Source organism: Aphelocoma coerulescens, chromosome 23, assembly GCF_041296385.1.
Source record: "Aphelocoma coerulescens isolate FSJ_1873_10779 chromosome 23, UR_Acoe_1.0, whole genome shotgun sequence".
Taxonomy (NCBI): domain Eukaryota; kingdom Metazoa; phylum Chordata; class Aves; order Passeriformes; family Corvidae; genus Aphelocoma; species Aphelocoma coerulescens.
In genome coordinates, this window is record NC_091036.1 from 43,731 (window position 1) to 104,678 (window position 60,948).

A 60,948-nucleotide genomic window follows, 5' to 3' on the forward strand; every position below is an offset into this window, starting at 1 on the left:
TGGTTAGGACTCACCACAGAGGATGTAGCTCCTATTGCAAACCTAGTAAAAGGGGAAGGCGGTCCAGCATCCCCCAGATCCCTGACAGAAGAGGCAAGGCAGTCTCTCAGAAAGATACAAGAGCTCATTTCCACCAGGCAAGCACACAGGTATCAGCCCTCCCTACCCTTTAAGCTTGTCATTCTAGGGAAGGCACCACGCTTTCACGGCCTCATATTTCAGTGGGACAAAGAGCAGAAGGACCACCTCATCATAATTGAATGGGTTTTCCTTCCACTCCAGCCTCCTAAAACCATCACACAGCCACAAGAATTAATAGCAAAAATTATCATGAAGGGTAGAGCAAGGCTCCGCACCCTGGCAGGATGTGACTTTGCATGCATCTACTTACCGGTAACAACAGACACATTAGATCACCTACTCCAAAATAATATAAATTTACAATTTGCATTAGATAGTTACTCAGGCCAAATCTCAAATCATTACCCAAAACATGAAATGTTTAATCTGGCATTCTCTTTCATCCCTCGAGAGATACAAAGCAGAAAACCCCTCGATGCGATTACTGTTTTTACTGATGCATCAGGGAAAAGTAAGAAGTCCGTGGTCACGTGGAGAAATTCAAAGACACAAAAGTGGGAATCTGACATAAAGGTAATCCAAGGATCACCACAAGTAGCTGAATTAGCAGCTGTCATTAGAGCATTTGAGAGGTTCAAAGAACCCTTTAATTTGGTCACAGACTCAGCATATGTAGCTGGAGTAACTGTTAGAGCTGAGCATGCTCTCCTAAAAGAAATCTCAAACAAAAAAATTTATGATTTACTCTCAAAATTAATTTATCTGGTTTCCCACAGAGAGCATCCCTATTTTGTCATGCATGTGAGGTCACATACAAACCTGCCAGGATTTATTGCGGAAGGTAATCGTAGAGCTGATGCTCTGGCTATGCCAGCAGACATAGTTCTATCAGCCGACTTACCAAAGCTCCCCCAAGTTTTCGAACAGGCAAAACTGAGCCATGCTATGTACCATCAAAATATTCCTGCTCTCATCCGCATGTTCCATCTGTCGCGGACGCAGGCAAAAGCAATAGTGGCAACATGTCCCAACTGCCAGAAGCTACAGCTTCCATCACTGGGCATGGGAGTCAATCCCAGAGGCATTAATAGCGGTGAAGTGTGGCAGATGGACGTCACACATTTCCCTGAATTTGGGAGATTAAAATACGTTCATGTTTCTATTGATACCTTCTCTGGTGCTATGTATGCCTCTGCACATGCAGGCGAAAAAGCTAGGGACGTTGAAAAACATCTTGTCCAAGCTTTTGCTGTGCTCGGTATACCTGAGGAGATAAAAACTGATAATGGACCTGCCTACACCTCTCAGGAGTTTAAAAACTTCCGTCAGCAGTGGGGATTTCGACATGTTACAGGTATTCCTCACTCCCCAACCGGACAAGGCATTGTTGAACGTGCCCATCAAACCCTCAAGCGAATGCTGCTACAACAATCAGGGACCATCAAACTCAATTCACCTGTCCTCAGACTCAGCAAAGCACTGTTTACCATAAACTTCCTGAATGGCACCTTTGAGGATCCAAACCCTCCCATCTATCGTCATTTCCAGAACACCGGGAGACAGAAACTGAAGGAGAATCCAGAAGTCCTGATCCGGGACCCAGAGACTCAGAAAATCCAAGGACCATACAAACTTGTAACTTGGGGACGTGGGTATGCCAGTGTATCTACCCCTCAAGGACTGAGATGGATCCCAGGGAAATGGGTAAAGCCTTATGTCACTTCCTCAAAAATTAAGGAGGTTAAAACTGCCTCCTGGAAGAGACGCCGTAAAAAGGATCCTAATTTTGCACCCTCATGTAAACCCTTTGCTGCAGATTTTGATGTTAATCCCTTGAGTTAAGTTGCACTGTTTTGCACTCAGGTTTTGCACTGTACTCTGTAAGTCTTCGTCCTGATACTCCATACCATAGATGTCCTAACTAACCCCCTGAGTTTTGCTGGGGAACTAGTTTAAAGGCATCCTAGGTACTATCGAAGTTGTAGGGACGATAGATTCCAGTTATGTTTTGCACTGTTGTTCTGTTACTGTTCTATGCACTTTAAGTTACTAAGAGTTACAACCCAGATTTAAAGAAAAAAAAATAGGGAATTGTTGCTGCCTGTTCTGAACTTCCCCTCCCCCTCCCAAAGACACGTGCTCCGGCCACGTGCTCCGAGCTCCTTTGTTCGAAGCGCGGGCAAAACCAAATGTAACTCAAACTCTTCAGCAGTGTCTGATTGGCCACTCACCCCAGGTCCTCCCCTTCCCTCTTCTCCGAATAAAGGATAGTCGAGGGGAGGCTCCGCCCTCTCTCAGCTCAGCTATCTTCCTGTGAACATCTGTGGTTGTCTCTCTCTTTCTTAAGGCTTCTAACTGCAGGAAATTGAGCGGGCAGGGAGCTATATTTCTCCCTCTTTGCTTCTGCTGATGGTATTTGCTCTGCAGCTGATACAGGTACCGATTTTAGAGCTATTAAGGTGCTAGATCGCCTGTGCTGCCTCTCTGGGCTGCTCGAGGCTTTCTAAGGCATTGAAATACAAGCGCTAGCCGGTATAAAGCTGAAAAGATACCATCCACACAGGGCAGAGCAGCTCTGGGCCAAACCCATGCAGGCACCCGTGACACAGGAGACGACAAAAGAGGGGATGCAATGAGGAGAGAGAACTCTCAGCAAAAAGCACGACTGCAAGCACAGTAAGGGGCTGAGGCAAAAGACCTGTGACAAGATGCCCAAAAGACACAGCATGCACAATAGACAAGTGACACATCATGCACTCGGATTGCTCTGCCCTGCGCACCTCAGCATTGCGATCAAATGTGAGGCTTTCCCATTATGCGGGCTAAGGGGCCCCTTCTTGGACATCCCCATCTCCAAAGCTGACTCAAACTCCCTCCCAGCAAGCCCCGACCCGACACCCCGCTTTCATTCCCTCCGTGGGTCATATCCCTCAACTTATCTCTCGGACATCTGGGGATGTGAATGTTCCTGGGGCGCAAAAGAAGTCGGCCTCTTGCAGGCCCAGAAGCTTCTGCCATTGCCAGGCTGCTGTCTCTCAGTCAGCTACAATAGAGACAAACAAACATCAGTATATGAGCTTAGTGGCATGTCAGCCAAAACCCATCAATTCCACTACTCACCGTCTCCTAAGAAGGCCAGGGTCCTCGGGCCACACTCTCGGGCCGCGCTCCAAGGCCGACGCCATCATCGCAGGGTATACCTGGGTTGAGGGGAGACGAGGTTATGCAGCATTGCTGAAACCTGAGTGGACCCTTGTTCCTCCTCCCTCCCTGACATGCTGCAACTCCTCGGCCGTTGCTGAAGGCTACCCAGACAGTACCTTCGCATGGAAAAGGTAAAGGCTTCATCGCAGAGTCCCATGATACTTGCAGAGGACTCACGAGGGCAGCGAGCCAGGTCCATCAGCCAGTCGGTGAGGGGTTTCAGTGTAATACAAGGGGACCGCCTGAAACACACAAATGACAATGGATGCTTAGAGCTGTACCAGAACTTGGCACCCAAGGAATAACAAGTGGTTCTTTCCACCAGTGACTTCTTACCTCATTCACTTGACCTTGACTGCCGAGATCTGGCTTTACCTCCTAAGAACAAAGACAAAGAACGATCCTGTAACAAAGCCACCAGTAACACTTGCTGAGGAAACACAAACAGTGACTGACCTTCCTGGGGGAACCCCGTCACCCGGTATAGGGCGCTCTGGCACAGATTTAATCCGTCTGCATCTGCAAGAAAGTGATGACAAAAGTCAAAGGGCAGCATGAGAACTTCACAGCTCCAGCCATCTTGTGACAATCTAGAAATATCAACTAGAGGACAAACTGCACCCTACATTACAAATTTCAAGTCCCCAAGCCTTGTTCTATTACACCGATATGCCAGAGTATGCTGCAGGGCAGAGCAGCTCTGGGCCAAACCCATGCAGGCACCCATGACAGAGGAGATGACAAACAAGAGGATACAACAAGGAGAGAGAACTCAGGGTGGAAAGCATGACTGCAAGCACATCAAAGGGCTAAGGCAAAAGACCTGTGACACAGGACACCCAAAAGACATGGCATGCACTATAGACAAGTGACACAACATGCACTCGGATTGCTCTGCCCTGCGCACCTCAGCATTGTCATCAAATGTGAGACTTTCACTTTATGCGGGCTAAGGCGCCCCTTCTTGGGTATCCCCATCTCCAAAGCTGACGCAAAAATCCCTCCCGGCGAGGCCCGACTCAATACTCCGCTTTCATCCCCTTGACTTATCTCTCAGACGTCCTGAGATGTGAATCCACCTGGGACGCAAAAGAAGACCGCCTCACCATCCTGGAAGCTCCTACCATCGCTGGGCTTTTGTCTTTTAGATGGCTACAATAAAGAAAACCAAACATCAGTACACGAACTTCGTGGCACATTGGCCAAGCCCCCAACAGTTCCACTACTCACCGTCTCCTAAGAAGGCCGGGGTCCTTGGGCCCCACGCTTTGGCCGCGCCCCGAGGCCGATACCGTCATCGCAGGGTATACCTGAGTTAAGAGGAGAGGAGGTGATGCGGGACTGCGGAAACTTGAGCGGACCCTCGCTCCCCCCCCCCCACCCCGACTTGCCGCAACTCCTCGGCCGTCGCCAAAGGCTACCGGGACGGTACCTTCGCATGGAAAACGTAAAGGCCTCATCGCAGAGTCCCGTGATACTTGCAGAGGACTCACAAGGGCGGCAAGACAAGTCTGTCAGCCAGTCGGCGAGGAGTTTGGTGTAACACAAGGGGACTACCTGAAACACACAAATGACAATGGATGCTTAGAGCTGTACCAGAACTTGGCACCCAAGGCATAACAAGTGGTTCTTTCCACCAGTGACTTCTTACCTCATTCACTTGACCTTGACTGCTGAGATCTGGCTTTACCTCCTAAGAACAAAGACAAAGAACAAGCCTATAAGACAGCCACCATTTATGTTTGCCCTGCAAAGACAAACAGTGACCGACCTTCATGTGGGAACCCCCTCACACGGTATGGGGCGCTCTGCCGCAGATTTAATCCGTCTGCATCTGCAAGAAAGTGATGACAAAAGTCAAAGAGCTGCATGAGAACTTCACAGCTCCAGCCATCCTGTATGAGTCTAGGAATACCATCTTGAGGCCAAGCTACAACCTACACCACAAATTCCACATCCCCAGGCCTTGTCCTATTACACCCATACTCCACAGTATGCTGCAGGGCAGAGCAGCTCTGGGCCAAACCCACTCAGGCACCCGTGACACAGAAGATGACAAACAAGGGGACACAACAAGGAGAGAAAACTCTAGGCTAGATGATCACAAGGACCGAGCAAATAAGGAATGAGATGACCACGGCGAGACCGACGGTGAGCCAACAAGGCTGCAAGAACCCTGGCAGAGGAGGATGATAGCAGAAGGGCTTATTCCAAGAACCGCAAAGATGGATGCCCGAGAATTGGACGGGTGGAATCCTCTAGCTAGCTTCACATTCTTACAAGCCTTGATCCTGTATAATGGATCATTGCAGTGCACAGTTGACAATGCAGCTCAGAACAAGACCTGAAAAGACACCCGACTCAACGTCGCTGAAGAGAGACGTGATCCTGATGCACCTCCAAGCTCAGGAGTCAAAGGATCAATGGTATCGGCACCACACTGAGGAACACCAAGAACAGAGATGCTAAGAATAATGCCCAGCGTTTGCGATAAGCATCTCAAAGGGCTAAGGCAAAAGACCTGTGACACGAGATGCACAAAAGACAGAACGCACAATAGACAGGTGACATGTACCAGGCCTGCTCTGCCCTGCGCACCTCGACACTGTGATCAAAAGCAAGACTTAAGCTTTATGGGGCCTAAGGGATACCCCTTCTTGGGTATCCCCACCTCCAAATCTGACTCAAAAATACCTCCTGGTGAGTCCCAACTCAACATCCCGCTTTCACCCCTACTGTGGGTCACAGGTCTCAACTTATCTCTTGGATGTCTGGGGATGTCAATCTGCCTCGGGTGCAAAAGAAGGCTGCATCACCATGCGGAAAGCTCGTGCCTTCACCAGGCTGGTTCTCTCTTAGTCAGCTACAATAAAGAAAACAAGACAAACATCAGTGCATGAGCTTACTGGCACCTCAGCCAAAACCTGTCAATTCTGCCACTCACCGTCTCCTAAAAAGGCTGGGATCCTCAGGCCGCACGCTTTGGCCACGCTCTGAGGCCAACGCCATCATCATCGTCACAGGGTATACCTGGGTTAAGAGGAGACGAGGTGATGCGGCATTGCCGAAACTTGAGTGGGCCCTCGCTCCTCCCTCCCTCCGCAACTCACTGCAACTACTCGGCCGTTGCCGAAGGCAACCTGGACGGCACGTTCAAATGGAAAAGGTAAAGGCTTTGTCACAGAGTCCTGTAATACTTCCAGCGGGCTAACGACAGCGGCGAGCCAGGTCCATCAGCCAGTTGGCAAGGAGTTTCACCATAATACATGGGGACTGCCTAAAGCACACAAATGACAATGGATGCTTAAAGCTTTGAGTGACAGAACTTGGCATCGAAACAATAACAACCGGTTCAGTACACCGGTCACCACTTACCTCACTAACTTGACTTTGACTGCTGAGATCTGGCATTACCTCCTAAAAACAAAGACGAAGAACGATGCTGTAACACAGCCACCAATTACACTTGCCCCGCAAACAAACGGTGACTGACCTTCCTGCAGGAAACCCCCTCACCTGGTATGGGGCGCTCTGGCACAGATTTAATCTGCCTGCATCTGCAAGAAAGTGATGACAAAAGTCAAAGGGCTGCATGAGAACTTCACAACTCCAGCCATCTTGGGACAATCTAGGAATATCATCTAGAGGCCAGACTACACCATACATTACGGATTTAAAGGCCTTGGGCCTTGTTCTATTACACCTATATGCCAGAGTATGCAGCAGGGCAGAGCAGCTCTGGGCCAAACCCATGCAGGCACCCGTGACACAGGAGACGACAAAAGAGGGGATGCAATGAGGAGAGAGAACTCTCAGCAAAAAGCACGACTGCAAGCACATCAAAGGGCTAAGGCAAAAGACCTGTGACACAAGATGCCCAAAAGACACGGCATGCACAATAGACAAGTGACACAACATGCACTCGGATTGCTCTGCCCTGCGCACCTCAGCATTGCGATCAAATGTGAGGCTTTCCCATTATGTGGGCTAAGGGGCCCCTTCTTGGACATCCCCATCTCCAAAGCTGACTCAAACTCCCTCCCAGCAAGCCCCGACCCGACACCCCGCTTTCATTCCCTCCGTGGGTCATATCCCTCAACTTATCTCTCGGACATCTGGGGATGTGAATCTTCCTGGGGCACAAAAGAAGGTGGCCTCTTGCAGGCCCAGAAGCTTCTGCCATTGCCAGGCTGCTGTCTCTCAGTCAGCTACAATAGAGACAAACAAACATCAGTATATGAGCTTAGTGGCATGTCAGCCAAAACCCATCAATTCCACTACTCACTGTCCACTAAGAGAGCCCGGGTCCTCAGGCCGCACGCTCTGGCCGTGCCCCAAGGCCGACGCCATCATCGCAGGGTATACCTGGGTTGAATGGAGACGAGGTTATGCAGCATTGCAGAAACTTGAGTGGACCCTTGTTCCTCCTCCCTCCCCGACATGCTGCAACTCCTCGGCCGTTGCTGAAGGCTACCCAGGCGGTACCTTCGCAAGGAAAAGGTAAAGGCTTCATCGCAGAGTCCCATGATACTTGCAGAGGACTCACGAGGGCAGCGAGCCAGGTCCATCAGCCAGTCGGTGAGGGGTTTCAGTGTAATACAAGGGGACCACCTGAAACACACAAATGACAGTGGATGCTTAGAGCTGTACCAGAACTTGGCACCCAAGGAATAACAAGTGGTTCTTTCCACCAGTGACTTCTTACCTCATTCACTTGACCTTGACTGCCGAGATCTGGCTTTACCTCCTAAGAACAAAGACAAAGAACGATCCTGTAACAAAGCCACCAGTAACACTTGCTGAGGAAACACAAACAGTGACTGACCTTCCTGGGGGAACCCCGTCACCCGGTATAGGGCGCTCTGGCACAGATTTAATCCGTCTGCATCTGCAAGAAAGTGATGACAAAAGTCAAAGGGCAGCATGAGAACTTCACAGCTCCAGCCATCTTGTGACAATCTAGAAATATCAACTAGAGGACAAACTGCACCCTACATTACAAATTTCAAGTCCCCAAGCCTTGTTCTATTACACCGATATGCCAGAGTATGCTGCAGGGCAGAGCAGCTCTGGGCCAAACCCATGCAGGCACCCATGACAGAGGAGATGACAAACAAGAGGATACAACAAGGAGAGAGAACTCAGGGTGGAAAGCATGACTGCAAGCACATCAAAGGGCTAAGGCAAAAGACCTGTGACACAGGACACCCAAAAGACATGGCATGCACTATAGACAAGTGACACAACATGCACTCGGATTGCTCTGCCCTGCGCACCTCAGCATTGTCATCAAATGTGAGACTTTCACTTTATGCGGGCTAAGGCGCCCCTTCTTGGGTATCCCCATCTCCAAAGCTGACGCAAAAATCCCTCCTGGCGAGGCCCGACTCAATACTCCGCTTTCATCCCCTTGACTTATCTCTCAGACGTCCTGAGATGTGAATCCACCTGGGACGCAAAAGAAGACCGCCTCACCATCCTGGAAGCTCCTACCATCGCTGGGCTTTTGTCTTTTAGATGGCTACAATAAAGAAAACCAAACATCAGTACACGAACTTCGTGGCACATTGGCCAAGCCCCCAACAGTTCCACTACTCACCGTCTCCTAAGAAGGCCGGGGTCCTTGGGCCCCACGCTTTGGCCGCGCCCCGAGGCCGATACCGTCATCGCAGGGTATACCTGAGTTAAGAGGAGAGGAGGTGATGCGGGACTGCGGAAACTTGAGCGGACCCTCGCTCCCCCCCCCCCACCCCGACTTGTCGCAACTCCTCGGCCGTCGCCAAAGGCTACCGGGACGGTACCTTCGCACGGAAAAGGTAAAGGCCTCATCGCAGAGTCCCGTGATACTTGCAGAGGACTCACAAGGGCGGCAAGACAAGTCTGTCAGCCAGTCGGCGAGGAGTTTGGTGTAACACAAGGGGACTACCTGAAACACACAAATGACAATGGATGCTTAGAGCTGTATCAGAACTTGGCACCCAAGGCATAACAAGTGGTTCTTTCCACCAGTGACTTCTTACCTCATTCACTTGACCTTGACTGCTGAGATCTGGCTTTACCTCCTAAGAACAAAGACAAAGAACAAGCCTATAAGACAGCCACCATTTATGTTTGCCCTGCAAAGACAAACAGTGACCGACCTTCATGTGGGAACCCCCTCACACGGTATGGGGCGCTCTGCCGCAGATTTAATCCGTCTGCATCTGCAAGAAAGTGATGACAAAAGTCAAAGAGCTGCATGAGAACTTCACAGCTCCAGCCATCCTGTATGAGTCTAGGAATACCATCTTGAGGCCAAGCTACAACCTACACCACAAATTCCACATCCCCAGGCCTTGTCCTATTACACCCATACTCCACAGTATGCTGCAGGGCAGAGCAGCTCTGGGCCAAACCCACTCAGGCACCCGTGACACAGAAGATGACAAACAAGGGGACACAACAAGGAGAGAAAACTCTAGGCTAGATGATCACAAGGACCGAGCAAATAAGGAATGAGATGACCACGGCGAGACCGACGGTGAGCCAACAAGGCTGCAAGAACCCTGGCAGAGGAGGATGATAGCAGAAGGGCTTATTCCAAGAACCGCAAAGATGGATGCCCGAGAATTGGACGGGTGGAATCCTCTAGCTAGCTTCACATTCTTACAAGCCTTGATCCTGTATAATGGATCATTGCAGTGCACAGTTGACAATGCAGCTCAGAACAAGACCTGAAAAGACACCCGACTCAACGTCGCTGAAGAGAGACGTGATCCTGATGCACCTCCAAGCTCAGGAGTCAAAGGATCAATGGTATCGGCACCACACTGAGGAACACCAAGAACAGAGATGCTAAGAATAATGCCCAGCGTTTGCGATAAGCATCTCAAAGGGCTAAGGCAAAAGACCTGTGACACGAGATGCACAAAAGACAGAACGCACAATAGACAGGTGACATGTACCAGGCCTGCTCTGCCCTGCGCACCTCGACACTGTGATCAAAAGCAAGACTTAAGCTTTATGGGGCCTAAGGGATACCCCTTCTTGGGTATCCCCACCTCCAAATCTGACTCAAAAATACCTCCTGGTGAGTCCCAACTCAACATCCCGCTTTCACCCCTACTGTGGGTCACAGGTCTCAACTTATCTCTTGGATGTCTGGGGATGTCAATCTGCCTCGGGTGCAAAAGAAGGCTGCATCACCATGCGGAAAGCTCGTGCCTTCACCAGGCTGGTTCTCTCTTAGTCAGCTACAATAAAGAAAACAAGACAAACATCAGTGCATGAGCTTACTGGCACCTCAGCCAAAACCTGTCAATTCTGCCACTCACCGTCTCCTAAAAAGGCTGGGATCCTCAGGCCGCACGCTTTGGCCACGCTCTGAGGCCAACGCCATCATCATCGTCACAGGGTATACCTGGGTTAAGAGGAGACGAGGTGATGCGGCATTGCCGAAACTTGAGTGGGCCCTCGCTCCTCCCTCCCTCCGCAACTCACTGCAACTACTCGGCCGTTGCCGAAGGCAACCTGGACGGCACGTTCAAATGGAAAAGGTAAAGGCTTTGTCACAGAGTCCTGTAATACTTCCAGCGGGCTAACGACAGCGGCGAGCCAGGTCCATCAGCCAGTTGGCAAGGAGTTTCACCATAATACATGGGGACTGCCTAAAGCACACAAATGACAATGGATGCTTAAAGCTTTGAGTGACAGAACTTGGCATCGAAACAATAACAACCGGTTCAGTACACCGGTCACCACTTACCTCACTAACTTGACTTTGACTGCTGAGATCTGGCATTACCTCCTAAAAACAAAGACGAAGAACGATGCTGTAACACAGCCACCAATTACACTTGCCCCGCAAACAAACGGTGACTGACCTTCCTGCAGGAAACCCCCTCACCTGGTATGGGGCGCTCTGGCACAGATTTAATCTGCCTGCATCTGCAAGAAAGTGATGACAAAAGTCAAAGGGCTGCATGAGAACTTCACAACTCCAGCCATCTTGGGACAATCTAGGAATATCATCTAGAGGCCAGACTACACCATACATTACGGATTTAAAGGCCTTGGGCCTTGTTCTATTACACCTATATGCCAGAGTATGCAGCAGGGCAGAGCAGCTCTGGGCCAAACCCATGCAGGCACCCGTGACACAGGAGACGACAAAAGAGGGGATGCAATGAGGAGAGAGAACTCTCAGCAAAAAGCACGACTGCAAGCACATCAAAGGGCTAAGGCAAAAGACCTGTGACACAAGATGCCCAAAAGACACGGCATGCACAATAGACAAGTGACACAACATGCACTCGGATTGCTCTGCCCTGCGCACCTCAGCATTGCGATCAAATGTGAGGCTTTCCCATTATGTGGGCTAAGGGGCCCCTTCTTGGACATCCCCATCTCCAAAGCTGACTCAAACTCCCTCCCAGCAAGCCCCGACCCGACACCCCGCTTTCATTCCCTCCGTGGGTCATATCCCTCAACTTATCTCTCGGACATCTGGGGATGTGAATCTTCCTGGGGCACAAAAGAAGGTGGCCTCTTGCAGGCCCAGAAGCTTCTGCCATTGCCAGGCTGCTGTCTCTCAGTCAGCTACAATAGAGACAAACAAACATCAGTATATGAGCTTAGTGGCATGTCAGCCAAAACCCATCAATTCCACTACTCACTGTCCACTAAGAGAGCCCGGGTCCTCAGGCCGCACGCTCTGGCCGTGCCCCAAGGCCGACGCCATCATCGCAGGGTATACCTGGGTTGAATGGAGACGAGGTTATGCAGCATTGCAGAAACTTGAGTGGACCCTTGTTCCTCCTCCCTCCCCGACATGCTGCAACTCCTCGGCCGTTGCTGAAGGCTACCCAGGCGGTACCTTCGCAAGGAAAAGGTAAAGGCTTCATCGCAGAGTCCCATGATACTTGCAGAGGACTCACGAGGGCAGCGAGCCAGGTCCATCAGCCAGTCGGTGAGGGGTTTCAGTGTAATACAAGGGGACCACCTGAAACACACAAATGACAGTGGATGCTTAGAGCTGTACCAGAACTTGGCACCCAAGGAATAACAAGTGGTTCTTTCCACCAGTGACTTCTTACCTCATTCACTTGACCTTGACTGCCGAGATCTGGCTTTACCTCCTAAGAACAAAGACAAAGAACGATCCTGTAACAAAGCCACCAGTAACACTTGCTGAGGAAACACAAACAGTGACTGACCTTCCTGGGGGAACCCCGTCACCCGGTATAGGGCGCTCTGGCACAGATTTAATCCGTCTGCATCTGCAAGAAAGTGATGACAAAAGTCAAAGGGCAGCATGAGAACTTCACAGCTCCAGCCATCTTGTGACAATCTAGAAATATCAACTAGAGGACAAACTGCACCCTACATTACAAATTTCAAGTCCCCAAGCCTTGTTCTATTACACCGATATGCCAGAGTATGCTGCAGGGCAGAGCAGCTCTGGGCCAAACCCATGCAGGCACCCATGACAGAGGAGATGACAAACAAGAGGATACAACAAGGAGAGAGAACTCAGGGTGGAAAGCATGACTGCAAGCACATCAAAGGGCTAAGGCAAAAGACCTGTGACACAGGACACCCAAAAGACATGGCATGCACTATAGACAAGTGACACAACATGCACTCGGATTGCTCTGCCCTGCGCACCTCAGCATTGTCATCAAATGTGAGACTTTCACTTTATGCGGGCTAAGGCGCCCCTTCTTGGGTATCCCCATCTCCAAAGCTGACGCAAAAATCCCTCCTGGCGAGGCCCGACTCAATACTCCGCTTTCATCCCCTTGACTTATCTCTCAGACGTCCTGAGATGTGAATCCACCTGGGACGCAAAAGAAGACCGCCTCACCATCCTGGAAGCTCCTACCATCGCTGGGCTTTTGTCTTTTAGATGGCTACAATAAAGAAAACCAAACATCAGTACACGAACTTCGTGGCACATTGGCCAAGCCCCCAACAGTTCCACTACTCACCGTCTCCTAAGAAGGCCGGGGTCCTTGGGCCCCACGCTTTGGCCGCGCCCCGAGGCCGATACCGTCATCGCAGGGTATACCTGAGTTAAGAGGAGAGGAGGTGATGCGGGACTGCGGAAACTTGAGCGGACCCTCGCTCCCCCCCCCCCCACCCCGACTTGTCGCAACTCCTCGGCCGTCGCCAAAGGCTACCGGGACGGTACCTTCGCACGGAAAAGGTAAAGGCCTCATCGCAGAGTCCCGTGATACTTGCAGAGGACTCACAAGGGCGGCAAGACAAGTCTGTCAGCCAGTCGGCGAGGAGTTTGGTGTAACACAAGGGGACTACCTGAAACACACAAATGACAATGGATGCTTAGAGCTGTACCAGAACTTGGCACCCAAGGCATAACAAGTGGTTCTTTCCACCAGTGACTTCTTACCTCATTCACTTGACCTTGACTGCTGAGATCTGGCTTTACCTCCTAAGAACAAAGACAAAGAACAAGCCTATAAGACAGCCACCATTTATGTTTGCCCTGCAAAGACAAACAGTGACCGACCTTCATGTGGGAACCCCCTCACACGGTATGGGGCGCTCTGCCGCAGATTTAATCCGTCTGCATCTGCAAGAAAGTGATGACAAAAGTCAAAGAGCTGCATGAGAACTTCACAGCTCCAGCCATCCTGTATGAGTCTAGGAATACCATCTTGAGGCCAAGCTACAACCTACACCACAAATTCCACATCCCCAGGCCTTGTCCTATTACACCCATACTCCACAGTATGCTGCAGGGCAGAGCAGCTCTGGGCCAAACCCACTCAGGCACCCGTGACACAGAAGATGACAAACAAGGGGACACAACAAGGAGAGAAAACTCTAGGCTAGATGATCACAAGGACCGAGCAAATAAGGAATGAGATGACCACGGCGAGACCGACGGTGAGCCAACAAGGCTGCAAGAACCCTGGCAGAGGAGGATGATAGCAGAAGGGCTTATTCCAAGAACCGCAAAGATGGATGCCCGAGAATTGGACGGGTGGAATCCTCTAGCTAGCTTCACATTCTTACAAGCCTTGATCCTGTATAATGGATCATTGCAGTGCACAGTTGACAATGCAGCTCAGAACAAGACCTGAAAAGACACCCGACTCAACGTCGCTGAAGAGAGACGTGATCCTGATGCACCTCCAAGCTCACGAGTCAAAGGATCAATGGTATCGGCACCACACTGAGGAACACCAAGAACAGAGATGCTAAGAATAATGCCCAGCGTTTGCGATAAGCATCTCAAAGGGCTAAGGCAAAAGACCTGTGACACGAGATGCACAAAAGACAGAACGCACAATAGACAGGTGACATGTACCAGGCCTGCTCTGCCCTGCGCACCTCGACACTGTGATCAAAAGCAAGACTTAAGCTTTATGGGGCCTAAGGGATACCCCTTCTTGGGTATCCCCACCTCCAAATCTGACTCAAAAATACCTCCTGGTGAGTCCCAACTCAACATCCCGCTTTCACCCCTACTGTGGGTCACAGGTCTCAACTTATCTCTTGGATGTCTGGGGATGTCAATCTGCCTCGGGTGCAAAAGAAGGCTGCATCACCATGCGGAAAGCTCGTGCCTTCACCAGGCTGGTTCTCTCTTAGTCAGCTACAATAAAGAAAACAAGACAAACATCAGTGCATGAGCTTACTGGCACCTCAGCCAAAACCTGTCAATTCTGCCACTCACCGTCTCCTAAAAAGGCTGGGATCCTCAGGCCGCACGCTTTGGCCACGCTCTGAGGCCAACGCCATCATCATCGTCACAGGGTATACCTGGGTTAAGAGGAGACGAGGTGATGCGGCATTGCCGAAACTTGAGTGGGCCCTCGCTCCTCCCTCCCTCCGCAACTCACTGCAACTACTCGGCCGTTGCCGAAGGCAACCTGGACGGCACGTTCAAATGGAAAAGGTAAAGGCTTTGTCACAGAGTCCTGTAATACTTCCAGCGGGCTAACGACAGCGGCGAGCCAGGTCCATCAGCCAGTTGGCAAGGAGTTTCACCATAATACATGGGGACTGCCTAAAGCACACAAATGACAATGGATGCTTAAAGCTTTGAGTGACAGAACTTGGCATCGAAACAATAACAACCGGTTCAGTACACCGGTCACCACTTACCTCACTAACTTGACTTTGACTGCTGAGATCTGGCATTACCTCCTAAAAACAAAGACGAAGAACGATGCTGTAACACAGCCACCAATTACACTTGCCCCGCAAACAAACGGTGACTGACCTTCCTGCAGGAAACCCCCTCACCTGGTATGGGGCGCTCTGGCACAGATTTAATCTGCCTGCATCAGCAAGAAAGTGATGACAAAAGTCAAAGGGCTGCATGAGAACTTCACAACTCCAGCCATCTTGGGACAATCTAGGAATATCATCTAGAGGCCAGACTACACCATACATTACGGATTTAAAGGCCTTGGGCCTTGTTCTATTACACCTATATGCCAGAGTATGCAGCAGGGCAGAGCAGCTCTGGGCCAAACCCATGCAGGCACCCGTGACACAGGAGACGACAAAAGAGGGGATGCAATGAGGAGAGAGAACTCTCAGCAAAAAGCACGACTGCAAGCACATCAAAGGGCTAAGGCAAAAGACCTGTGACACAAGATGCCCAAAAGACACGGCATGCACAATAGACAAGTGACACAACATGCACTCGGATTGCTCTGCCCTGCGCACCTCAGCATTGCGATCAAATGTGAGGCTTTCCCATTATGTGGGCTAAGGGGCCCCTTCTTGGACATCCCCATCTCCAAAGCTGACTCAAACTCCCTCCCAGCAAGCCCCGACCCGACACCCCGCTTTCATTCCCTCCGTGGGTCATATCCCTCAACTTATCTCTCGGACATCTGGGGATGTGAATCTTCCTGGGGCACAAAAGAAGGTGGCCTCTTGCAGGCCCAGAAGCTTCTGCCATTGCCAGGCTGCTGTCTCTCAGTCAGCTACAATAGAGACAAACAAACATCAGTATATGAGCTTAGTGGCATGTCAGCCAAAACCCATCAATTCCACTACTCACTGTCCACTAAGAGAGCCCGGGTCCTCAGGCCGCACGCTCTGGCCGTGCCCCAAGGCCGACGCCATCATCGCAGGGTATACCTGGGTTGAATGGAGACGAGGTTATGCAGCATTGCAGAAACTTGAGTGGACCCTTGTTCCTCCTCCCTCCCCGACATGCTGCAACTCCTCGGCCGTTGCTGAAGGCTACCCAGGCGGTACCTTCGCAAGGAAAAGGTAAAGGCTTCATCGCAGAGTCCCATGATACTTGCAGAGGACTCACGAGGGCAGCGAGCCAGGTCCATCAGCCAGTCGGTGAGGGGTTTCAGTGTAATACAAGGGGACCACCTGAAACACACAAATGACAGTGGATGCTTAGAGCTGTACCAGAACTTGGCACCCAAGGAATAACAAGTGGTTCTTTCCACCAGTGACTTCTTACCTCATTCACTTGACCTTGACTGCCGAGATCTGGCTTTACCTCCTAAGAACAAAGACAAAGAACGATCCTGTAACAAAGCCACCAGTAACACTTGCTGAGGAAACACAAACAGTGACTGACCTTCAGGTGGGAACCCCGTCACCTGGTATAGGGCGCTCTGGCACAGATTTAATCTGTCTGCATCTGCAAGAAAGTGATGACAAAAGTCAAAGGGCAGCATGAGAACTTCACAGCTCCAGCCATCTTGTGACAATCTAGAAATATCATCTAGAGGACAAACTGCACCCTACATTACAAATTTAAAGGCCTTGGGCCTTGTTCTGTTACATTGATATGCTAGGGTATGCAGCAGGGCAGAGCAGCTCTGGGCCATTCCATGCAGGCATCCGTGACACAGGAGACAACAATCAAGATGCAACAAAGAGAGAACTCTCGGCGAAAAGCATGACTGCAAGCACATCAAAGGGCTAAGGCAAAAGACCTGTGACACAAGATGCCCAAAAGACATGGCATGCACAATAGACAAGTGACGCAACATGCACTGCAATTGCTCTGCCCTGCGCACCTCAGCATTGCGATCAAATGTGAGGCTTTCCCATTATGTGGGCTAAGGGGCCCCTTCTTGGACATCCCCATCTCCAAAGCTGACTCAAAACTCCCTCCCAGCAAGCCCCGACCCGACACCCCGCTTTCATTCCCTCCGTGGGTCATATCCCTCAACTTATCTCTCAGACGTCTGGGGATGTGAATCTTTCTGGGGCGCAAAAAAGGCCGCCTCTCGCTGTCCCAGAAGCTGCTGCCATTGCCAGGCTGCTTTCTCTCAGTCAGCTACAATAAAGACAACCAAACATCAGTATATGAGCTACGTGGCATGTCAGCCAAAACCCAACAATTCCACTACTCACCGTCTCCTAAGAAGGCCAGGGTCCTCAGGCCGCACGCTCTGGCCGCGCTCCAAGGCCGACGCCATCATCGCAGGGTATACCGGGGTTGAGTGGAGACGAGGTATACAGCATTGCAGAAACTTGAGTGGACCCTCGTTCCTCCTCCCTCCCTGACATGCTGCAACTCATCGGCCATTGCTGAAGGCTACCAAGACGGTACCTTCACATGGAAAATGTAAAGGCCTCATCGCAGAGTCCCATGATACTTGCAGAGGACTCATGAGGGCAGCAAGCCAGGTCCATCAGCCAGTCGGTGAGGGGTTTCAGTGTAATACAAGGGGACCGCCTGAAACACACAAATGACAATGGATGCTTAGAGCTGTACCTGAACTTGGCACCCAAGAAATAACAAGTGGTTCTTTCCACCAGTGACTTCTTACCTTGTTCACTTGACCTTGACTGCTGAGATCTAGCTTCACCGCCTAAGAACAAAGAAAGAATAATGCTGTAACACAGCCACCATTTATGCTTGCCCTGCAAAGACAAACAGTGACCGACCTTCCTGCGGGAACCCCCTCACCCAGTATGGGGCGCTCTGCCATGGATTTAATCCGTCTGCATCTGCAAGAAAGCGAAGACAAAAGTCAAAGAGCTGCATGAGAACTTCACAGCTCCAGCCATCCTGTATGAGTCTAGGAATACCATCTTGAGGCCAAGCTACAACCTACACCACAAATTCCACATCCCCAGGCCTTGTCCTATTACACCCATACTCCACAGTATGCTGCAGGGCAGAGCAGCTCTGGGCCAAACCCACTCAGGCACCCGTGACACAGAAGATGACAAACAAGGGGACACAACAAGGAGAGAGAACTCTGGGCTAGACAATCACAAGGACCGAGCAAATGAGAAATGAGATGACCGCAGCAAGACCGACAGTGAGCCAACGAGGCTGCAAGAACCCTGGCAGAAGAGGATGATAACAGAAGGGCTTATTCCAAGAACCGTAAAGATGGATGCCCAAGAATTGGACGGGTGGAATCCTCTAGCTAACTTCACATTCTTAAAAGTCCTCATCCTCTATAATGGATCATTGCAGTGCACAGCTGTCGATGCAGCTCAGAACAAGACCTGAAAAGACACCCGACTCAACAACACTGAAGAGAGACGTGGTTTTGATGCACCTCCAAGCTCACGAGTCAAAGGATCAATGGTATCGGCACCACACTGAGGAACACCAAGAACAGAGATGCTAAGAATAATGCCCAGCATTTGCAATAAGCATCTCAAAGGGCTAAGGCAAAAGGCCTGTGACACAAGATGCACAAAAGACAGAGAACACACAATAGACACGTGACGTGTACCAGGCCTGCTCTGCCCTGCGCACCTCGGCACTGTAGTCAAAAGCAAGACTTAAGCTTTCTGGGGCCTAAGGGGTCCCTTCTTGGGTATCCCCACCTCCAAATCTGACTCAAAAATATCTCCCGGTGAGTCCCAACTCAACACCCAGCTTTCACTCCCTCTGTGGGACACAGGTCTCGACTTATCGCTTGGATGTCTGAGGATGTCAATCTGCCTCGGGTGCAAAAGAAGGCCACCTCACCATGCAGGAAGCTCAGGCCTTCATCGGGCTGGTTATCTCTTGGCGAACTACAATAAACAAAACAAAACAGACATCAGTGCATGAACTTACTGGCACCTCAGCCAAAACCTGTCAATTCTGCCACTCACCATCTCCTAAAAAGGCTGGGGTCCTCGGGCTGCACGCTTTGGCCAAGCTCCGAGGCCAATGCCATCGCCATTGTCACAGGGTATACTGGGGTTAAGAGGAGACAAGGTGATGTGACACTGCCGAAACTTGAGGGGGCCCTCAATCCTCCCTCCCTCCACAACTCACTGCAACTACTTGGCCGCTGCCGAAGGCTTCCCAGACGGTGCCTTCACATGGAGAAGGTAAAGGCTTCGTTGCGGAGTCCCGTAATGCTTCTGGAGGGCTCACCAGGGCAGCAAGCCGGGTCTGTCGGCCGGTCAGCGAGAGGTTTTGATGTAATACAAGCAGAACATCTAAAACACACAAATGACAATGGATGCTTAGAGCTGTACCAGAACTTGGCACCCAAGGCATAACAAGTGGTTCTTTCCACCAGTGACTTCTTACCTCATTCACTTGACCTTGACTGCTGAGATCTGGCTTTACCTCCTAAGAACAAAGACAAAGAACAATGCTGTAACACAGAAACCATTTACACTTGCTCTGCAACCACAAAAGGTGACGGACCTTAATGCAGGAACCCCCTCACCTGGTATGGGGCACTCTGCCACGGATTTAATCTGCCTGCATCTGCAAGAAAGTGATGACAAAAGTCAAAGCGCTGCATGAGAACTTCACAGCTCCAGCCATCTTGTGACAATCTAGGCATATTATCTAGAGGCAAAAATACACCCTACATTACAGATTTAAAGGCCTTGGGCCTTGTTCTATTACACCTATATGCCAGGGTATGCAGCAGGGCAGAGCAGCTCCGGGCCAAACCCATGCAGGCACCCGTGACACAGGAGATGACAAACAAGGGGATGCAACGAGGAGAGAGAACTCTCAGCAGAAAGCATGACTGCAAGCACATTAAAGGGCTGAGGCAAAAGACCTGTGACAAGATGCCCAAAAGACACAGCATGCACAATAGACAAGTGACACATCATGCACTCAGGTTGCTCTGCCCTGTGCACCTCAGCATTGCGATCAAGTGTGAGACTTTTCCATTATGTGGGCTAAGGCACCCCTTCTTGGGTATCCCCATCTCCAAAGATGACTCAAAACTCCCTCCCAGAGAGCCCTGACCCAACGCCCCGCTTTCATTCCCTCCGTGGGTCGCAGCCCCTCAACTTATCTATCAGACGTCTGGGAATGTGAATCTTCCTGGGGCGCAAAAGAAGGCCACCTCTCGCCATCCCAGAAGCTGCTGCCATTGCCAGGCTGTTGTCTCTCAGTCAGCTACAATAAAGACAACCGAACATCAGTACACGAGCTTAGTGGCACGTCAGCCAAAACGCAACAGTTCCACTACTCACCGACTCCTAAGAGGGCCCAGGTCCTCAGGCCGCACACTCTGGCCGCGCTCCGAGGCCTACGCCATCATCGCAGGGTATGCCTGTCTTGAGTGGAAATGCGGTTATGCAGCATTGCTGAAACTTGAGGGGACGCTCGCTCCTCCTCCCTCCCTGACTTGCCGCAACTCCTTGGCCGTCGCCGAAGGCTACCCGGATGGTACCTTCACATGGAAAAGGTAAAGGCTTCGTCACAGAGTCTCATGATACTTGCAGAGGACTCACAAGGGCGGCAAGACGGGTCCATCAGCCGGTTGGTGAGGAGTTTCAGCGTAATACAAGGGGAGCGCCTGAAACACACAAATGACAATGGATGCTTAGAGCTGTACCAGAACTTGGCACCCAAGGAATAACAAGTGGTTCTTTCCACCAGTGACTTCTTACCTCGTACACTTGACCTTGACTGCTGACATCTGGCTTTACCTCCTAAGAACAAAGACAAAGAACAATGCTGTAACACAGAAACCATTTACACTTGCTCTGCAAAGACAAACTGTGACCGACCTTAATGCAGGAACCCCCTCACCTGGTATGGGGCGCTCTGCCATGGATTTAATCCGTCTGCATCTGCAAGAAAGTGATGACAAAAGTCAAAGGGCTGCATGAGAACTTCACAACTCCAACCATCTTGTGACAATCTAGGCATATTATCTAGAGGCAAAAATACACCCTACATTACAGATTTAAAGGCCTTGGGCCTTGTTCTATTACACCTATATGCCAGAGTATGCCGCAGGGCAGAGCAGCTCTGGGCCAAACCCATGCAGGCACCCGTGACACAGGAGAAGACACAAACAAGGGGATGCAACAAGGAGAGGGAACATTCCACAGAAAGCATGACTGCAAGCACATCAAAGGGCTAAGGCAAAAGACCTGTGACACAAGATGCCCAAAAGACACGGCATGCACAATAAACAAGTGACACATCATGAACTCTGATTGCTCTGCCCTGCGCACCTCAGCATTGCGATCAAGTGTGAGACTTTTCCATTATGTGGGCTAAGGGGCCCCTTCTTGGGTATTCCCATCTCCAAAGCTGACTCAAAACTCCCTCCCAGCAACCCCCACCCGACACCCCGCTTTCATTCCCTCCATGGGTCGCAGCCCTCAACTTATCTCTCGGACATCTAGGGATGTGAATCTTCCTGGGGCGCAAAAGAAGGCCACCTCTCGCCATCCCAGAAGCTGCTGCCATTGCCAGGCTGTTGTCTCTCAGTCAGCTACAATAAAGAAAACCAAACATCGGTACACAGGCTTAGTGGCACATCAGCCAAAACGCAACAATTCCACTACTCACCGACTCCTAAGAGGGCCCGGATCCTCAGGCCACACTTCAAGGCTGGCGCCATCATCGCAGGGTATACCTGGGTTGAGTGGAGACACGGTTATGCGGCATTGCTGAAACTTGAGTGGACCTTTGCTCCTCCTCCCTCCCCGACTTGCCGCAACTCCTCGGCCGTTGCCAAAAGCTACCTGGATGGGTACCTTCACATGGAAAAGGTAAAGGCTTCGTCACAGAGTCCCATACTTGCAGAGGGCGGCAAGACGGGTCTGTCGGCCAGTCGGTGAGGGGTTCAGTGTAATACAAGAGGAGCGCCTGAAACACACAAATGTCAATGGATGCTTAGAGCTGTACCAGAACTTGGCACCCAAGGAATAACAAGTGGTTCTTTCCACCAGTGACTTCTTACCTCGTACACTTGACCTTGACTGCTGAGATCTGGCTTTACCTCCTAAGAACAAAGACAAAGAACAATGCTGTAACACAGCCACCACTTACACTTGCTCTGCAAACACAAACGGTGTCCGACCTTCCTGCGCGAAGTATGGGGCGCTCTGCCATGGATTTAATCCGTCTGCATCTGCAAGAAAGTGATGACAAAAGTCAAAGTGCTGCATGAGAACTTCACAGCTCCAGCCATCTTGTGTCAATCTCAGAATATCATCTAGAGGCCAAACTACACCCTACATTACAGATTTAAAGGCCTTGGGCCTTGTTTTATTACACCTATATGCCAGAGTATATGCAACAAGGCAGAGCAGCTCTGGGCCAAACCCATGCAGGCACCCGGGACACAGGAGATGACAAACAAGGGGACACAACAAGGAGAGAAAACTCTAGGCTAGATGATCACAAGGACCGAGCAAATGAGGAATGAGATGACCACGGCGAGACCGACGGTGAGCCAACGAGGCTGCAAGAACCCTGGCAGAAGAGGATGATAACAGAAGGGCTTATTCCAAGAACCGCAAAGATGGATGCCCAAGAATTGGACGGGTGGAATCCTCTAGCTATCTTCACATTCTTAAAAGTCCTCATCCTCTATAATGGATCATTGCAGTGCACAGCTGTCGATGCAGCTCAGAACAAGACCTGAAAAGACACCCGACTCAACGTCGTTGAAGAGAGACGTGATCCTGATGCACCTCCAAGCTCACGAGTCAAAGGATCAATGGTATCGGCACCACTGAGGAACACCAAGAACAGAGATGCTAAGAATAATGCCCAGCATTTGCAATAAGCATCTCAAAGGGCTAAGGCAAAAGACCTGTGACATGAGATGCACAAAAGACAGAGAACGCACAATAGACAGGTGACATGTACCAGGCCTGCTCTGCCCTGCGCACCTCGGCACTGTGATCAAAAGCAAAACTTTTGCTTTATAGGTCCTAAGGGGCCCCTTCTTGGGTATCCCCACCTCCAAATCTGACTCAAAAATACCTCCTGGTGAGTCCCAACTCAACAACCTGATGTCACCCCCTCTGTGAGTCACAAGCCTCGACTTATCTCTCAGACGCCTGGGGATGTGAATCTGCCTTGGACGCAAAAGAAGGCCGCCTTGCCATCCAGGAAGCTCCTGCCGTCACTGGGCTGTTCTCTCTCAGTCAGCTACAAAAAAAAAAACCAAACCCAACATCAGTACATTAGCTTAGTGGCACCTCAGCCAAAACCCGACAATTCTGCTACTCACCGTCTCCTAATAGGGCCAGGGTCCTTGGGCCACACGCTTTGGCCATGGTCCAAGGCTGACACTGGCATTGCAGGGTTTACCTGGATTAGGAGGAGACAAGGTGATATGGCATTGCTGAGACTCGAGCAGACCCTCGTTCCTCCTCCCTCCCCAACATGCTGCAGCTCCCCAGCCATTGCTAAAGGCTGCTCAGAAAGACCCTTCAAATGGAAAAGGTGAAGGCTTGGTCAAAGAGTCCCATAATACTTTCAGAGGGCTCACAAGGGTGGCGAGCCGGGTCTGCCAGTCATGGAGGTTCGGAGAACACAAGCAGACCACCTTAAACACACAAATGACAATGGATGCTTGGAGCTGTACCAGAACTTGACACCCAAGGAATAACTTTTTCTTTCCACCGGTCACCGCTTACCACGCTCACTTTACCTTGACTGCTGCTACCCAGCTTTACCTCCTAAAAATAAAGACAAAGAACAATGCTGGAACATTGCCACCATTTACACTTGCCCTGCAAACACAAACAGTGACTCACCTTCTTGCGGGAATCCCCTTCAACCGGTGGGGGACGCTCTGCCACAGATTTAACCCGTCTGCATCTGAAAAAGTGATGACAAAAGTTAAAGTGCTGCATGAGAACTTCGCACCTCCAGCCATCCTGTGTCAATCTAGGAATAACATCTAGAGGCCAAACTACACCCTACATCACAAATCTCAAGTCCCAGGGCCCTGTCCTATTACAACTATATGCCAGACTGTGCAGCCAGGCAGAGCAGCTCCAGACCAAACCCATGCAGGCACCTGTGACACAGCAGATCACAAACGAGGTGAAGGGATGAGGAGAGAAAACTCTCAGTGAGAAGAATGACTGCAAGCACATTGAAGAACTAAGACAGAAGACATGAGATGCCCAAAAGAGACAGGGCGCACAATAGACAAGTGACATGACATGCACTGGGTCTGCTCTGCCTGGCGCACCTTGACCTTGTGATCAAAAGTGAGACTTTCCTTTCATGGGGCCTAAGGGGCCCCTTCTTAGACATCCCCATCTCTGAAGCAGACTCAATATTCCCTCCCAGTGAGCCCCAACCCGACACTCCGCTTTCATCCCCTCAACTTATCTCTCAGATGTGCAGGGATGCAAATCCTCCTCGGGCACACTAAAAGGCCACCTCGCCATCCAGGAAGCTCCTGCCATCGCCAGGCTGTTCTCTCAGTCAGCTACAATAAAGAAAACCAAACCAAACATCAGTGCACGAACTTAGTGACACCTCGGCCAGAACCCAACAATTCCGCCGCTCACCATCCCCTAAGAAGGCCAGGGTTCTCAGGCCGCACGCTTTGGCCGTGCTCCAAGGCCGACGCCATCGTCGCCACGTATTCCTGGGTTAAGAGGAGACAAGGTGATGCAGCATTGCTCAAATTCGAGTGGACCCTCACTCTTCCTCCCTCCCTGACTCACCACAACTACCCAGCCGTTGCTAAAGGGTGCCCAGACAGCAGCTTTGAATGGAAAAGGTAAAGGCTCCGTCGCAGAGTCCCGTAACACTTCTGGAGGGCTCACAAGGGTGGCAGACCGGGTCTGTTGGCCGGTCATGGAGGTGCTTCAGCATAATACAAGTGGACCCCCTAAAACACAGAAATGATTGTGGATGCTTAGAGGTGTACCAGAACTTGGCACCCAAGGAATAACAACTTTTTCTTTCCACCGGTCACTGCTTACCTCGCTCACTTCACTTTGACTGCTGCTATCTGGCTTTACCTCCTAAAAACAAAGACAAAGAACAATGCTGGAACATTGCCACCATTTACACTTGCCCTGCAAACACAAACAGTGACTGACCTTCCTGCGGGAACCTCCTCAACCGGTGGGGGGCGCTCTGCCATGGATTTAACCCATCTGCATCTGAAAGAAAGTGATGACAAAAGTCAAAGGGCTGCATGATAACTTAACAGCTCCAGCCATCCTGTGTCAATCTAGGAATAACATCTTGAGGTCAAACTACACCCTACATAACAAATCTCAAGTCCCAGGGCCCTGTCCTATTACACCTATAGGCCAGGCTATGCAGCAGGGCACAGCAGTTCTGGGCCAAACCCATGCAGGCACCCGTGACACAGGAGATGACAAACAAGGGGACACAACAAGGAGACAAAACTCTCGGCAAGAAGAATGACTGCAAACACATTGAAGGGCTAAGACTAAATACATGAGACACAAGATGCCCAAACGAGACAGAACGCACAACAGACGAGTGACATAACATGCACCAGGACTGCTCTGCACACATAAGTGTTTTAATCAAAAGTGATACTTCCCCTTTATGGGGCCTAAGGGGCCCCTTCTTAGACATCCCCATCTCTGAAGCTGGCTCAATGTTCCCTCCCAGCAAGCCCTGACCTGACACTCTGCTTTCACCCCCTCAACTTATCTCTTGGACATCCAGGGATGCAAATCTACCTCAGGCATAAAAGAAGGCGGCCTCACCGTCCAGGAAGCTCCTGCCATCACCGGGCTGTTCTCTCAGTCAGCTACAACAAACAAAACCAAACCAAACAACAGTGCACAAAGTTAGTGGCACCTCGGCCAGAACCCAACAATTCTGCCACTCACCGTCTCCTACGTAGGCCGGGGTTCTCGGGCCGCACACTTCAGCCACACTCCGAGGTTGACACCATTGTTGCGGGGTATACTGGGGTTAAGAGGAGACAAGGTAATGTGGCATGGCTGAAACTTGAGCGGACCCTCAATCCTCCTCCCTCCATCCCCAACTTGCTGCTACTCCTCTGCCGTTGCCAAAGGCAACAGGATGGTAGCTTCGAATAGAAAATGTAAAGACTTCATTGCAGAGTCCTGTAATGCTTCCGGAGGATTCACGAGGGCAGCAAACTGGGTCTGTCGGCCGGTTGGTGAGGAGGTTGAGCATAATACAAGTAGACCCCCTAAAGCACACAAATAACAATGGATGCACCAGAAATTGATACCCAAGCAATAACAAGTCATTCTGTCTACCAGTCACTGCTTACCTCACCCACTTGATCTTGACTGCTGAGATCTAGCTTTCCCTCCTAAAAATAAAGACAAAGAACAATGCTGGAACACAGTCACCATTCACACTTGCCTTGCAAACACAAATGGTGACTGACCTTCCTGCAGGAACCCCCTCACCCGGTGTGGGGCACTCTGCCCCAGATTTAACCCGACTGCATCTGAAAGAAAGTGATGACAAAAGTCAAAGTGCTGCGTGAGAACTTAACAGCTCCAGGCATCCTGTGTCAATCTAGGAATATCATCTAGAGGCCAAACTACACCCTATGAAACAAATTCCAAGTCTCCAAGCCTTGCCCTATTACACCTATAGGCCAGACTGTGCAGTAGGGCAGAGCAGCTCCGGGCCAAATCCCATGCAGGATTTGCATGCAGCAGATGACAAAGGAGGGGACACAACGAGAAGAGAAAACTCTCGGCAAGAAGAATGACCACAAGCACATCAAAGGGCTAAAGCAAAAGACATGAGACACAAGATGCCCAAAAGACACAGAACACACAATAGAGAAGTGACACAACATGCACTGGGACTGCTCTGCCCTGCACACCTCAGCACTGTGATCAAAAGTGAGACTTTCCCTTTATGTGGCCTAAGGGGCCCCTTTGTGGGTAGCCCCGTCTCCAAAGCTGACTTAAAAATCGCTCCCAGCAACCCCCTACCCAACACCCCGCTTTCATCCCATTGACTTATCTCTCAGACATCCAGGGATGTGAATCCTCTTTGGGTGCAAAAGAGGGCCACCTTGCCATCCAGGAAGCTCCTACCATTGCCAGCCTGTTGTCTCTTAGTCAGCTACAATAAAGAAAACCAAATATCAAGGCTTCAACTTAGTGGCATGTTAGCCAAAACCCAACAATTCCACTACTCACCATCTCCTAAGAAGCCCGGGGTCCTGGGGCCACACACTTTGGCTGCGCTCCAAGGATGGCACCATCATCGTAGGGTATACCTGGGTTAAGAGGAGACAAGGTGATGCAGCATTGCTGAGACTTGAGCAGACCCTCGCTCCTCCCCCCTCCCTCCCCAACTCGCCCCACCTTCTCGGCCGTTGCCAAAGTCTGCCTGGACGGTATCTTTGAATGGAAAAGGTAAAGGCTTCATTGCAGAGTCCCATAATGCTTTGGGAGGGCTCATGAGGGCAGTGAGCCAGGTACATCGGCCAGTCGGTGAGGGGGCTCAGCATAATACAAGTGGACCCCCTAAAACACACAAATGACAGTGGATGCTTAGAGCTGTACCAGAACTTGCCACCCAAGGAATAACAACTTTTTCTTTCCACCGGTCACTGCTTACCTTGGTCACTTGACCTTGACTGCTGAGATCTAGCTTTCCCTCCTAAAAATAAAGACAAAGAACAATACTGGAACACAGTCACCATTTACACTTGCCCTGCAAAGACAAATGGCAACTGACCTTCCTGTGCAAGCCCTCTCACCCGGTATGGGGCACTCTGCCACCGATTTAACCCATCTGCATCTGAAAGGAAGTGATGACAAAAGTTAAAGGGCTGCATGATAACTTAGGACTAGAAAACTGCAAGATGCCGCCATACCGCTCCCGCCGAACCCCGCACAGACCGGCCGTGGTTGCTCCGTCTGAGGTGTGGCTCAGGTGGTTATGCAAAGGTAAAGGCTACCCATAAAGCCTTCTTTCTATTCCACCTACCCCCCAGTCTATTCCACAGGGCAGAGCAGTTCCAGGCTAAACACAAACTCAAACAACACATTATGCTACAAACAGTGGGACGCAAGGATGATAAAAAAAGCTCTCTGAGAGAAGAATGACGGTGAGGACCAAGATGACGCCAAAAGACATGACCGATGGCGTAGCGACAGTAGATGGAAGAGGCTCTAAGGAGCAGAAGAAAAGACTGTAATAGAGTGACCTATTACAAGAACTGTCAGTCACGATGATCAAGACAGCTGCAAAACAATGCTATGTTCAGAATGCTCCCTGTATCCTTACAATGTTATAAGCCCCAGGACATTACAACTCACAGCTGGAAAGGATGTATGGCAATAGAGCCAGGAATGAGGCCTCAAAAGACATCTGACTCAACACTTCTGAGATGCGATTCCGAGACATGGCTGAGCCCGTCGGTAAGAGAACAAATGGTATCGGTGACATGCCAAGAAGTACAAATGTTTGAGAACCTAGAGATGATGGCTGACACTTGCCATAAGGTCCTTGAGGATAAAAGGCAGACATATCTGATCCAAGGGATCCTGAAGACATGCTAGACAACACAACACACCAGACAACACAACACAGACTGGAACTGCTCTGCACTGCATACCCTACAGTTGCAATCAAATGTGGAGCCTCTCCCTTTAGCTGTCCTAAGAGGCCCCTTAGAGAGCATCCCTTACCCCTACACTAATTATTAAGTTTTTCCCAGGAATTTCCAACTCACTACCCTGCTGCCATCCCATCTCCAGGTCATAGCCCCTGACTTATCTTTCGGATGACCGGCAATATGAATCCACATTGGATGTGAAATGAGTCCTCCTCAGTTGTCTTGGAAGGACCCATAATAGCCAGGTTAGCCTCAAAGTCACCTACAATAAAAAAAAAAAACACAACATCAATGCACAAATCTAGTGGCATATAGGCCAAATGCCCACAATTTGGCAACTTACCACCTCCTAAGCACATCCAGGTCCTCGGGTCTCTGGCTTCACCCAGAATCAAAAGCTGTGGCCGTTATTTCAATAGACACATAAGACAGCGAGGGGCAAAGTTATATGGTATTTCTGTGAGTACAGTGGATGCATTTGTGTGCTTTAAAATGTATAAATGCATCTTCTGTGCTTGGGAAAAAGCCTTAGGTAGCCCTAAATAGACACCTTTTCCCACCCTATGGCCTTCAAAACCCCTTCTAGCACTTCCTAAACCAGCTACCCTGCTCACACTCTCCCAGCTGCAATCCATAACTTACCTATTGGAAGCCACAATTTTGGATATCATCTTTGATATGAGCAAGGTCCCTTTTATGACACAATGAATGCACTAAAAAAATTTGAAGCTTCATACTCAATACAACCTGGAAGTTACAAAGCTCCTAAAGAAAAAAAAAAAAAAAAAACAAGAAAAAACCCTGAAATTAGAAAAGCACCTTACCCCCCCTGAACACTCAGGCCAAAATTACAAGCCTAAATACTCCCTGTGTTCAACACTATCTTCTTCCTAATGTCTTCAAAACCTCTGTTGCTTTAGAGGCCAAAAGCATCTACTGGGGGGAAAAAAACCTGATATAAGCTGAAAGGCCCCCTTCATTGAAATGAGAGGACATCTCCCATCCCAGTCAATCCCAGGGAGGAAATGAAGCCCTTTGGCAAAGGCTGGGGTTAATATACCCCTGGCTGGGTCCGCCTCTCATTCCCATCATGCCCCAGAAAAGGGAGGAGGCAATTACCACAAGGTATAAAAGCTGTCAAAGGAGCTATAGCTGCTTGGCTCCTCTGATTTAAATTCAAAGTGAGTAAAGGGCTGGAGAGAGAAAAAAAGCTCTTCAGGGAATTGATGATACCTTCTTTTTTATGACAGCTACATCAAGTAAAAGGGCAGAGACCAGGTAACAAATAAAACTTTGTATTTTGGCAGTGTAGATAGCTAAGTGGGATAACTAGCTGTTAATTTGCACAGTTGTTCCTTAGTGATTAGTAAGTAGTACTTCACATGTGACTAAGTAGGGTGGAGAAGAGTAGTAATTATATGAATGGTGAAGCTCTCATTGGGACCTCTAATTAGGGCTAGATACATTATAAATAAAAATAACAAAACTAATAGACTCCTGGGTGCTATTAGGGTTACATATGTGCTGGGCTTACTCCCATAGGAGATATTTGGTACCGGGGTATGGGTAGAAGTGCCCTGAAATGCAGATTTAAACCCTTAAAATGCTGAAAAAGGGAGCACTTCCTTTAACTGAACCCCCAAAATGAGGAGATGGGGTGTTTACTTCCACTTAAGCTAATATGATGGCAAATAAATGGCTTCTCCCCTTTAATTTAATCCTCTAAAATATTTGGAAAAGAGGGGGTTTCCTCACTTTAAATCTCACAAATGATACAGAAAGAGTAATTTTTCCCTCAGCTCAAACCCTTAAAAAGGGGGGACAACTGGGCTTCCCCCTCCATTTACACATTTGGATGATGAAAATGCAGGAGTTACCCTTAATTCAAACCCATAAAATAGCACAGTCAAGGTTTTCCCTTTCCATTTAAACTAGAAAATAATGGGAAATGGGGATTTGCTGTCAATTGATACCCCTAACAGCATAGAAGGGGTGGGGTTTCCTTCAAATGATACTATTAAAATTGCAGGGGAACGGGATTCCCCCTCAATTTTGATAGAGACAATTATGGAAAAGGAAGTGTTTTCCCTCAATTTAAGCCCCTTTTCTCCTAATAATACCTCTCTTTTCTGGGGCCTCTGGGGAGGGACTGACAAGATAAAAGGGGAAAGTTGAAAGTTTCTCTGTGGTGCCCGGCATGCTCAGGTGCCCAGGTGCATCTGGCTGCTCCCTAGCTCCTGCTAGGATGCTCCAACTGTTGTTCCTGGAGGGACACTTGGGATACCTTCATCAGCCCCTCTGAACTAGTAGCTCCCTGTGCAGGTGTGCCCAGGCAACCCTCTGAAGGCAGCTGGTCATGCCTGGACCTGCTGTGCCTTGGAGCGGGGGGTGAGGTGGAGAAAGGTCCTGCCGGTTGTTCCCTCCCATTCATGGGCCATTGTCTGTCCCTGAAACACTGGGGTGCCGGGCTTTCCTTTCTGTGGAAAAGAACTGGCCTTCTCAGCCAGGTGCCTGTGGCCAAAATTGGGATTCTGCCTCCAAAATTCCCTATGTCCTAGCTTTGTAATTACCGAGGAAATTTCCCTCAGATCATAAGCGATTACAGGTAATTTTTCCTCTGCAATCATTACTGAATTGTGTTTCTGTGGAAGTGTTTGACACATCCCTTGAGGGGACGAGGGTTTGGCCGGGTTTTTTATGGCTAATCCTGACAGGCCCCGACAGAACCCGAGCCCCCCATCACTGGTCTACCCCGAATTTCCGTGAAATATTGATATAGTTTATAAATACTCCCTTTGCCTGCTACTCAGTCTTTCCCTGTCCGTCCAGGGAGCAGATTACTCCATCCTTTGCTCCTGACCGCAGCTCTCCTGCCCAAATGCTGGTTCTCACAGACAAGACTAAGCAGAAAACTGCTGCAAGTGTTGGCTTTTAAAGTAAAATTCTTATTACATCTGGCTAAATGATCAAAATAAATACAAGTATTGATGGTCATTGGGCGAAAGCTTTTGAGAACAGAAAATATCCATTTTGATAGCACAGATCCCATTTAATATAATGCATTCTTTTGCGTTTGGGAATCCTGCCCATATAGGGCATCTGAAAATTGGTATTTTGGAATTCGATATTTTGATATTTTGGAACTTAATATTCTGTTATTTTGAAAGGGAATTATTTTGGTATTTTGGAACTTGGTATTCTGATATTTTGAAAGTAGGTTACTTTGCTATTCTGAAACTTGGTTTTCTGGTATTGCAGAACTGGATTACTTTGGTAATTTGGGACTTGGTATTCTACTGTTTTGGAACTGAATTACTTTGGTATTTCTGGACTTGGTATTTTGGAACTAGATTACTTTGGTATTTCAAAACTTGGTTTTCTGGGATTTTGAAACCTAGTTTTCTGATATTTTTTAACTTGGTTTTCTATTATTTTGGAACTAGGTTATTCTGGTATTTTGGAATCTGATTTTTTTTTTTTTTTTTGTATTTTTGTAGGCTATTTTTTGGTGGTTTTGTGGGCTGGGTTTTTTTTGTATTTTGTAACATGGGCTTTTAGTTTAGTATTTTTGTAACCTGGGCGGTTGCTATTTTGTAACCTGTGCTTGGCAGGGGCCTGTGGCATCGTAGCCCAGGCTCTCGGCTTCATTTGCCTTCTTTGACAGTGATTATCCTCTCATGGGAACTGTTACATCACAGACTGTTCAATGAGACAGACTTCCCAAAACAGAAATAAGTTCCAGCTATGGAAAATCTCACTGCCGCATTTAGAAACACTTCAGCAAAGACTTTGGAAAAAGCAAAGGTGATGTATGATTACCTGGGGCCCCAGGAAACTGAGGTGAAGGTGGGGAACAAGCAGACAGCTAACAGCTTCCACTGCTTCTTGCTCCAGACACTACTGCAAGTGCAGCTTCCCTGGAATTTCATGTCCAGTGTGTCTCTTCCAAGCTCAGCAGGCGAACGAACAGGTACTCCAGGATTTACTTTGTTTGTACTTCAGGCAGCACAGACCCTCCACGAGGAACTGGAATCCAAGGGTAGATCTAAAAATGGTCCTTCCTCCCACTTACCGCTCCACACTTTCTCCTTCCGCAGGTAGGATGCAGGTGCCTCGCAGAGGCAAGAACACTGCCTTTCAATTCAGTACAAAACCTGCCTGAAAAAAATAGGACGCCGGGACTGAGAGCCAGCAGCAATTCCTTAGTGTTTCTGTTCACAGCTGTTCTCCTGCTGCTTTTCTTGACAGGGGCTTTTCTTTCAAGGTCATTCCTGTATTGTTTTATCTTGACAAATGTTTTAGAAAGTTGAGTTTCTTGAGAACTGTTTCATCCTGACGTTCTCAGTGCTGCGCTTGCCATGATCCTTTGGATGCCCTAACTGCGCATCCAATTCAGGGAACACCAGTTTAGCCCTGGGCTGGGAAACAAAAGACAACAAACATTTAAAAATCATCCCTGCCTTGAGGGTGTTCAGGCCCGGGAGAAAGCCCTTCCCACCACCCTCTTGGCCTCTTCCCAGTCCGAGTAACTGGAAATGTGCATCCAAACCCGAGTTAGACAGATCGGGGTGTGTTCTGCACACCAAAGACCACAGCCCCAAGCACTGGGAGCCTGAAGATGTTCTGGATTACAATTCACAGCCTCAGTGAACCCTGCAGAGTAAAGCCAAGTGGTTCCTCTTTCTCTGAGGGAGGAAAATGCATGACAGCAAGGGCTGTCACAGCTGACATGGCCCTCGTGGGGTCAGCTGAACAGGATAACCCATTGAGTCTTGCTCTGCTGTTGAAAAACACTACAAACGCTGTGGCTCGAGGGTTCAAAATCTAATTTTAGGTCAGCCAAAAGGCCTCTGGCTGGGACAATTCACTGGCAGATCCCAAGATCTGTATCCAAGTGCATAAAAACCTACACCTACAAAAAGGTCCCAAACACAGTGGAGTTAAAGGTGCTCTGAGCATGGGTTCCTTGAACTTCAGGGAAATGATCCCGAGTCTGGCTTTGGGATGCTCCCACCTGCACCTTGTGTTCTCCACACCAGCCATCCTGCCTGGGAAGGCCAGGGGTTTTGGACGCCCTCTGGGAACCCCCAGACCCCCTGCCAGTGAGCAATGGCGCTGTCTGTGCCTGCAGCCCTCACCCCAATTTTTGTCAGTGGGTGGTTCTTGATGTGGCAGTTGGGGACAGGGGTAAGGAGTGGCCCTGGCAGTGCTGGGGCAGCAGTTGGACCTGATGGTCTCAATGGGTTTTCCAGCCTCAGGGATTCTATGGGACAGCCTGTGACTGACCCAGCTGCACAGACAGCCACGGGAAGCTGTTACACACAGATTATATTGCCATGAGCCAGAGCACTTCAGGGCATCCTTGAGAGAGTTGCAGAGAGCAGGAAAAAAATCCACAGTTACAGCACTGATCATGCTCTGTGGTTTGCAAGTGGGGCATGATCACCCCATTTTTGTCTTGATAGCTCCAAGGAAAATAACTGTTGAGCTGGCAGCAAAGATGCCACCTTCCTGATACTCCTGGCCCAGAACCATGGCCCAGCAGGCAGCTGTGGCAATCTGAATTACTTGTGCAGTTCAGAAGCTGCACATCCCTAGACCAATCCCTTGGGAGCATGAACCTTCCCATGGGCATTTTGTACTTCAGTGTGTACTTTCAGCACACTGGGACCATTAAATCAGAATGAGGTCACTTGGTGACAGCACAGCATTAGATCAGAGATATTGAGAGACTCACCAGACAACATTCACTATGGACTCTCTGTGGATGCTAAAAGGCAGGAGCAGAGAAATTTTCCAGCTATGTAGGTTGTGAAGTTTTTCCTTTCTCATCCTTTAGCAGAGAAACAGAGAAATCCAGCTTCTCACAGCTTCTCTGTGAGAGCTTTTGTTCTCATGAGAACTGGATGGGTGGTAACAGTTTGTAAGAATGTAAACTATTTCTACACCTGCTATTGTTGTCAGAGCACTAGAATTGTTTTCAGTCCTGTGAGAATAATATTTGGAAATGGGTCTCTTACTGCTCGGCCTATCACCTTGAGAGGTGGTGAGTGAATAAGCCAATCATGTAATTTCTTAATTGCGAACTACACTATAAAAGAGGAGAAATTCATTAACTGAGGTCTTAACTCTGCTTTGGCCATATCTTTTAACCTGGACCTATGTCGTGATTTGCTGTTCTCTGGGGATAACAGCGACAGACTCTCCATTCCCATTGTTCTGGCTGCAGCATCCTCATTTCTCAGAGGTCTGTTTCAAGGACTCCCCTCAAAATAGGGATCGCTGGTCCCAGTAGGGAATCCCCAAGGGCAGTTTTACTCCCTGCAAACTGCAGGAATGACCAAGAACAGGTTCTGTCACAGGAAAAGCAGAGGATTGTGATGATTACTCAGCGCTCCCTGTGAGGGCTTCAGTTTCTACCTGCAGTCCCTGAGCAGCTCTGCCTTGGTCCCACCCGCCTGCTCCAAAATGCCTCCATGGGGTTTAACTCCAGCTCTTTGGATCTGCCCATCCCCATGGCTCTGACAGACAGCACAGCAGGGGAACACCTGAACAGGTACAGCCAGGAGCACACTGAGGCCATCAGGTCTTGCAGCACAGCTTCTTGTGCTTCAGGGCTTCCAGTTTTTTGGTAGAGATTCACTGGAATTTAACCTCGTAAAAATCATCTGGCAAGACTTAACATTAACTCAGGAATTCCAGTGCATCCCTGCACCACTGGGATTCCAGCTACTGTACAAGCTGTGAGAGGCAGTGAACAAGCCAGGACCTTAGAGGTAAATCAGGTGCCAATCTGTTCAGCCAACAGCAGCTGCAAGAAAACACCTTGAGAATCGCTTCAGTTTTGAATTCCTAAAGCAAAACAAAAGCAATTTTCAGATGCTTGGCAAAAGTCCATCCCATTTTAACCAATTTCTGGGACTTGTTCCCAGCCTCCTGATGTTCATTTCCCAGCTCACACGTGGCTGCCAGCCAGCATTAGAGCTGGTTCTACACACAGACGTACGAGGTTGCTCCGACTTATCATTTCAGCAGTTCCTGGGAACGTGAATATGACCCACATCTCCCACCTGCCCAGCACGGAGTCCATCCAGCACTCACCGAGAGCTGCTGGGAGCTGACATTCTCCCTGTTTCCCGTCTGGGAAACCCTGCCTCCAGCTCCGGCCCCTCCACCTCTCACCTCCTGGGAAGGAGGAGTGCTCTGACTCTGCACAGCTCCTGCCCTTCGGGGGAGCAGTGGGAATAGCGAAGGCTGCTCTAGTGACTGTTATTTTCCGACCATTTTGAATCCTGAAGCATTTCCCCCGGGCTGGGCGTGGGGTGCAACCAGGTGCCCGGTCCGGCACCGCGTGGCGTCGCGGGGTCCTCGTCAGGCGCGGGACAGAGGCTTCCTCCCGCCCCCGGCGCCGCTGACCGCACCACTCGTGTTCACACACCGGGAAACGCCACGGAAAATCGCGCTGAAAGCGTCGGGTCGGCGTCGAAATAGGCGTCGGGTTCAGGCAGCCGTAAGGACGCCTTTCCGAGAATTGTGGTGTTTCCGCGGCACCATATTTTGTCCTTACCCAAAGGCGCATGCGCATCATGCCGCCATCTTTAGAAGGACAAAATCAGCGTGCTGAGCTGCCATCTTTGGTGTGGCATCATGTGTTTTTCGCCCCCTCGCCCTCTTGGGATCTGGCAGAAGCCACTTCAGTCTAGGCCGCCATCTTTTGTGTGGTACGGCAAAAACGGTCCCGCTCCTCGGAAAAGCGCCTATTCCGTTGCCTGAACCCAACCCCGACTGTAACGCCGGCTCGGCTCTTGCACCATCCGCATCCTCACTCCGCAAAGCGCCGCGCAGGGTCGGGCTTAGGCAGGCGGGAAGACGCCTTTGTGAGAAGGAAGGTCCTGCCTCTGGGCCATTTCGTCCTCCTCTCCCCAAAGCGCATGCGTGACCCTCCCCCCATCTTGGGAAGGGCGGTGTCACCCGTGCCCGAGCCGCCATTTTGAGTGTGGCACAGCCTCACCGAGCGGCTGCACTACGCCGTTCTTTTCACCAGGTGGCAGCAGCGATTTAAGTACCAGCTGCAAGCTCATGCTGTGTTTCGCTGAGAGAAAAAACGGAAGCACTAAGCTGTTTCTATTGCCTTTAAAGATACTGTATTTTCTTCCATTTTCAAGCCCTTTGTTGCTTAATTTACATAGACAAAAATTGTATTTGCATTTTCAAACCCTATATATCTATATTCAAAATTTCTTATAGTCCAAGATCCTGTATAAAATACAGTAAATACAGGGTTGTATTTTGAAATCAATTTTAATTAAAATTTATATATATATATAAAGATAACAAAAGCTACAGGTTTTTATATTTTTTGCACAAACACACTCCCTAAATTTCCAAGCATTTGGGGCTGTAACCTCCCATTTTTGTGAAGACCCCACCTAAGCCCTCTTATAACCTACTTACCTTCTCCTCTGCATTTCCACTCTCCCAGTGACATTGGGGTGCCCCAAATGACACCATCTCTGCATCACCTCTTACCCAGGGCTCCCTCATAGCCCCTTCCCCAGCGCAAAGGGAGGGCAAAGGCGGCCGGTAAGGGTTTACTCCGTCACGCACGTAACAAGTTCCAGTCAGCAAGTCTGCTGGCACTTGGGGGCCCTGATGCTGCCCAGGCCCCCAGGACACCTGGCCTCATTTCCAGAGCAGCCCTTGTCAGACCGGAGGGGATCTGACAGTTAGTCTGCTCCTGGAGCAATGGGCACTGAACAGAGGTGGAGTCCACCAAAAATGAGCAGCAGGGGCCATGACAAGAGAAGGGGAAGAGGGAGGATTTTTTTTTATTATTTTCTTGACAATGAGTGGTTTTCCTAGGAAAGAGGGTTGGGGCTGTGAGGTGTCTGCATTTCCCACACCTGGAAGGAGCTGGATCATTCCCAACTTAGCCGATACATGGGAAGGAATCCTGGGAGCAAGGCCAGGTGGGCACTGCCCCTCACACCTGGAGCAAGGCCACACCAGGGGGCTGCAAGTATCCCAAAGGGCTAGGAACAGATGCATGATTGAGCTGGGGATGCCCACGTGAGAGCAGCCTGCTTCAAACCCGAGGGAAAGCACCTCTCCACTCCTTCTCTTGAGGTATTTTTCCAATACTTGGAATCCAAGGAGCTGACAGCACGGGGAAGGGAGCAGGAGACAACAGTGATGCTCAACAGGATCTCACATTTATTATTGAGAAGTGATTAATGGTGAAAAGAAAGGCAACGCCCATTCCTCACTGGCTTAACAAGAAACTGAAACATAGTCACTACACATTTTACAATATTTCTTCCTTGGATTGTTTGTTTTGGGCTTTTTATTGTCCAAAATTCATTTTCCTGTAAATAAAATGATTTCTACCACTGGTCTCAGCTTTCAAAAAATCAAATTCATCCAGACTTAATCTTTAAATCCATATAATGCACAAGAACAGAACATCTCTTAGGACTCCTAGTACTTGACTTTTGAGTAACAAAAGGTCAGAGAAAAATGAACCACCTTTAAGACATAACCTTATGGGCAATTTTCTGTTCAATTCTTCTTAGGCCAAAACCCCAACTTCCTCATGGAATTCCTCCTCTTCCAGTCCGGCGAAAGAAAGAAAAATAAAGTTACTCCACTTTGTATGGTGGATGTTATAATTCAGTGTTCCAAGTGCAAATGTCAAAACCAGGGAAGGAGGGGCAACAGGGTGGAAGGAGGGGAAACGGTGGGATTAAAAATTAGAGAAAAAAAAGGCATATGCCACTTATGGACTTGAAAATCCAAAAACCATAGTAAAAAGACAAAAAACAAAGCGTATGCTCTGAAATCACAACCAAAGCCAAAAGAAAGGGGACAGGTTTTACCTCTACTCTACCTAGAAGGGATTTTTTTTTGTTGTTGTTGTTTTTGTTTTTTCAGTCCTATGTCTTGTGATATTCCAATACTTTTTTTTTTAAACTGGAAGTTTGTAAAAGTCTTTTTGAAGTCAAAGGAATTAAGAAAAAAGTCCTAATTCTCTCTGGGTTGTTCTTGCTCCTTTCTTACTCTGAGAGACAGCTGGGATGCAATGTCTGCTGCAGTCTGTGGAGGAGGAATTGCCTTTTACTTGACACGGCCTTGGCGTTCCTGCAAAAGAAATAACAGAGATCATATTAGCTGAGAGCAATTTTATTCACCGCTCTTACACATCAGCATTCCAACCATTGGCACTCCCATGGAGCCTGTCCCATAGCCAGCAAAGCCAGGGAAAGAGCAGTGTTCTTGTCAAAAGAGGTGCTGCTACTGCATCCAGTCATTGCAGGGATGTGACATTTCTGAGGTCCAACAGCTCATTCTCCTTTTTTCCCTCATTCCAGGTGATTCACCACCTGCAGAGCTGCATCCAGCTCTGCGGATTCCAACATCAGAAAGATGTGGAGCTGCTGGAAAACGTCCAGAGGAGGCCATGGAAACGCTCTCAGGGCTAAAGCCCCTCTGCTCTGGAGACAGGCTGGGAGAGCTGGGGGGTCTTCATCCGGGGAGACCTCAGAGGCCCTTCTAATGCCTAAAGGGGCTCCAAGAGAGCTGGAGAGGGACTTTGGACAAGGGCCTGGAGGGACAGGACAAAGAAGAATGGCTTCCCACTGCCAGAGGGCAGGTTAGAATGGGATACTGGGAAGAAATTCTTCCCTGTGAGGGTGGTGAGGCTCTGGCACAGGTTGCCCAGAGAAGCTGTGGCTGCCTCATCTTTCTAAGTGTCCAAGAGCATGTTGAACAGGGCTTGGAGCAGCCTGGTCTAGTGGAAGGTGTTTCTGCATTGGAATGAGATGGTCTTTAAGGTCCCTTCCAACCCAAACCATTCCATGATTTATGAAAAAACTCCACCTGAATTCCCATGTGAGCATCAAAGCAGGCTGGAGCTCAAACCCAGGGAGCACTGACATCAGCCTTGGTCTGCAGGGACTGAAACCATCCCACCCCCCAGCAGAAAACCTCCTTGATACCACTTGATGGCATCTCACTCAAAAACCAAGAACTTCACAGGAATTTCCCACCGACTTCTGCTATCGCCCCTGGGTATTCCTCCAGCACTGCGGAACCACTCTGTGTCCAAACACCTGCACCTGAACAAAGAGGCAGCACAGCACCAAATACCCCCAGGCACCAAGGGCTGCCACCCCCTCTCTGCTGTTCTCAGCACTCCATGCCCATCTCTTCTGGGGTCTGCTTGGGTTTAACGGAGAAGCTCTCAAAGAAGCTGGTCCAGGCTTCCCCAAAGGGTTATGAGGTATTTGAAGTGTCATTCCCAAATCACAAGACACCACCTCAGAAATTAAACCTGTCAGCAGCCAGAGGGCCCTGAGCTGATGCTCTTCCCTGGCTCTCCCTCTTCCTTGAGGACAGGCAGGTCCCTGTAGTCTGAGCACGACAGGCACTGTGGGGCTCTGCCTCCCCTTGAGTGAGTCCATCTCCGCCTCCCCTTGAGTGAGTCCATAGCCACACGGCCAGTCCAAGAGGTGCCAAGTCCCTCCCACTTTCACAGCAAAGCCACACCTGCAGCCGGTACCCACAGTCGCAGCAGGTTTTCCCTCTTCACTCAGAGAGGAGATGCTGTCAGGGCTCTGAACCTGGTGCTTTGGTTCAGCTCAGGATGTCTCCCTGCAAGTCAACTGCTCTGCCTGGAGTTGTATCCCCTGCAATAAGGGCAGCAACAGAGTTCCCTGCCTGCTTCCCACAGTCCCATGCTAACCCGGTGACGGGAGGCACCTTCCCATCTTGGCAGCTTATACAACCTCTGCCACGAGCACACAGGCTGCTACAGGAAACCCCATCCTCTGCCGCTGCTAAATCCAGGGAGAGCCCAAACCAAAACGGCTTCAGTCCCGGGACAACAGCACGTGCGGCCATCTATGCTTAGAAACCTTCCCAAAAAGGGAGGCCTGGCCTCCAGCTCAGAACAACTCCACTGGCTTTGGCCTCTCAGCCACACACCCGAGGAGGCTTCCCTTCCAATTCCTCTGCAGGATGCAAAGTGAGCGCAGCATGATCCTCTGCTGTCTTCCAGGGACAGGGATCAGATCAAGGCACATGTTCTCATCAAGAACAGCTACCCAACGTAAGTTGATTTAATTCCCCTCTTTTCCTGTAACTCTGCCCAAGTCTGTTGCAGGTTCCTTCAATGCCAAAAAAGCCACTGCACCACAGCAAAATCCAACTGCCAGGGTGGGAAGCAGAGCCAGGCCTGAACACGGAGCACAACAAGCACTGCGGGTAGAGCCACAAATCCAAAGGAAGGTGCCAAGCCCTGTTCCTGGCTCAGCAGCCAGCATGTTATGTTACACAGGGACAGATGGCAATGTGACGCATCCCTCTGGGAAGCAGCTGCAACTGCCTGAGCTAATGCCCCTGCTTCCCAAATGCGGACACGGGATAAGCCGGCTGCCAGGTTCAATCACCCCCTGTGCATCTCCAGGGCCAGTGTCCTGGGCTAGGACAGTGGCCAAGGATCCTGCTGCACACATCACCCTGTTAGCTGAGCAGCGGGACCCTGATCAATCACCTCTTCCCGCTGAGAAGGTGATGCTGCTACCAAGGCCTGCGTGCAGCTAACAAGGAGCCAGTGAAACTCCCCCATTAAACACCAGTGTGCCAGAACAGAGGCTAGAGCAAATGCCCCCATGCCCTCAAGCTAGAGAGGGGACAAAAGTGAACATCTTCACTTCAGACCTGCTGTATGCTTGGATTGGGGAATGGGGTGCCCAAAAGGTCCCCACTGCCCTTCAGTCAAGGGGCTACCTCAAGGAGCAAGTCAGAGGAGAATGGAGGAAAGGTGGCTGGATATGGAAGGAGGTGGATCCCTGATCCAAAACCACAGAATCCCAGACTGGTTTGGGTTGGAAGAGACCTGAGAGCTCATCTTGCCATGGGCAGGCACACCTTCCACTAGACCAGGTTCTTCCAAGCCCTGTCCAACCTGGCCTTGAACAATTTCAGGGATGGGGCAGCCCCAGCTTCTCTGGGCATCCTGTGCCAGGGCCTCACCACCCTCACAGGAAAGAATTCTTTCCCATCATCCCATCTGATACCCTGCCCTCTGGCAGTGGGAAGCCATTCTTCCTCCCTGTCCTGTCCCTCCAGGCCCTTGTCCAAAGTCCCTCTCCAGCTCTCTTGGAGCCCCTTTAGGCATTAGAAGGGCCTCTGAAGTCCCCCTGGAGCCTTCTCCTCTCCAGGTGAACACCCCCAGCTCTCCCGGCCTGGCTCCAGCCCTCAGGGCATCTCTGCGGCCTCCTCTGGACCTGCTCCAGCAGCACCAAATCCTTCTGACGCTGGAATCCCCAGAGCTGGATGCAGCTCTGCAGGTAAGGTCTCACCTGAGTGGAGCAGAAGGGTCTGAGACATCTTGGTCCTTGGGGTGTTACAGTGAGCTTTCAACCACCAGACAGATCTACCAGAACACGCAGCAAGGCTCAACCAGGTTGCAAACATTTGTCCTTCCTGGCTCATCCTCCTCTGAATCCACATGCTGTGGAACAGGGTAAGTCACAGCCCACAGCTACGCAACAGCCCCGGAAGGCAGAGCGGCATCTGCGCACGCACGCTGGGCTTGCTCTGGGATACAATCCCTGGAGAGCAAAGGGATTCCATCAGGAATCCCTTTTATGCCCTTTGGCTGCACTTCCATTAAATTTGGGCTGCATCTTATTGATCCACATGCGAGGAGCAAGAAAGACACCTGCTCAGATTCATCCCCGTCTGTCAAAACCCTCAGGAACAGGAAGGGCAAAGAGCAGCATGGCATGGGAAAGGCTGGTATGTGCCATGGCTCAAATCCTCTGCTCACAAAGGGCAAGTATGCAAACAGGAGCCCTCTCTAATCACACCACTCAAAGCAACTTCAGTCCTATCACCACTGTCCCCAGGGGCTGCAGCCATGTCACAAGCCAGGTCCTGATAACAGCAACTGAGCAAGGAGAGATCCCCTTATCTATTCACACTGCAGGGAGAAAAAAACAAAAGGCTCAGGAGTTTGCACCTGACAAGATGACAGTGAGAGACAAGGGCTGCCCCTGGTTTGTTGGGACCTGCCTGAGCTGGAGCACAGCCCAAAGCCCTTGGGCAGGCCAGGTCAGGCACAGTCTCAGTTCAGCCTAAGAAGGTCCTCCAAGCAAAAGGCGTCACTCGCCCAGTGCCTGCTCACAGAAGAACTGGCAGGAGATTCCTTCTTTGGAGCATCGGAGCTCGCAGTATCATTCCCTAAAAAGCTGAGATACCCAAATCCTGAGTTGGACCGATAAGGATCATTGAGTCCAGCTCCTGCCCCTTCACAGGACACCCCAACAATCCCACCCCATGCCAGAGAGTGTTGTTCAAATGCTTCTGGAGCTCTGTGGCAGCCTTGGGGCCCATGACCGTTCTCTGGGGAGCCTATAATCAAACCCTGGCCTCAATAAACACACACCCACACCCACCCCTCTCACTAATCAGGCACCTCAACAGCCCCACTCAGGCCATGATGTCGCACTTTGCTGTTTGATGCAATCCCAGCCAAGCAGTCCAGTGGGATTTCCAAGGCAAACATCTTAGATCACTGCCTTAGAAATCAGGAGTTACTGAAGCCCATGACCTTCCCAGCAGGATCTGCTCAAGGAACAGACACAGCACAAATGATGGATGATGCATCACTTGTATATTATGCTCCACAAGCAGCCTCGAGTCCCAGTATTTACAAACCAAACATGACTTTTCCCTGTTGTCAGCATTAGAAAGCCATCAGGGTTACAAAAAAAGCTACATCCTAGTCTAGAAAAGGGGATAATAATCAGGTAGCGATCTGGTTATAGCCTGACACCTTCATCCTACCTCCCATTCACTTAATGGGGCTCAGCACCAAGGAAGACAGGAGATAACAGAAATAAAAGTGATTCTTCATCAGAGCAGGACAGGCCTTTAGTTCTACAGATCAAAATCTAACAGAGCAAACCCAAATATCCACAGAACTCCAAACAGGGTAAACTCACAGCACTGAAGCAGCAGGAGCGAAGAAGAGACACATGGCCTTGGACACTTAATTTCCATGTCAGAGCAACCAGCCCAGGACAAGAAGGGCATGAAGACATCCAAGGCTCTTCCCCTAGAGGGGGGTTTACACAAGGTGGTCTGAGCTATCAGATATCCTCAGGCACACTGCTGTTCCCCAGCATCTTTACAGGCACCTTTTAAAACTGATGCAATCAATTGCAAAGAACAAACCTCTTCTTGCCTAAACATCACATTTAATTGCCTGAATAAAGCAGGCCAATTCCCATAAACATTTACAATTACTCTCACATAGGGACTCTTGTCCCACAGGAAACAGAATGGTGAAAAGCTGAGAACATGCATGAATATTTAGAACAAAGGAGACACAGCAAGCTGGGAGGATTACCAGTGGCATTCCATGGGAGGACAACTGGGCTCACAACACAGACTGGAACTGGACTGGCTGACTTTGGAGCACAAGCAAAATGGCACAAGTCCTTTCTAGTCATTAGGAAGAAAGAAAATTCTCCTGGTCTTCAACAACCAGGGAGTTTTTTTACTCTTCCCCATCACTACAAGGGAAATGCATTTTGTTACTTTGGTTACCTTAAGCCATCGCTCAGACAAGAAGTCTTAGTACGAGTGCCACAAAACCTCTTTAGAAAAGGAAGGAACTCCACTTTCATGTTTCAAAATCTTCACTGCCATAGAGTTAACAAAGCCTTGGCAGTGCCCTCTGTCACACCATGCAGGTGTAATGCCAAGGACTGAAAACCCACGGAGCTTCAGTGGAATTTGTGGCTCCACATATTCATAGAACATCTAGAAAGAGGAGTGAATAACAGTGACCAAGTTTACTGATGACATTAAGCTATTCAGGGTAATAAAAAGAGCAGTTGACTAAGTGTACGACTTTGTGAGAAAAAGCTGCTGAACTTTACAGGACACTTGGTCTACCTGGTTGAGAAAAATTAAACTATGCATGTGCAGAAAATCCCTACCCTAACTCCAAGATTACGGGCTCCAAACTGACTATTAACCATTGGAAACACGATCTGTAACTCCAGGAAATTGCCTACCCTGAAGAAAAGACAGTATCACCCTGAACAAAACATAGCACCATGCTGTTTACAGACATCCCAGACAGGATCTATCCTGAGCAGAGTGTAGCTCTGCTCCTCTCCATCTCCACAGGCATGGAGCAGAGCTGGAAAACGGTCAAAGAAAAACAGGGATGAGCAAGGGACAGAAGCGTTTCCATCTGCAGAGCCACTGTGCTCTAACTCTCTGGCCTGGAAGACAGATGACTGGAAAAGCAGAGTACGCACAGAGAAGACAGTGAAATAATTGCTCACCACCTTTCCTCACACAAGAACAACGGGGAAATCACAAGGCAGACCCAAAGCAAACCAAAAGGACACATTTCCCCACGCAACACATTATTAAGCTGAAGAACTGGAGATCCTTTGGATGCTCAAGGAGCGCATCGAGATCTTGGACAGAAAATGAACTCATAAAGACAAAGGTACATCCTCGGGGTTACGGAAGTTCCAAAGCCACATACTGTTCAAGGGAAGGAAAACCTTCGGAGGTGGATATGTGCCTGTACCGTCCTCACAGGTGTTTGCTCTCAACCGTGTTATTGCCAGCTGCACACAGGGCTTTTGACCTGGAAACAGAGAGCAGGGATGCCCAAGCAATGTCTGTCTCTGTGCCCGGCAGATGTGCAGCTCCTGCAGCCACCTGAGAAGCACTTACCCAGACTTTGATCTGATCCACTGCAGTTGTCCTGTATTTGAGGCTTAAACACCACCTCCATCCCAAACAAGACAGAAGAGACTTCACGCTACAGGAAAAACACACCACAATATTCTGTATTATGAGAGGACAAGAGGAGATCTATTTGCCTGCTTCGGTCAGCCATGAAGAGCTGAATTCACAAGCTCAAGTAATAGAGCCAATGCTCCCTATAATGTGTTCTGTCATTTTATAGCCACTTGGATGGGAACACAGAGCCACATTCACTGGAATGGAATTTTGTATTTGATTTTTTTTTCCCCCCTCCTTTAAGTGTATCAAGAACACGGCTCATAAAGTCAGCTGAACTCCAAATCAGGCTGCAGCAGCCAAAAGGCTGATGATCAGGACTCCATGATTTCCTTATTTTTGAGATGATGATGGGAAATTCTCTGAAGGCATTTTACAGATAGTACCACAAATAACAGAGCTGAGATGGAGAGATCAGAGCCTTCCCCCTCTGTACACAGATACAGGGAAGGAAACTTAAGAGTGTGGTTTCTTTTCCCCCCAAGATTAGAAACATAGGACAAGAGTCTTAGGTAGATTTTATCTAAGTCTTCCAAACCGGGATTACATTACAATAGCTCTGCAGTTAACCAAACAAAAAAGCAGTTCAGCATTGTGCTTTTAAGGAAAAAAAAAATCTAATTAAAAATAATCAGAAATGTTCAAGTTCTTGCACAAACCCCAAATGGTTCATTATTAACTGCACACTGTTACATGACTTATATGTCAATTAAAAAGGCTCATACTGGGCATTAGTCACTGGAAGGAGCTACAAACAACTCTCTATCCCAGGCATCAGTTTGGATAATGACCATCCTTGTTTAACAGGGACTTCTCTAGGAAATGCTGTGGTAGAGCAGGGTGCTGGCACTGTTCCAGCTGCCAAGCCTCCAGTGGTTTGCACCACTAAGGAATTCGTTATTAACTCACAGAGCCATAGGACAGCACAATTACTACCAGGTATAAACCAGAACATGGAGGAAAGTGGGAGGACTAATTGTGGTGAGAATGACCACACGGCACAGAACAAGGAGCTTCACGAACCTGAGACAGAAAAGAAGAAAGCGGCTTCTTTCAGGCAAAAAGCTGATGCAGAATTACAGTTTCAGTAAGAACAAGGAACATTGTGCATGGAGCTGTTCTTGATGGACTGCCCACGTATCAACGCGCTTCAACAGTTTTCTTGGGATCCTAATCGGCTTTCAGCAGTGTCTTGTGACCCACTGTACTTCTGCACTAGGGAAAAATCCAGGGAACTGAACCAGACCGTGCCCTGGGGCTTACACTGAATGAAACAGCTGGCAATGAGTTTTGCTTGGAAGATAAATACTTTTCTGGGGAAAGCAGCTGTTAATAAAATAACCTGAAATACACACCTCTGTCAGTAGCTCTTAACCTCAGTGCCAGCAAGTTATCCAGGGATAACTTGGAGGAAAAAGTAAGAGGAAAATAAACAAAGCAACCCCCACTGCTGACACCTTACACACTCCCTTCTGCATTCCAAGGCCTCCACGGTGTTTCTAGGGAACTTGCCAGCCATACGCATACAATTTATCACAGAATCACAGATTGGTTTGGGTTGGAAGGGACCTGAAAGCCCATCCCATTCCACCCCCCTGCCATGGGCAGGGACACCTTCCACTATTCCCAGGTGGCTCTGAGCCCCATCCAACCTGGCCTTGAACACTGCCAGGCATGGGGCAGCCACAGCTTCTCTGGGCAACCCCTGCCAGGGCCACAGCACCCTCACAAAAATTAATTTCTCCCTAATAGTTAATCTAAATCTACCCTCCTTCAGTTTAAGGTCATTTCCCCCATTTTAACTCATCTGCTGAAGGGAAAAAATTTTGGTTTTTTTTAATTTAAGACATTCATTTGAAGTCATTAGTATGTTCATAATCAATTAACATATTTATAAGAACAATTAGCTCAGGGTATTCTGCAGCTCAGAGATGAAATCATCCAGCCAAGATAACCTGGAGTGGGAGGACATGAAGCTTTGCCCACACTGAGAAGGCGAGTAGGTTGGAAACAAGTTCACAAGAAGAGGGTGTGGAATAAATTCCCCCTGCTCGAGGCCACACCTCTAAGAGATGCGAAACCCTATTGCAGACGGCCTGCACTCTCTGTCTGGCCCAACACCAATCCCAGTCCTCAAATCCTAGAATGGCACGGCTTGGAAAGGATCTTATAAATCTTCAACTTCCAACCCTCTGCCATGGACAGGGATAAAACAATTGAAAAAAATTTAAACATTGCATGTGGATACAAAAATGCTGTTAGCAAGGAATTTTCCTGCTGCTTTCTAAGCCATGAGATACATCTCTCTCTCAGGGAAGATAATAGCAGAAGTTCTGTAAACTATGAACACCTGCGACCTTGTAGAACTATGTTTATGGTACAGTAGAAAAATATTTTGACAATGGATGCTTAGGATTTCTAGCCAATCCACCCAGGGGGTGGCTGATCCTTTGTCCAATTAGACTATGAAGAAAAAACTCTATAAAAGAGTTTGTAAAATAATTAAATAAATCAATCCTGCTGCACAATTCCTGCCTGCTGGTTTGTCTCTCCTCTCCTCCCTACGGCTGCGGGTAACAGTAATAAGTGCATCTCAACAGGCCCTTAAACCAATGCCAACAAGTCAACTTTAAATATTGTAATATTAACAAGCATTACATTAAAATATTATTTTAAAGACTTCTAACACAATACTAACAGGGAGAGACAGGATTACAAGGCAAGTGCAAGCAAGTGGTTTGCTCTTCCACTGCTCTGATTCCACTTCAGTTGCAGTGAAAAGGCTCCCAGCTGCTCCTGTTTTAGGGATGAGGAAACACAGTTCCCTGTCTCACAGCAGAAAACATGGATTAGAGCATCAGGCAGATCTAAGTTTTCTCCTCTGGTTTACTCCTATCTTTAGACACAGCTAGAACACAAGCAAAAATCTCTGAGTATTGTTAAGGGCTGCCTTAAACATATCATAAGCACAAAGTATTCCTTACGAACAGCCAGTGCCAAGCCACTGGAATAAGCAGAACGGTTTGTCTCCTCCATTCCCGGGCAAATATATGAGCTTGGACACAGACCTACAGGATTTAAACAGCCTGGAAATAAACTGAAACCACAGGCATTGCTGAACAGCCCAGTGGAAATTCTGTCCCGGTGCGTTAATCAATTAATTTCGCTATGGCCAGGATTTGGAGTAGAAAACAGCAAATAGTCCTGGGATCACTGGATGAAAGGAACTGTGTGATTGGAAGGAGTGTTCCTCCCTTGCAGCCACAGAGAACAGCTGGCTCTGCCTGGATATAGAATATCCAGGAACTGAATCTTATAGTCAAGAAATACTGTCCTGTGGAATATGGTAAAGCCAAAGCAAATGCAGCATTCTCCAGGACAGCTGTAACAGAAGGAGGAAAGAGTGCTGGTCCAACCTATAGGGAATATTCTCTCTCCTCCCCTCTGAGATTTCAGATTGGGAAGAAAAAAAGTGCTTTGTAAAATCCATCAGAAAACGTTCATGTATTCCAGTGATTGTGAAATAGCCTGCCCATTTCAAACAGGCTCATAACAGGCTCACAACACCCCTCAGTTTTCCCTTAAATCACATGTTCCAAGGAGGCAATGACACTTGCCACTATTAATACTCCTTTAACCAGCATACAGCATCAGCTGAAGCACAAAGTGGCACAATTCCAGAAATAACAGATCCAATCTGGCCAATCCCACCTTTGTGCTTTGAGGCCCATCCTCAGCATGACAAACCCCACCAAAGCCCACCCCATCCTGCATAGCTCAGCCTGATTCGACACTCAAAGTCCCAGTGCAAAGTTTCTCTTCTCAGCTGCAAACCTGACCACTGAGCACTCTGCACAGGACTGGTTTTCACAAGACAGCCTTCCTAAAATCCCTGGAACCTGTGAGTAGCCAAGCATCTCAAGCCTGGGCAGGCAGAAAGAACCTAAACAAACTTCCCTTAGAGTTTCCACTGACTGCGTTTATACAAAACACAAGCTGTCAACATTTCATACCAAGCAGATCATTATGGGAGGTCTTCACACCAAGGTCACTGCAGCATTCCTAGAAATCCAAGTGCATGACCATGGGGCATGGGGATTTGTGTTGTTGTTTTGGTTGTTTAAAGCAAAGATAAAATAGTTCTTACACGGAAGAAGTCAGTGACAAGCTCTACCACAAAAGCAGCTGTTCTGAGTTTCAGGACTGCACCGGGCAGGAATTGCACTGCGAGTCAGCTCCACCATTTTGGGTCAGGAGAACATTCAAACCTTTTAAAAAACTGGATTAGTAGAGCAAAGCAAGACACGGAAAAGGAATGGGGATTAGCTTTAGAGGAACAGGATTGGGCACAGGCAACAGGAAAAGGAAAAGAAAGAAGATTATTTCAGTGTTTTCAACACTGAACTAACTACCCACCCCTCTCCCTTCACTGGACAATGGAAATGGCACAAACACGATACATTTTTCATATAATTTCTTGGACTTGCTTTAGGGAATTCTGAAGAAATGACTAACAGTGAGAAGTATAAAAGAATATTCAAGAGTTCCAGACTTTCACAAGAGCTCATCCATCTGCTAGGGCAGCAAGCAGGAATCAAACTGCAAATGAGACAGAGGTTTGGGCAAGTTGAAGCCAAGTGAAACAATTCCAGCTTGGGAGAAGTTCGAAAGAAGCCAAACCTTGAGACATTTAAGCTTCAAGGAACACAACTGCAGAGCATCAACATCTCACACTGTGGGAGAGATAAAAGAGCTGGGAGCAATGGGATTTCCCCAGCACAAAGCAGCACAAAAACCAGGCAGGGAGCTGCTGCCAGACCAGCATTTTAACTTCCCGGTGCTTCAACTCTGGTTCCTTGTATATTTTTTTTAATTCAAGTGAATACCTGAGATGCTTCAAGCAGAGAGAGCATGGTTTGGGCTTTTTGGCATCTCTAGTCCCATGGTAAGAATCACTCCAAGAAAAAAGAAAACCCTCCTTCAGCAAAAATAACTGGTCCTCAATGAAACCATGAACGAGCAGTTACAGAAACCTCAGCCACGTTCCAGGCTGCATCACCAAGTGACTGAGGAGGTCAAGCTTGCTGCAAGAACGACCAAGGCACAAAGAGTCACTTCCTCCACGCCGGATGTTACAGGGGCCCAGAGCACGAAACACAGCGTGAGTACACGGCAAAGAGCAAACACCGACTGTGCCTACACAACTCCCTTCTCATCTGTGAATTCCAGAGACCTATGACTAAGTTCCTTTGCAAAGAAAGAATGCTTTCCTAATCAACTGCTGCTGCATCCACTAAAACATGGTTCAGAAAGGCAGCGCCGGCGTTCCAGCTATCCCTGCTGCTTCCGACTCTCCACACTGGCACATCTCGAGAAGCAAGCAAGGGGAGTTCAAAATGCAACTGGGAAGATGAATAAAGATGGTTTACAGCTTTAAGAATATTGCTAAGCCTCATTTCTAGTACATTTCTGATTTTCAGACTTTACACAGCAAACACAGCAGCTTTCCGGAAGAAGAGCCCATCATTCTGTCTGCTTTTCCCAAAGCCTTCTCCGCTCCTTTCCTTCTGCTTACCCATACTTAGTACTAATTAACTCGTTTCATCCATGCATCTATCCATCCATCCATCCATCCATCCATCCATCCATCCATCCATCCCTCTCTCTCTCCCTCCCTAACCTGTCCTTCAGGAGCATTTTCCCCCTTCCCCTGCATTCTCCCACTGTGCCAAGGTTTGACTCTTTAACACTGCAAACTGTTACTCCCTGAAGTCAGATCTGGAGGGTATCCCAGAATCCCATCGTGATTTAGGTTTGGAAAGCACCTTGCAGATGGATCCTGTTCCACCCCCTGCCATGGGCAGGCATGCCTTCTGCTAGACAAGGTTGCTCCAAGCCCCATCCAGCCGGGCCTTAAACACTTCCAGGGATGGAGCAGCCACAGCTTCTCTGGGAACCTGTGCCATGGCATCACCACCCTCACAGTGGTGAAACAATTCTAGGAGGTGAAAACACACAAAACAATCAGGTCCTCACTAAATACCAGTTTACACCTTCACACCTTGCCATTTACTGTTCCTCCCTTACAGACTTTCTCCAAGCACCGCAAGTGCTGATTATCAGTTGCAAAACATGACCACCTTTGCGCTTAAGTGTTACTATTTATAAGATGCTCCATGTAAAATATACATAAAATATTAAAAACTGCATTCACTGTCACAGCGACCAGCTGCAGCTCCTGATTCTGTTCTTCAAGTCTTGGGTGAAAAATTCCCCATTGCTCAAACTAAAGAGATCATCAGGAAACTTGGCAAACTCCCAGCCAGCTGTGCTAATGCTAATTTTTATAATTATCATTTTGATCAAACGTAAGCCAGACCCACACTGAGGAGAAGGGCAGCCCCAGGTGACTTTATTACAGCTGAACCCAAGTAAGATTCCAAGCCCAGTGGTTCTTGAATTTGGGGCAGGATTTTCAATTAATGCATCATTAAGGAGTAGATGATGACAGCAGGCTTTGAGAGCAGCATCCAGAGCAGCTGCAAGGCAAGTTGTAAGCTCAGCTCATGTGCCAAACTGCTGGCAGTGCCATGCCGGTGACGGCCCACAATGGCCCCAAACAGAGCCATGAGGAACACAACGACCATGTCCACCGGAGACAGGACCAGCAGTCATGGACTTCAATCACGGTGAGGGAGATTTAGGTTGGGCATTAGACAAAGCCTCCTTACAGGAAGGATAATTAAGAAGACGGATAGATTGCCTGGGGAGGGACAGGAACTGCTGTTCCCGGAGGTTTTACAAGTGGAGGGTGACATCTGTCATGCTGACCCCACTGTGGCCAGGGGGTGGATTAGCAGCCAATCTAAGACCCGGCTCTGGTTTCTAACAGCTTCCCAAATGCCCTGCTGGTCTCCAACTTCAAACTGCTCTGATCCAGGAGCTGATAATGGCACAGAAATACATTTTGTTTACAACACAGCACTCAGGGAAAACTGAGATTCAGCATAACCAACGCACAGTCAATCACAGGCAGGGCCTGGGCAAGGCTCCTCACCCTCCTCTGCCAAGTGCTGGCACCCATTTCATAGAATCATGGAACGGTTTGGATTGGAAGGGCTGTTAAAGATCATCTCATTCCCTGCTGTGGGCAGGGACACCTTCCACTCGACCAGGCAGCTCAAGCCCCATCCAACCTGGCCTCAAACACTTCCAGGGATGGGGCAGCCACAGCTTCTTTGGGCAACTTGTGCCAGGGCCTCCCCACCCTCACAGGGAAGAATTTTCTCCTAATATCCGATCGAAACCTATTCGCTCAATTTAAAGCCATTCCCTCTTGTCCTGCCTCTCCAGGCTCTTGTAGTCTCTCTCCATCTTTCCTGTGGGCTCCTGTCAGGCCCAATTGGAAGGCCACAATTAGGTCACCCCAAAGCCTTCTCTCCTCCTGACTGAACAATCCCAACTCTCTCAGCCTTTCCTCACAGGAGAGGTGCTCCATCCCTCTGATCACCTTGGTGGCTTCTCTGGACATATTCCCCACAAAAGAGGGGCTACTATTTGGGTGTGGGTTCCAGGTACGAGCAGGCAGATAGCCAAAAACCAGGCTAATGCCCACAGGCTAATACCCCTTCACACCCCAGAGCTTGTCCAGTGCAAGGCAGCCCCCACCACCTCTTACCCTGCAGAAGTCAGACAAGACACACACACACGTTACCTTTTTAACGTTTTCCTCCTCCTCTTGGCGTTTCTCATAGTGTGAGAAGTCATCAAAGATGGAGGTGGTGTGCTTGTAGGTGGCAATGATTTTCAACACCTGCTTAGCCTTTTCCAGAGGCACCTCCTGAGTGTCTCTGGAGTTGGTCACTGGTTTATTCTCATTGTTCTCTAGACGGATGTGTCGCAGCTGGCTGTTGGGAACGTCCTTCACAAAAATCCACCTGACATCAAAACGTCCCTTCCATTTGTCCTGGGACCACACACCTGCACAGGTGTTATAGTCCACAGCAGATTTCATTTCTGCTACACCGCAGAAGTGACCACTACCATTGACACTGAACAGTAAGTATACGGGGCCCTTCCCGTTCATGGAGCGATAGGCTGCATCCAGTCTTTTGTTGCCATGCTCCGTACTGCACCAGATGTTGTATTTAATGGAACGGTGGATATCGTCCTCAGAGTAACTCTTAATGATGAAAACCCGCCCATGCTTCGGGTTCCAGTCAAAATCCTTGGGGTTGTAGTTGTTGACAGATCTCAACTTCTCCAAGACCGGGTGCGGCTCTGAAGGAGAACCAGAACTGGCCTGAGCCTGTCCCACTCCGTTACCGTCCACTCCGTTCTGGCTGAAGCCGTTGCCGCGATTCCGAGGGGCAACCCAGCGGGTGGGCTGTGCTGGTGGCACAGGCAGCGGAGCTGGCGGCGGCAGCGCCTGTGGCTGCTGCCCACCCGGAGCCTGGGTCACCGGTGGGCTACTACTGATCTGCTGGCCCATGGGCTGTGGGGACACCTGCACTGGCTGCTGAGCAAGATTCTGGACCAAGGCCTGCGACGGGGCTTTTGCCCCCGGCCCTTTATTATCCCAAGTTCCGATATCCATGTTATGTTTTATGGGAGGCGGCGGAAGACTTGACCCTGCAATGCCATTCTTGGTCTTCAGCTTGGGCTGCTGCTTGGCAGGTTTGCTGGCAATGTCAGCCCATGAGGTCGGCTTTGGCGGCGCAATCGTTGCCGGAGGCAAACTGTTTGACGTCACGATATTACCGGTGATGGATCCGCTCCCTACGGCCGAGCCGACGACTTTAGGGACACTGCTCGCCACGTCCGTGCTACCCAGCTTGAGGGCTGCCATGCCCTGGTCAATGGTGTTCATGCCAGGAGCCTTGTTCAGAGTCTCGTTGGCAAAGGCCGACTGCCCATCGATCATGGCCCCTCCCAGTGAGCTGGGGGCATAGGCATAGTTGCTGCTGTAGCCAGAGCTTTGAGTGGATTGTCCCTGAGAACTGTTATTCCCCCAAGCCGAAAAGTCTATCCCGCTTGGAAAGAAGTTAAAGCCGTGCTGCCCGAGGAATGGAGTGCTGCCAAGGGCCCCTGGCTGCCCGAACATGGCGTCGGGAAGGAAGTGAGGCTCCCCGTTGCTCAGCTGTCCGTACGAGGTCAGGTAGGGCATGGGGGGATCTCCCCCCGTGGACCAGGCAGCTTCGCCTAAGGAGTAGGAGAATCCAATGGAGGGACTGAAGTAGCTTGGCAAGTAGGAATCAGACATTGCAGTGTATGCATTATTCTGAAAGAAAACCACAAAAACATAAGCACTGAATTGTTAGAAGGAGTTGAACCAATTTTGAGGGACCAGGAATAAAGGCAGCTTAGACTTCCCATGCTCCACCCCTCCCTACCTTAGGGCTGGGCAGATAAACAGGCCCAGCCTTGAACACCTCCTTTGCTACAAGGGCTCTAAAATCTGTTCCACTGCCAGAAAGCTTAAAGACAAAGGCTCAGAAAGCTTAAAGACAAAGCTTCCCGTGCCAAGGCGGGAGCGTGTGATGCTCCTGACATACAGTGTGGGACACTGGGAGGCCCCTGCCCAGGCTTTAAAAACCAGTATCTTACCTTGCATCCAAATACCATCTTCTGCTTGTAGCTACTCCCAACAAGGGTTTTTCCTGCCTGTGTAACATACTTAACCCTTATTATGGTGTTCCAGGCAGGATTTGGGGAAAGGATGCAGAGAGAAGGGAATTAAGAAGGAAAAGGATCCAGTGGAAGCCCACTGCAAAAATCACGAGTGTCCCTGATGGCCTTTCTTTAACTTACTAGCCATGAAAACAGCTTTATTCCTACAATTTGAAGTTCCACACTTCACAATATTCCAAGAAATCACAAACAAACAGGGATTTAAAGCCGATTCCTCAAAACACAAACTTCTCTAGTGCTGTGGGCACACATTGAAAATTACCTGAAAGTGGGAGGTAATCAATAAAAGCCTTTTACAGCACAGTGACAGCACCAGCACAAGCAGGTTTCAAATCCAGAGAGGGGGGGAAAAAAAAAAAAAAAAGGGCGTCATGCCTTGATCTCCCTTTTAACATCCAAACAGCCTTTAGGTTACAAAAAAACAAATGCCTAATTTGACAATTAGGGAAGTCTCAGACATCCCCAATATTTGCTTACATGAAAAACATCTGTCATTTCCCATTCAAAAACACAGGTCCCCTCCGGGGAGTGGTTCCAGTCCTGCTAATGGACATCATCCTGAGTAATTTCAACCTGTGAGCAGCAGCCTCCTGCTGCCCAGCCCCTAACACAACAGCCCAGTGTAGACGAGATCAAAGGCAGGTTCAATTCCCAGCTAAAAGCTTGGCTTGCAGCAGGCTCTGCTCCATTTTTCGTTGAATCATGTATTCACGTGCCAAGCACGGCTCCCAGAGGACTTCATGCCACGCTGAAATCCAGGGAGTCTCTCAAGATGGCTCTGGCAGCCTCCAGAAATAGCTGGTTTGCCACTCCACCTTCTACTTACAGGAGAGCAACAGGTTTGGGGCTAACCAAGCCCCGACTTCACAGAAATTAACAGGAATTATTTAACATCACATGTTCAGAAAAGATTTCTGTAGTACTGCCTGAAAACTCTCAGAGATGCTCTCTCCAACCTTTGTTTTCACAAAGGTCTCCCAAAAGCAAATCAGAAAGAAAACCTCACTCTCATCCAGGGTTTTACTAACTGAGGAACTCAATCCCGCTAAACCCAGGGCTCAATCTGTCCAAAAGCACCAACACTGACACCAGTTTCTAAGACAAATGAAAGAACTTAAAGCTTCCTATTACTATTTTGAACCAGCAAAGTCCCTTCATAAATTAATCCCCTCAATGATAAGAGTAAGATATTCTCTCCTAAACTCATCTTTAAAGGAACGGGAACATGCTGGCCCATCCCCAACCCTGAGGCAGAGCCATTTCGTTTCCACAGGAGCACTCGAAGCACCTCACTATCAGATAAAAATCTTTCCTCTTGTCATCTCAAAGTATTTTCCCACTTGTCATTATGTTCAACTTCGAGATATTTAACACAGGCTGTATTAAGCTATGACCTGTGGAGTACTAGGCAGCTACATACAGGTAGTAAGGAGGGAGCAGAGCAGTTCAAGAGTTGAGCACAGGCAGCTCAGAGCAAATTTCGGACAGTCACTGCTGCTCTCCACCTGAACACCACCAACACTGCTTTGTTATCAAACACAGTACCTCGCTCTGCTCCCCTGCCCTTGCACAACTGACACGCTTGCTGATTAACATGCAAATCAAACTCCACCAGCTTCTCATTCTCTCCATGACTAAGACTCTTTGCACAGTTATTTCCTGAAATTCACTTTCCTCCTCACCTCAGACCAGAAGCAGGGTTCTCAGTGAGCCTTTCTGTTGAGCTTTTCCTTTTTAAAGGGTTGAGAAATCATTTACTGTGTATCTGAGCTTTACAATACACAGTAACCTCGTGGGAACTGACAAGTAACAGTCATACCTGAGAGAGCAGGTGGGGAATAAGGAGCAGTGAAACTTTACAACATGGTTACCTCACAGGTGTGTGGAGAGCTTGGAAAGCAACTCCAAAACTCATTTAATTTAATTACTCAGAGCAGTTTCTCTAACTCCCTTTCCCATCTCCAGCAAAGAGGTGCACCCTTGGATACCTGTGTATTTTTGCCTCCCTCCAGACCGAGCTCTGGAGGTTTTGGGCTCCATTTCATAGAATACAGACCAGCAACACAGCACAATGAGGAACCAAGAGTCACTCAGAGATTCCACTCCAAGTTAACTTGGTGGTTTCACCTCGCTCCAGCTCAGTTTCTTCCTCCTGGGGCACATCCAACCGCTTCCTGATTTTTAAAACCTATTTTTACCAGCCTGAGACACACCAAAAAAAATTAAAGATCCAGAAATACTTCACTAAGCATGCAAAATAGAGTAAAATACTCTGTGCTTCAAAATTATAGTAACCTTCATTGTCGTTAGGAAACCTAAATAAAACTGCAACTTGTAGGAAATACATCCACATTCAGAAGGAAGCTGGAAATTAGGGATGTTGATAGCTCAGACAGAAAAAAAAAGCATTAAATAACAACTACTAGGAAAGTAGCTGCTTTTATTCAAGACTTGAGAAAGTAATAATGTTCTCTCACCCTATGAAGACTGAATTTAGGCTTGTAACTCTTTGGGGAGCTGAATGCAGTGAATTGTCTTGATGGACAGGCTGAATTCTGAAGATTATGAACAACTAACATGACAAAGAATACTTATCCCCAGATCTTTAGCACAAACTAGGAAACTACTTGTTGAAAATTTAACTGAGACAGAAATCTGTTTCTGTGTTCCAACAAAACATGCATCATGTTTACATGAAAAAAATAATGTACTGACTAGTAAAAATAACCAAAAATACAGCAAGGGGAAACCAGAACAGCTTATTTTTACTGCTCACAACTGGAAAGAGAAGCCAAGAGAATAAACTGACTGCTCCAGTGCTACTACAGATGTTTATCTATGGTACTCACTTGTACATCTAATCAGCTGAACTCCATCTGTTCTGTGTCACTCCCCTGCAGCTCATTAAGGAAAACAAACAAACACCAGTTAACAGTGGAGTTAATCTAAGAGAAAGTGAAGAGGAAAAGTAGCTGCAAGTTTGACTTCCAGGATCTGGTCACAAAATGCTCTGGCTCAACTTGTAACCGAAGTTCTCACAAAGAGAACTCAACGCTTGCATCACATGCGGACTCTGGGGTTTTTTGTTTGTTGTGTTTTTTTTTTTTTGGTGAAAAACAGAAATCCCCCTGACAGGCATCATCAGTTGACTTGGTGTACAGGTAAGAAGGTTGATCTGATCCTCCAAAAGTGTGGCAGCATCACGTGAAGCACCTTCACAACCCAACTCAGCGTATCTCTCTGATGTAAAGAGCCAGAAACCAAACAGGCACAACACTAAAACTGAAAGAGCAGAAATGGTGACTCTGAGACAGTCACGTTGGAAAAAAAAAAGACCTGAACACCAACTCTAGGAAGTTCTCACAGCCTCAGAAAGTTGCTGAAAACCTTCCTACTTCACCCACCACAATCTAAGGGCAGTCGATGCTTTCTGCCTGCAGAAATGCAGATGTAGGATAGGATATAATTTAAGGCAGCTAACAAGCATCAAAATGCAATCAGTGGAGATGGGAAACACACAAGGAGGCCAAATTCCCCTCCCTTGGCGCAGCAGGAAACCATCAGGCTCTTGGTGCTCCTGCCTGCAGCAGGTACTCACCGGGCGGGCCTGGGGACTCAGGTAGGGCTCAAAGTCATCATCATTCAGCCCATCCTTCTGGTGCACAGAGCCGTTTTGTACTGAGAAGAGATGTGTAACGTTAGAAAAACCTATGCAATGAACTCCCATAATGAATAGCTTAAAGTATTTAAAGCCAAACCCTGTAACATAACGAACTTCTGCCAATTCTAACACACTACACTCAGCCCACGGCACACAGACACTTGCCCACCGCACAGACATCACCTGCAAACTATCCCCACACCAGCAGCCATGCCCGGTCGCAGGGTTTATTTCCCCCCCGGCAGGTTTTAGGTAGACCCTCCCTCTCCCGGCGGCGGGATCCTCCCGCTCCCAGCCGGGCCCCCCCCCCCCCGCCCTCCCGGGACCTCACCTTTGTTGCTTTGGCCCTTGGGTCTCTGGCGCGACGGCGGCGACGTGGGGAGAGAAAGAGGGAGAGCGGTGAGTCAGGGGGACAGACCCGGCTCGGGTAAGGACACAGACTCGGCCCGGTGAAGGGGGGACAGACCCGGGGTGGGTAAACAAACCCGTCGGGGCGGGGGAACCCAAGGCTCGGCAGGGACAAATCCGGCCCGGGGAGAGATCCGTCCCGGCGGGGTCGAGCCCTGCGGGGACAGGCCCGGCCCGGCCGCATCACAATGGAGCGTGGCCCTGCGACAGGAGACGGGTGAGGCCGCAGCCGCCGCCCGGCCCGGCCCGGCCCGGGGCGCAACCCCCGTTAGGCCCAGAGCCGCGGCCTCGCCCGGCGGGGCCGTCCCGGTATCGGCGGGGGGACTCCTACCTGCTCCAGGAGGCTGCTAGCCGACATGGCTCCGCGGCGGGGCTGCAGGCGGGGAGGGGCGGGGCGGCAGGCGGCGGCGCTTTGTCCGGGCCCGGCGGGCTCGGGGTGGCCCTGGCGGACTCGGGGCGGCCGCCGGCGGAGCGGGGCGGGGGGACGCTCTATCCCACCATCCCCACCCCACCCCACCCCCCCCCCCCCCGGCCGCGCGTCTCTATGGCCCGGGCCCGCCGCCTCGCGCTCCCCCCGCCCGGTCACGCGGCACCGCGCGCGCCCAGGCACAATGGCGGGAAATGGGGGGGAGGAGGGGGCGCAGGGCATGCCGGGACGGCGGAGGACCGGAGCGTTGGAGGAGCAGCGGCCTCGCTCGGCTACAAGTGGGAGAGCTCTTAAAGGGCCAGGCGGCCTCGCGGCGGTTTTAAGGCAAAAAATGGCAAATTCGAGGCCCGTCTGCGGGCTCAGCCCAACCTCACTCTGTCGCGCCACGACATTTTAGCTCCCCCCGTCCCCAGTCCAGCACTCCAGGGTGTGGAGGACCCAGAGGACATCGCAGTCCTCTGGGACCCCCCACCCAGGTCAAGTGGGCTACCTGGCTGTTAGGTGGGCATACAGCGAGCAGGGAACCCAGAGTCACCCCCCTTCCCGGCCAAGAGACAGGAACAGCTCCAGCAGGGACCTGACAGGATCTGCTGTATGCTTGGATTGGGGAAGGGGGTGCCCAAAAGGTCCCCACTGCCCTTCAGTCAAGGGGCTACCTCAAGGAGCAAGTCAGAGGAGAATGGAGGAAAGGTGGCTGGATATGGAAGGAGGTGGATCCCTGATCCAAAACCACAGAATCCCAGACTGGTTTGGGTTGGAAGAGACCTGAGAGCTCATCTTGCCATGGGCAGGCACACCTTCCACTAGACCAGGTTCTTCCAAGCCCTGTCCAACCTGGCCTTGAACAATTTCAGGGATGGGGCAGCCCCAGCTTCTCTGGGCATCCTGTGCCAGGG

General features: G+C 49.4%; 1 protein-coding gene and 1 long non-coding RNA gene across 3 annotated transcripts; both read right to left on the reverse strand.

Annotated features, from left to right (window-relative positions):
- Positions 1 to 26,552: 26,552 nt before the first annotated feature.
- Positions 26,553 to 26,895, reverse strand: LOC138121994 (uncharacterized). The gene is made up of 3 exons (XR_011156316.1): positions 26,832 to 26,895; positions 26,712 to 26,753; positions 26,553 to 26,627 (listed from the first exon to the last, which is right to left on the reverse strand). It is a non-coding gene; the product is annotated as an uncharacterized lncRNA (long non-coding RNA).
- An 11,325-nt stretch (positions 26,896 to 38,220) lies between these two features.
- Positions 38,221 to 60,126, reverse strand: YTHDF2 (YTH N6-methyladenosine RNA binding protein F2). Of its 2 annotated transcripts, XM_069035967.1 has the most exons (5): positions 59,957 to 60,126; positions 59,549 to 59,573; positions 59,155 to 59,234; positions 53,581 to 55,146; positions 38,221 to 39,167 (listed from the first exon to the last, which is right to left on the reverse strand). In XM_069035967.1, the coding sequence occupies exons 1-5, from the start codon at positions 59,981 to 59,983 to the stop codon at positions 39,144 to 39,146; spliced, it is 1,722 nt and encodes a 573-aa protein (XP_068892068.1). In that variant the 5' UTR covers positions 59,984 to 60,126; the 3' UTR covers positions 38,221 to 39,143. The 2 variants fall into 2 exon arrangements, with proteins under 2 accessions (XP_068892068.1, XP_068892067.1); XM_069035966.1 differs by lacking the exon at positions 38,221 to 39,167 and having other exon boundaries at positions 53,470 to 55,146.
- Between the last annotated feature and the right edge of the window lie 822 nt (positions 60,127 to 60,948).

Coding starts and splice junctions, on each gene's coding strand:
- YTHDF2 (XM_069035966.1), bottom strand. CDS start 59,983: ATGTCGGCTAGCAGCCTCCTGGAGCAG. Junction 59,235..59,548: donor CAAGGGCCAAAGCAACAAAG/GTGAGGTCCCGG, acceptor ATCTCTTCTCAG/TACAAAACGGCTCTGTGCAC. Junction 55,147..59,154: donor TGAGTCCCCAGGCCCGCCCG/GTGAGTACCTGC, acceptor GTTTTCTTTCAG/AATAATGCATACACTGCAAT.